This window comes from Hyla sarda, unplaced genomic scaffold, assembly GCF_029499605.1.
Source record: "Hyla sarda isolate aHylSar1 unplaced genomic scaffold, aHylSar1.hap1 scaffold_2014, whole genome shotgun sequence".
NCBI classification, from domain to species: domain Eukaryota; kingdom Metazoa; phylum Chordata; class Amphibia; order Anura; family Hylidae; genus Hyla; species Hyla sarda.
In genome coordinates this window covers 1-58,117 of record NW_026608676.1, presented here as the reverse complement: position 1 = coordinate 58,117, position 58,117 = coordinate 1, and the positions used below count along the sequence as shown (strand labels likewise).

At 46.1% G+C, this 58,117-nt stretch overlaps 25 non-coding genes across 25 annotated transcripts; all 25 read left to right on the top strand.

Annotated features, from left to right (window-relative positions):
- The first annotated feature begins 1,105 nt into the window (after window positions 1–1,105).
- Window positions 1,106–1,296, top strand: LOC130317742 (U2 spliceosomal RNA). The gene has a single exon (XR_008864803.1). It is a non-coding gene; the product is annotated as a U2 spliceosomal RNA (small nuclear RNA).
- Window positions 1,297–3,384: 2,088 nt separating this feature from the next.
- Window positions 3,385–3,575, top strand: LOC130317741 (U2 spliceosomal RNA). The gene has a single exon (XR_008864802.1). It is a non-coding gene; the product is annotated as a U2 spliceosomal RNA (small nuclear RNA).
- A 2,097-nt stretch (window positions 3,576–5,672) lies between these two features.
- LOC130317740 (U2 spliceosomal RNA) lies at window positions 5,673–5,863 on the top strand. Its single transcript, XR_008864801.1, has one exon. It is a non-coding gene; the product is annotated as a U2 spliceosomal RNA (small nuclear RNA).
- A 2,086-nt stretch (window positions 5,864–7,949) lies between these two features.
- LOC130317739 (U2 spliceosomal RNA) lies at window positions 7,950–8,140 on the top strand. The gene has a single exon (XR_008864800.1). It is a non-coding gene; the product is annotated as a U2 spliceosomal RNA (small nuclear RNA).
- Window positions 8,141–10,223: 2,083 nt separating this feature from the next.
- On the top strand, window positions 10,224–10,414 carry LOC130317738 (U2 spliceosomal RNA). Its single transcript, XR_008864799.1, has one exon. It is a non-coding gene; the product is annotated as a U2 spliceosomal RNA (small nuclear RNA).
- Window positions 10,415–12,508: 2,094 nt separating this feature from the next.
- Window positions 12,509–12,699, top strand: LOC130317737 (U2 spliceosomal RNA). Its single transcript, XR_008864798.1, has one exon. It is a non-coding gene; the product is annotated as a U2 spliceosomal RNA (small nuclear RNA).
- Window positions 12,700–14,783: 2,084 nt separating this feature from the next.
- On the top strand, window positions 14,784–14,974 carry LOC130317736 (U2 spliceosomal RNA). Its single transcript, XR_008864797.1, has one exon. It is a non-coding gene; the product is annotated as a U2 spliceosomal RNA (small nuclear RNA).
- A 2,091-nt stretch (window positions 14,975–17,065) lies between these two features.
- On the top strand, window positions 17,066–17,256 carry LOC130317735 (U2 spliceosomal RNA). Its single transcript, XR_008864796.1, has one exon. It is a non-coding gene; the product is annotated as a U2 spliceosomal RNA (small nuclear RNA).
- Window positions 17,257–19,335: 2,079 nt separating this feature from the next.
- Window positions 19,336–19,526, top strand: LOC130317733 (U2 spliceosomal RNA). The gene has a single exon (XR_008864795.1). It is a non-coding gene; the product is annotated as a U2 spliceosomal RNA (small nuclear RNA).
- Window positions 19,527–21,611: 2,085 nt separating this feature from the next.
- On the top strand, window positions 21,612–21,802 carry LOC130317732 (U2 spliceosomal RNA). Its single transcript, XR_008864794.1, has one exon. It is a non-coding gene; the product is annotated as a U2 spliceosomal RNA (small nuclear RNA).
- Window positions 21,803–23,885: 2,083 nt separating this feature from the next.
- On the top strand, window positions 23,886–24,076 carry LOC130317730 (U2 spliceosomal RNA). The gene has a single exon (XR_008864792.1). It is a non-coding gene; the product is annotated as a U2 spliceosomal RNA (small nuclear RNA).
- A 2,090-nt stretch (window positions 24,077–26,166) lies between these two features.
- Window positions 26,167–26,357, top strand: LOC130317729 (U2 spliceosomal RNA). The gene has a single exon (XR_008864791.1). It is a non-coding gene; the product is annotated as a U2 spliceosomal RNA (small nuclear RNA).
- A 2,089-nt stretch (window positions 26,358–28,446) lies between these two features.
- LOC130317728 (U2 spliceosomal RNA) lies at window positions 28,447–28,637 on the top strand. The gene has a single exon (XR_008864790.1). It is a non-coding gene; the product is annotated as a U2 spliceosomal RNA (small nuclear RNA).
- A 2,086-nt stretch (window positions 28,638–30,723) lies between these two features.
- On the top strand, window positions 30,724–30,914 carry LOC130317727 (U2 spliceosomal RNA). Its single transcript, XR_008864789.1, has one exon. It is a non-coding gene; the product is annotated as a U2 spliceosomal RNA (small nuclear RNA).
- Window positions 30,915–33,005: 2,091 nt separating this feature from the next.
- LOC130317726 (U2 spliceosomal RNA) lies at window positions 33,006–33,196 on the top strand. The gene has a single exon (XR_008864788.1). It is a non-coding gene; the product is annotated as a U2 spliceosomal RNA (small nuclear RNA).
- Window positions 33,197–35,279: 2,083 nt separating this feature from the next.
- On the top strand, window positions 35,280–35,470 carry LOC130317725 (U2 spliceosomal RNA). The gene has a single exon (XR_008864787.1). It is a non-coding gene; the product is annotated as a U2 spliceosomal RNA (small nuclear RNA).
- A 2,093-nt stretch (window positions 35,471–37,563) lies between these two features.
- LOC130317724 (U2 spliceosomal RNA) lies at window positions 37,564–37,754 on the top strand. The gene has a single exon (XR_008864786.1). It is a non-coding gene; the product is annotated as a U2 spliceosomal RNA (small nuclear RNA).
- A 2,086-nt stretch (window positions 37,755–39,840) lies between these two features.
- On the top strand, window positions 39,841–40,031 carry LOC130317722 (U2 spliceosomal RNA). The gene has a single exon (XR_008864785.1). It is a non-coding gene; the product is annotated as a U2 spliceosomal RNA (small nuclear RNA).
- A 2,086-nt stretch (window positions 40,032–42,117) lies between these two features.
- Window positions 42,118–42,308, top strand: LOC130317721 (U2 spliceosomal RNA). Its single transcript, XR_008864784.1, has one exon. It is a non-coding gene; the product is annotated as a U2 spliceosomal RNA (small nuclear RNA).
- A 2,092-nt stretch (window positions 42,309–44,400) lies between these two features.
- Window positions 44,401–44,591, top strand: LOC130317720 (U2 spliceosomal RNA). Its single transcript, XR_008864783.1, has one exon. It is a non-coding gene; the product is annotated as a U2 spliceosomal RNA (small nuclear RNA).
- A 2,092-nt stretch (window positions 44,592–46,683) lies between these two features.
- Window positions 46,684–46,874, top strand: LOC130317746 (U2 spliceosomal RNA). Its single transcript, XR_008864806.1, has one exon. It is a non-coding gene; the product is annotated as a U2 spliceosomal RNA (small nuclear RNA).
- A 2,091-nt stretch (window positions 46,875–48,965) lies between these two features.
- Window positions 48,966–49,156, top strand: LOC130317744 (U2 spliceosomal RNA). The gene has a single exon (XR_008864805.1). It is a non-coding gene; the product is annotated as a U2 spliceosomal RNA (small nuclear RNA).
- Window positions 49,157–51,242: 2,086 nt separating this feature from the next.
- LOC130317743 (U2 spliceosomal RNA) lies at window positions 51,243–51,433 on the top strand. The gene has a single exon (XR_008864804.1). It is a non-coding gene; the product is annotated as a U2 spliceosomal RNA (small nuclear RNA).
- A 2,116-nt stretch (window positions 51,434–53,549) lies between these two features.
- Window positions 53,550–53,740, top strand: LOC130317731 (U2 spliceosomal RNA). The gene has a single exon (XR_008864793.1). It is a non-coding gene; the product is annotated as a U2 spliceosomal RNA (small nuclear RNA).
- Window positions 53,741–55,829: 2,089 nt separating this feature from the next.
- LOC130317719 (U2 spliceosomal RNA) lies at window positions 55,830–56,020 on the top strand. Its single transcript, XR_008864782.1, has one exon. It is a non-coding gene; the product is annotated as a U2 spliceosomal RNA (small nuclear RNA).
- Window positions 56,021–58,117: the final 2,097 nt, after the last annotated feature.

Below are 58,117 nucleotides of genomic sequence, written 5' to 3'. Positions count from 1 at the left end.
GCTGGCGGTATTGAATAAGCATTGCTGCACTGATGGGGTATGCATTAGACGAAAAAAAAGAAGAAAAAGAAGAATAATACGCCCAGAAAAGAGGCGAAAAGGAGAAAAACGTAACAAAAACGTGAAAAAAAAGTAAGAGGAAGAGAAGGGAAAAAAAGGTGGAAATGGGTTTAAAAGTGATTTCGGCGGAGAAATATATATATATATATATATATATATATATATATATATATGCGCACACACACACATAGATATAAACGTATTCTCCGTTGAGATATTGCAGCCGCTGCTGTGTCCAGGCCCAGGAGCCTTAGCACTGTGCTGTGATGTCACTCAATACCACTGACATCACTAGGTGTAAACAACATCTCTCCTTTGCTGTGTATGTGACTATGGAGCTGTTTGGTGATGTCGTCTATTACGGCCTTCATAGAAGCAACAGGAGATTGTTGCATCCATCTTGAACCCTCAGAACTACAGTGCTATGATGTCACTCACTTCCACAGGCCTTGCAGAGTGTAAACAACAACAACCCAGCTTTGTTGTGTATGTAACCAAAGGGATTTGTGATGTCACCTAGAACCTTCACAGCAGCGACAGCTTTATGAGGAGCATCAGCACTGCTCTGCCTGAGCAGAACCATCACCGCCATAGGTTGTCAAATAACCCGGATTTAACCCACACAGGTAAGTCCAATGGGGTGCAGGCATGTCCTCTATGCTTACAGCTTCCCGTGGGTGTTGGTTTGATACCGTTTGGGGACAGCCAAGGAGGCATCTGCAGGCAACAAAGGTAGGTGTGTGCTTGTGTGTGTGTTTCCTATGCAGATCCTAAGCCCAGTGTCACATGCAAGTAGGAGGAGTAAGAAGGGTTCCTGGCAAATCCGGGTTATGGATTGCATTTAAAAAGGCCCCGTGGGAGTGCAATGGGCCCCTGTCTTGCTGCTTAGCAATAATGGTATGGGTTTAGGTTCTGCTGTGTGTACTGGTGGTTGACTGCCCCCCAGCCCAGAGTGTGCATGGAAAATTGTCTGGCAGCCTCCCTGACAGCAAGCAGTGATAGTGCCCATGAAGGGGACCTTGTTGGGCCCGCCCCTTTCACGGTTATCGCTTCTCGGCCTTTTGGCTAAGATCAAGTGTAGTATCTGTTCTTATCAGTTTAATATCTGATACGTCCCCTATCTGGGGACCATATATTAAATGGATTTTTGAGAACGGGGGCCGATTTCGAAGCTTGCTTCCGTCGCCCTATGCATTGACCCGATATGGCAGTATCTTCGGGTACAGTGCACCACCCCCTTACAGGGTTAAAAAGAAAGATTCCTACTTTCATTGCTACCTGCTTGCTGGCTAGCCAGCTAGCCAGCCCTGTGGGCCTTGCTGCTGCTGCAGCCAAAAAACAAAAGGTGGTGCTGCTGCTGCTTCTGCTGCTTCTGCTTCTGCTTGTGTCTGGCCCCTGTTGGAGCGTCCAGGCACAGGACTTCTGCTGCTGCTGACTAAATGGCCTCCTTAATTGGATCATTTGAGTAGCCAGCACACCTGTGCAGGTAGGGCATGACATGATAGGCAGCTGCCTTGATAGCGGGTGGGTGCTGAATGTTCCTAATTGACAAAATAAGATTAATGCTTATGAAGAAATATAAAATCTCATCCCTTCCCCAATATCGCGCCACACCCCTACCCCTTAATTCCCTGGTTGAACGTGATGGACATATGTCTTTTTTCGACCGTACTAACTATGTAACTATGTAACATAACATGGGGGGGGGGGTCTCCTGGCTGTTCACACAGGTGTGTCATTGCTGTACATTGACCATGCATTGCTTCTGTGGTATTGCAAAGGCAAAGACAAATGCTTCCAGCCATCCATTGCACTAATGGATTGGTCATCAGCTGGCTGTCTATGTCCCGCATCAATATAGACCAAAGTACAGAGGGTTAGGCTATGCTATTGTGCACCTACCTGATGCATCAGAAGGTGCGAGGCCCTTGCTAAATTCTGTGCACAGACTTTGAGATCTATGCTTTAGACTGTATCTAAACCTGCTCCAACATGGACTGACATTCTGGCCTACTTTCAGCCGATGCGACTTGTCTGTCGCTGAACAGTCGCTTTTTATGTATTCAGCACCTATGTATAATGTTGTAAAAATGCTCTAGAAGCTAAAGTCGCAGAAATGTCACACATATTTGGCCTTCAACTTTCTGTGCGACAAATTCAGACAGGAAAAATCAGTATAAATCCTTAGAAAATTATCCCCCAGTGTCTCCATCTGCTGGCGGTATTGAATAAGCATTGCTGCACTGATGGGGTATGCATTAGACGAAAAAAAAGAAGAAAAAGAAGAATAATACGCCCAGAAAAGAGGCGAAAAGGAGAAAAACGTAAAAAAACGTGAAAAAAAAGTAAGAGGAAGAGAAGGGAAAAAAAGGTGGAAATGGGTTTAAAAGTGATTTCGGCGGAGAAATATATATATATATATATATATATATATATATATATATATATATATGCGCACACACACACATAGATATAAACGTATTCTCCGTTGAGATATTGCAGCCGCTGCTGTGTCCAGGCCCAGGAGCCTTAGCACTGTGCTGTGATGTCACTCAATACCACTGACATCACTAGGTGTAAACAACATCTCTCCTTTGCTGTGTATGTGACTATGGAGCTGTTTGGTGATGTCGTCTATTACGGCCTTCATAGAAGCAACAGGAGATTGTTGCATCCATCTTGAACCCTCAGAACTACAGTGCTATGATGTCACTCACTTCCACAGGCCTTGCAGAGTGTAAACAACAACAACCCAGCTTTGTTGTGTATGTAACCAAAGGGATTTGTGATGTCACCTAGAACCTTCACAGCAGCGACAGCTTTATGAGGAGCATCAGCACTGCTCTGCCTGAGCAGAACCATCACCGCCATAGGTTGTCAAATAACCCGGATTTAACCCACACAGGTAAGTCCAATGGGGTGCAGGCATGTCCTCTATGCTTACAGCTTCCCGTGGGTGTTGGTTTGATACCGTTTGGGGACAGCCAAGGAGGCATCTGCAGGCAACAAAGGTAGGTGTGTGCTTGTGTGTGTGTTTCCTATGCAGATCCTAAGCCCAGTGTCACATGCAAGTAGGAGGAGTAAGAAGGGTTCCTGGCAAATCCGGGTTATGGATTGCATTTAAAAAGGCCCCGTGGGAGTGCAATGGGCCCCTGTCTTGCTGCTTAGCAATAATGGTATGGGTTTAGGTTCTGCTGTGTGTACTGGTGGTTGACTGCCCCCCAGCCCAGAGTGTGCATGGAAAATTGTCTGGCAGCCTCCCTGACAGCAAGCAGTGATAGTGCCCATGAAGGGGACCTTGTTGGGCCCGCCCCTTTCACGGTTATCGCTTCTCGGCCTTTTGGCTAAGATCAAGTGTAGTATCTGTTCTTATCAGTTTAATATCTGATACGTCCCCTATCTGGGGACCATATATTAAATGGATTTTTGAGAACGGGGGCCGATTTCGAAGCTTGCTTCCGTCGCCCTATGCATTGACCCGATATGGCAGTATCTTCGGGTACAGTGCACCACCCCCTTACAGGGTTAAAAAGAAAGATTCCTACTTTCATTGCTACCTGCTTGCTGGCTAGCCAGCTAGCCAGCCCTGTGGGCCTTGCTGCTGCTGCAGCCAAAAAACAAAAGGTGGTGCTGCTGCTGCTTCTGCTGCTTCTGCTTCTGCTTGTGTCTGGCCCCTGTTGGAGCGTCCAGGCACAGGACTTCTGCTGCTGCTGACTAAATGGCCTCCTTAATTGGATCATTTGAGTAGCCAGCACACCTGTGCAGGTAGGGCATGACATGATAGGCAGCTGCCTTGATAGCGGGTGGGTGCTGAATGTTCCTAATTGACAAAATAAGATTAATGCTTATGAAGAAATATAAAATCTCATCCCTTCCCCAATATCGCGCCACACCCCTACCCCTTAATTCCCTGGTTGAACGTGATGGACATATGTCTTTTTTCGACCGTACTAACTATGTAACTATGTAACATAACATGGGGGGGGGGGGTCTCCTGGCTGTTCACACAGGTGTGTCATTGCTGTACATTGACCATGCATTGCTTCTGTGGTATTGCAAAGGCAAAGACAAATGCTTCCAGCCATCCATTGCACTAATGGATTGGTCATCAGCTGGCTGTCTATGTCCCGCATCAATATAGACCAAAGTACAGAGGGTTAGGCTATGCTATTGTGCACCTACCTGATGCATCAGAAGGTGCGAGGCCCTTGCTAAATTCTGTGCACAGACTTTGAGATCTATGCTTTAGACTGTATCTAAACCTGCTCCAACATGGACTGACATTCTGGCCTACTTTCAGCCGATGCGACTTGTCTGTCGCTGAACAGTCGCTTTTTATGTATTCAGCACCTATGTATAATGTTGTAAAAATGCTCTAGAAGCTAAAGTCGCAGAAATGTCACACATATTTGGCCTGCAACTTTCTGTGCGACAAATTCAGACAGGAAAAATCAGTATAAATCCTTAGAAAATTATCCCCCAGTGTCTCCATCTGCTGGCGGTATTGAATAAGCATTGCTGCACTGATGGGGTATGCATTAGACGAAAAAAAAGAAGAAAAAGAAGAATAATACGCCCAGAAAAGAGGCGAAAAGGAGAAAAACGTAAAAAAACGTGAAAAAAAAGTAAGAGGAAGAGAAGGGAAAAAAAGGTGGAAATGGGTTTAAAAGTGATTTCGGCGGAGAAATATATATATATATATATATATATATATATATATATATATATATATATATATATGCGCACACACACACATAGATATAAACGTATTCTCCGTTGAGATATTGCAGCCGCTGCTGTGTCCAGGCCCAGGAGCCTTAGCACTGTGCTGTGATGTCACTCAATACCACTGACATCACTAGGTGTAAACAACATCTCTCCTTTGCTGTGTATGTGACTATGGAGCTGTTTGGTGATGTCGTCTATTACGGCCTTCATAGAAGCAACAGGAGATTGTTGCATCCATCTTGAACCCTCAGAACTACAGTGCTATGATGTCACTCACTTCCACAGGCCTTGCAGAGTGTAAACAACAACAACCCAGCTTTGTTGTGTATGTAACCAAAGGGATTTGTGATGTCACCTAGAACCTTCACAGCAGCGACAGCTTTATGAGGAGCATCAGCACTGCTCTGCCTGAGCAGAACCATCACCGCCATAGGTTGTCAAATAACCCGGATTTAACCCACACAGGTAAGTCCAATGGGGTGCAGGCATGTCCTCTATGCTTACAGCTTCCCGTGGGTGTTGGTTTGATACCGTTTGGGGACAGCCAAGGAGGCATCTGCAGGCAACAAAGGTAGGTGTGTGCTTGTGTGTGTGTTTCCTATGCAGATCCTAAGCCCAGTGTCACATGCAAGTAGGAGGAGTAAGAAGGGTTCCTGGCAAATCCGGGTTATGGATTGCATTTAAAAAGGCCCCGTGGGAGTGCAATGGGCCCCTGTCTTGCTGCTTAGCAATAATGGTATGGGTTTAGGTTCTGCTGTGTGTACTGGTGGTTGACTGCCCCCCAGCCCAGAGTGTGCATGGAAAATTGTCTGGCAGCCTCCCTGACAGCAAGCAGTGATAGTGCCCATGAAGGGGACCTTGTTGGGCCCGCCCCTTTCACGGTTATCGCTTCTCGGCCTTTTGGCTAAGATCAAGTGTAGTATCTGTTCTTATCAGTTTAATATCTGATACGTCCCCTATCTGGGGACCATATATTAAATGGATTTTTGAGAACGGGGGCCGATTTCGAAGCTTGCTTCCGTCGCCCTATGCATTGACCCGATATGGCAGTATCTTCGGGTACAGTGCACCACCCCCTTACAGGGTTAAAAAGAAAGATTCCTACTTTCATTGCTACCTGCTTGCTGGCTAGCCAGCTAGCCAGCCCTGTGGGCCTTGCTGCTGCTGCAGCCAAAAAACAAAAGGTGGTGCTGCTGCTGCTTCTGCTGCTTCTGCTTCTGCTTGTGTCTGGCCCCTGTTGGAGCGTCCAGGCACAGGACTTCTGCTGCTGCTGACTAAATGGCCTCCTTAATTGGATCATTTGAGTAGCCAGCACACCTGTGCAGGTAGGGCATGACATGATAGGCAGCTGCCTTGATAGCGGGTGGGTGCTGAATGTTCCTAATTGACAAAATAAGATTAATGCTTATGAAGAAATATAAAATCTCATCCCTTCCCCAATATCGCGCCACACCCCTACCCCTTAATTCCCTGGTTGAACGTGATGGACATATGTCTTTTTTCGACCGTACTAACTATGTAACTATGTAACATAACATGGGGGGGGGGGTCTCCTGGCTGTTCACACAGGTGTGTCATTGCTGTACATTGACCATGCATTGCTTCTGTGGTATTGCAAAGGCAAAGACAAATGCTTCCAGCCATCCATTGCACTAATGGATTGGTCATCAGCTGGCTGTCTATGTCCCGCATCAATATAGACCAAAGTACAGAGGGTTAGGCTATGCTATTGTGCACCTACCTGATGCATCAGAAGGTGCGAGGCCCTTGCTAAATTCTGTGCACAGACTTTGAGATCTATGCTTTAGACTGTATCTAAACCTGCTCCAACATGGACTGACATTCTGGCCTACTTTCAGCCGATGCGACTTGTCTGTCGCTGAACAGTCGCTTTTTATGTATTCAGCACCTATGTATAATGTTGTAAAAATGCTCTAGAAGCTAAAGTCGCAGAAATGTCACACATATTTGGCCTGCAACTTTCTGTGCGACAAATTCAGACAGGAAAAATCAGTATAAATCCTTAGAAAATTATCCCCCAGTGTCTCCATCTGCTGGCGGTATTGAATAAGCATTGCTGCACTGATGGGGTATGCATTAGACGAAAAAAAAGAAGAAAAAGAAGAATAATACGCCCAGAAAAGAGGCGAAAAGGAGAAAAACGTAAAAAAACGTGAAAAAAAAGTAAGAGGAAGAGAAGGGAAAAAAAGGTGGAAATGGGTTTAAAAGTGATTTCGGCGGAGAAATATATATATATATATATATATATATATATATATATATATATATGCGCACACACACACATAGATATAAACGTATTCTCCGTTGAGATATTGCAGCCGCTGCTGTGTCCAGGCCCAGGAGCCTTAGCACTGTGCTGTGATGTCACTCAATACCACTGACATCACTAGGTGTAAACAACATCTCTCCTTTGCTGTGTATGTGACTATGGAGCTGTTTGGTGATGTCGTCTATTACGGCCTTCATAGAAGCAACAGGAGATTGTTGCATCCATCTTGAACCCTCAGGACTACAGTGCTATGATGTCACTCACTTCCACAGGCCTTGCAGAGTGTAAACAACAACAACCCAGCTTTGTTGTGTATGTAACCAAAGGGATTTGTGATGTCACCTAGAACCTTCACAGCAGCGACAGCTTTATGAGGAGCATCAGCACTGCTCTGCCTGAGCAGAACCATCACCGCCATAGGTTGTCAAATAACCCGGATTTAACCCACACAGGTAAGTCCAATGGGGTGCAGGCATGTCCTCTATGCTTACAGCTTCCCGTGGGTGTTGGTTTGATACCGTTTGGGGACAGCCAAGGAGGCATCTGCAGGCAACAAAGGTAGGTGTGTGCTTGTGTGTGTGTTTCCTATGCAGATCCTAAGCCCAGTGTCACATGCAAGTAGGAGGAGTAAGAAGGGTTCCTGGCAAATCCGGGTTATGGATTGCATTTAAAAAGGCCCCGTGGGAGTGCAATGGGCCCCTGTCTTGCTGCTTAGCAATAATGGTATGGGTTTAGGTTCTGCTGTGTGTACTGGTGGTTGACTGCCCCCCAGCCCAGAGTGTGCATGGAAAATTGTCTGGCAGCCTCCCTGACAGCAAGCAGTGATAGTGCCCATGAAGGGGACCTTGTTGGGCCCGCCCCTTTCACGGTTATCGCTTCTCGGCCTTTTGGCTAAGATCAAGTGTAGTATCTGTTCTTATCAGTTTAATATCTGATACGTCCCCTATCTGGGGACCATATATTAAATGGATTTTTGAGAACGGGGGCCGATTTCGAAGCTTGCTTCCGTCGCCCTATGCATTGACCCGATATGGCAGTATCTTCGGGTACAGTGCACCACCCCCTTACAGGGTTAAAAAGAAAGATTCCTACTTTCATTGCTACCTGCTTGCTGGCTAGCCAGCTAGCCAGCCCTGTGGGCCTTGCTGCTGCTGCAGCCAAAAAACAAAAGGTGGTGCTGCTGCTGCTTCTGCTGCTTCTGCTTCTGCTTGTGTCTGGCCCCTGTTGGAGCGTCCAGGCACAGGACTTCTGCTGCTGCTGACTAAATGGCCTCCTTAATTGGATCATTTGAGTAGCCAGCACACCTGTGCAGGTAGGGCATGACATGATAGGCAGCTGCCTTGATAGCGGGTGGGTGCTGAATGTTCCTAATTGACAAAATAAGATTAATGCTTATGAAGAAATATAAAATCTCATCCCTTCCCCAATATCGCGCCACACCCCTACCCCTTAATTCCCTGGTTGAACGTGATGGACATATGTCTTTTTTCGACCGTACTAACTATGTAACTATGTAACATAACATGGGGGGGGGGTCTCCTGGCTGTTCACACAGGTGTGTCATTGCTGTACATTGACCATGCATTGCTTCTGTGGTATTGCAAAGGCAAAGACAAATGCTTCCAGCCATCCATTGCACTAATGGATTGGTCATCAGCTGGCTGTCTATGTCCCGCATCAATATAGACCAAAGTACAGAGGGTTAGGCTATGCTATTGTGCACCTACCTGATGCATCAGAAGGTGCGAGGCCCTTGCTAAATTCTGTGCACAGACTTTGAGATCTATGCTTTAGACTGTATCTAAACCTGCTCCAACATGGACTGACATTCTGGCCTACTTTCAGCCGATGCGACTTGTCTGTCGCTGAACAGTCGCTTTTTATGTATTCAGCACCTATGTATAATGTTGTAAAAATGCTCTAGAAGCTAAAGTCGCAGAAATGTCACACATATTTGGCCTGCAACTTTCTGTGCGACAAATTCAGACAGGAAAAATCAGTATAAATCCTTAGAAAATTATCCCCCAGTGTCTCCATCTGCTGGCGGTATTGAATAAGCATTGCTGCACTGATGGGGTATGCATTAGACGAAAAAAAAGAAGAAAAAGAAGAATAATACGCCCAGAAAAGAGGCGAAAAGGAGAAAAACGTAAAAAAACGTGAAAAAAAAGTAAGAGGAAGAGAAGGGAAAAAAAGGTGGAAATGGGTTTAAAAGTGATTTCGGCGGAGAAATATATATATATATATATATATATATATATATATATATATATGCGCACACACACACATAGATATAAACGTATTCTCCGTTGAGATATTGCAGCCGCTGCTGTGTCCAGGCCCAGGAGCCTTAGCACTGTGCTGTGATGTCACTCAATACCACTGACATCACTAGGTGTAAACAACATCTCTCCTTTGCTGTGTATGTGACTATGGAGCTGTTTGGTGATGTCGTCTATTACGGCCTTCATAGAAGCAACAGGAGATTGTTGCATCCATCTTGAACCCTCAGAACTACAGTGCTATGATGTCACTCACTTCCACAGGCCTTGCAGAGTGTAAACAACAACAACCCAGCTTTGTTGTGTATGTAACCAAAGGGATTTGTGATGTCACCTAGAACCTTCACAGCAGCGACAGCTTTATGAGGAGCATCAGCACTGCTCTGCCTGAGCAGAACCATCACCGCCATAGGTTGTCAAATAACCCGGATTTAACCCACACAGGTAAGTCCAATGGGGTGCAGGCATGTCCTCTATGCTTACAGCTTCCCGTGGGTGTTGGTTTGATACCGTTTGGGGACAGCCAAGGAGGCATCTGCAGGCAACAAAGGTAGGTGTGTGCTTGTGTGTGTGTTTCCTATGCAGATCCTAAGCCCAGTGTCACATGCAAGTAGGAGGAGTAAGAAGGGTTCCTGGCAAATCCGGGTTATGGATTGCATTTAAAAAGGCCCCGTGGGAGTGCAATGGGCCCCTGTCTTGCTGCTTAGCAATAATGGTATGGGTTTAGGTTCTGCTGTGTGTACTGGTGGTTGACTGCCCCCCAGCCCAGAGTGTGCATGGAAAATTGTCTGGCAGCCTCCCTGACAGCAAGCAGTGATAGTGCCCATGAAGGGGACCTTGTTGGGCCCGCCCCTTTCACGGTTATCGCTTCTCGGCCTTTTGGCTAAGATCAAGTGTAGTATCTGTTCTTATCAGTTTAATATCTGATACGTCCCCTATCTGGGGACCATATATTAAATGGATTTTTGAGAACGGGGGCCGATTTCGAAGCTTGCTTCCGTCGCCCTATGCATTGACCCGATATGGCAGTATCTTCGGGTACAGTGCACCACCCCCTTACAGGGTTAAAAAGAAAGATTCCTACTTTCATTGCTACCTGCTTGCTGGCTAGCCAGCTAGCCAGCCCTGTGGGCCTTGCTGCTGCTGCAGCCAAAAAACAAAAGGTGGTGCTGCTGCTGCTTCTGCTGCTTCTGCTGCTTCTGCTTCTGCTTGTGTCTGGCCCCTGTTGGAGCGTCCAGGCACAGGACTTCTGCTGCTGCTGACTAAATGGCCTCCTTAATTGGATCATTTGAGTAGCCAGCACACCTGTGCAGGTAGGGCATGACATGATAGGCAGCTGCCTTGATAGCGGGTGGGTGCTGAATGTTCCTAATTGACAAAATAAGATTAATGCTTATGAAGAAATATAAAATCTCATCCCTTCCCCAATATCGCGCCACACCCCTACCCCTTAATTCCCTGGTTGAACGTGATGGACATATGTCTTTTTTCGACCGTACTAACTATGTAACTATGTAACATAACATGGGGGGGGGGGTCTCCTGGCTGTTCACACAGGTGTGTCATTGCTGTACATTGACCATGCATTGCTTCTGTGGTATTGCAAAGGCAAAGACAAATGCTTCCAGCCATCCATTGCACTAATGGATTGGTCATCAGCTGGCTGTCTATGTCCCGCATCAATATAGACCAAAGTACAGAGGGTTAGGCTATGCTATTGTGCACCTACCTGATGCATCAGAAGGTGCGAGGCCCTTGCTAAATTCTGTGCACAGACTTTGAGATCTATGCTTTAGACTGTATCTAAACCTGCTCCAACATGGACTGACATTCTGGCCTACTTTCAGCCGATGCGACTTGTCTGTCGCTGAACAGTCGCTTTTTATGTATTCAGCACCTATGTATAATGTTGTAAAAATGCTCTAGAAGCTAAAGTCGCAGAAATGTCACACATATTTGGCCTGCAACTTTCTGTGCGACAAATTCAGACAGGAAAAATCAGTATAAATCCTTAGAAAATTATCCCCCAGTGTCTCCATCTGCTGGCGGTATTGAATAAGCATTGCTGCACTGATGGGGTATGCATTAGACGAAAAAAAAGAAGAAAAAGAAGAATAATACGCCCAGAAAAGAGGCGAAAAGGAGAAAAACGTAAAAAAACGTGAAAAAAAAGTAAGAGGAAGAGAAGGGAAAAAAAGGTGGAAATGGGTTTAAAAGTGATTTCGGCGGAGAATATATATATATATATATATATATATATATATATATATATATATGCGCACACACACACATAGATATAAACGTATTCTCCGTTGAGATATTGCAGCCGCTGCTGTGTCCAGGCCCAGGAGCCTTAGCACTGTGCTGTGATGTCACTCAATACCACTGACATCACTAGGTGTAAACAACATCTCTCCTTTGCTGTGTATGTGACTATGGAGCTGTTTGGTGATGTCGTCTATTACGGCCTTCATAGAAGCAACAGGAGATTGTTGCATCCATCTTGAACCCTCAGAACTACAGTGCTATGATGTCACTCACTTCCACAGGCCTTGCAGAGTGTAAACAACAACAACCCAGCTTTGTTGTGTATGTAACCAAAGGGATTTGTGATGTCACCTAGAACCTTCACAGCAGCGACAGCTTTATGAGGAGCATCAGCACTGCTCTGCCTGAGCAGAACCATCACCGCCATAGGTTGTCAAATAACCCGGATTTAACCCACACAGGTAAGTCCAATGGGGTGCAGGCATGTCCTCTATGCTTACAGCTTCCCGTGGGTGTTGGTTTGATACCGTTTGGGGACAGCCAAGGAGGCATCTGCAGGCAACAAAGGTAGGTGTGTGCTTGTGTGTGTGTTTCCTATGCAGATCCTAAGCCCAGTGTCACATGCAAGTAGGAGGAGTAAGAAGGGTTCCTGGCAAATCCGGGTTATGGATTGCATTTAAAAAGGCCCCGTGGGAGTGCAATGGGCCCCTGTCTTGCTGCTTAGCAATAATGGTATGGGTTTAGGTTCTGCTGTGTGTACTGGTGGTTGACTGCCCCCCAGCCCAGAGTGTGCATGGAAAATTGTCTGGCAGCCTCCCTGACAGCAAGCAGTGATAGTGCCCATGAAGGGGACCTTGTTGGGCCCGCCCCTTTCACGGTTATCGCTTCTCGGCCTTTTGGCTAAGATCAAGTGTAGTATCTGTTCTTATCAGTTTAATATCTGATACGTCCCCTATCTGGGGACCATATATTAAATGGATTTTTGAGAACGGGGGCCGATTTCGAAGCTTGCTTCCGTCGCCCTATGCATTGACCCGATATGGCAGTATCTTCGGGTACAGTGCACCACCCCCTTACAGGGTTAAAAAGAAAGATTCCTACTTTCATTGCTACCTGCTTGCTGGCTAGCCAGCTAGCCAGCCCTGTGGGCCTTGCTGCTGCTGCAGCCAAAAAACAAAAGGTGGTGCTTCTGCTGCTTCTGCTTCTGCTTGTGTCTGGCCCCTGTTGGAGCGTCCAGGCACAGGACTTCTGCTGCTGCTGACTAAATGGCCTCCTTAATTGGATCATTTGAGTAGCCAGCACACCTGTGCAGGTAGGGCATGACATGATAGGCAGCTGCCTTGATAGCGGGTGGGTGCTGAATGTTCCTAATTGACAAAATAAGATTAATGCTTATGAAGAAATATAAAATCTCATCCCTTCCCCAATATCGCGCCACACCCCTACCCCTTAATTCCCTGGTTGAACGTGATGGACATATGTCTTTTTTCGACCGTACTAACTATGTAACTATGTAACATAACATGGGGGGGGGGTCTCCTGGCTGTTCACACAGGTGTGTCATTGCTGTACATTGACCATGCATTGCTTCTGTGGTATTGCAAAGGCAAAGACAAATGCTTCCAGCCATCCATTGCACTAATGGATTGGTCATCAGCTGGCTGTCTATGTCCCGCATCAATATAGACCAAAGTACAGTGGGTTAGGCTATGCTATTGTGCACCTACCTGATGCATCAGAAGGTGCGAGGCCCTTGCTAAATTCTGTGCACAGACTTTGAGATCTATGCTTTAGACTGTATCTAAACCTGCTCCAACATGGACTGACATTCTGGCCTACTTTCAGCCGATGCGACTTGTCTGTCGCTGAACAGTCGCTTTTTATGTATTCAGCACCTATGTATAATGTTGTAAAAATGCTCTAGAAGCTAAAGTCGCAGAAATGTCACACATATTTGGCCTGCAACTTTCTGTGCGACAAATTCAGACAGGAAAAATCAGTATAAATCCTTAGAAAATTATCCCCCAGTGTCTCCATCTGCTGGCGGTATTGAATAAGCATTGCTGCACTGATGGGGTATGCATTAGACGAAAAAAAAGAAGAAAAAGAAGAATAATACGCCCAGAAAAGAGGCGAAAAGGAGAAAAACGTAAAAAAACGTGAAAAAAAAGTAAGAGGAAGAGAAGGGAAAAAAAGGTGGAAATGGGTTTAAAAGTGATTTCGGCGGAGAAATATATATATATATATATATATATATATATATATATATATATATATATATATGCGCACACACACACATAGATATAAACGTATTCTCCGTTGAGATATTGCAGCCGCTGCTGTGTCCAGGCCCAGGAGCCTTAGCACTGTGCTGTGATGTCACTCAATACCACTGACATCACTAGGTGTAAACAACATCTCTCCTTTGCTGTGTATGTGACTATGGAGCTGTTTGGTGATGTCGTCTATTACGGCCTTCATAGAAGCAACAGGAGATTGTTGCATCCATCTTGAACCCTCAGAACTACAGTGCTATGATGTCACTCACTTCCACAGGCCTTGCAGAGTGTAAACAACAACAACCCAGCTTTGTTGTGTATGTAACCAAAGGGATTTGTGATGTCACCTAGAACCTACACAGCAGCGACAGCTTTATGAGGAGCATCAGCACTGCTCTGCCTGAGCAGAACCATCACCGCCATAGGTTGTCAAATAACCCGGATTTAACCCACACAGGTAAGTCCAATGGGGTGCAGGCATGTCCTCTATGCTTACAGCTTCCCGTGGGTGTTGGTTTGATACCGTTTGGGGACAGCCAAGGAGGCATCTGCAGGCAACAAAGGTAGGTGTGTGCTTGTGTGTGTGTTTCCTATGCAGATCCTAAGCCCAGTGTCACATGCAAGTAGGAGGAGTAAGAAGGGTTCCTGGCAAATCCGGGTTATGGATTGCATTTAAAAAGGCCCCGTGGGAGTGCAATGGGCCCCTGTCTTGCTGCTTAGCAATAATGGTATGGGTTTAGGTTCTGCTGTGTGTACTGGTGGTTGACTGCCCCCCAGCCCAGAGTGTGCATGGAAAATTGTCTGGCAGCCTCCCTGACAGCAAGCAGTGATAGTGCCCATGAAGGGGACCTTGTTGGGCCCGCCCCTTTCACGGTTATCGCTTCTCGGCCTTTTGGCTAAGATCAAGTGTAGTATCTGTTCTTATCAGTTTAATATCTGATACGTCCCCTATCTGGGGACCATATATTAAATGGATTTTTGAGAACGGGGGCCGATTTCGAAGCTTGCTTCCGTCGCCCTATGCATTGACCCGATATGGCAGTATCTTCGGGTACAGTGCACCACCCCCTTACAGGGTTAAAAAGAAAGATTCCTACTTTCATTGCTACCTGCTTGCTGGCTAGCCAGCTAGCCAGCCCTGTGGGCCTTGCTGCTGCTGCAGCCAAAAAACAAAAGGTGGTGCTGCTGCTGCTTCTGCTGCTTCTGCTTCTGCTTGTGTCTGGCCCCTGTTGGAGCGTCCAGGCACAGGACTTCTGCTGCTGCTGACTAAATGGCCTCCTTAATTGGATCATTTGAGTAGCCAGCACACCTGTGCAGGTAGGGCATGACATGATAGGCAGCTGCCTTGATAGCGGGTGGGTGCTGAATGTTCCTAATTGACAAAATAAGATTAATGCTTATGAAGAAATATAAAATCTCATCCCTTCCCCAATATCGCGCCACACCCCTACCCCTTAATTCCCTGGTTGAACGTGATGGACATATGTCTTTTTTCGACCGTACTAACTATGTAACTATGTAACATAACATGGGGGGGGGGGGTCTCCTGGCTGTTCACACAGGTGTGTCATTGCTGTACATTGACCATGCATTGCTTCTGTGGTATTGCAAAGGCAAAGACAAATGCTTCCAGCCATCCATTGCACTAATGGATTGGTCATCAGCTGGCTGTCTATGTCCCGCATCAATATAGACCAAAGTACAGAGGGTTAGGCTATGCTATTGTGCACCTACCTGATGCATCAGAAGGTGCGAGGCCCTTGCTAAATTCTGTGCACAGACTTTGAGATCTATGCTTTAGACTGTATCTAAACCTGCTCCAACATGGACTGACATTCTGGCCTACTTTCAGCCGATGCGACTTGTCTGTCGCTGAACAGTCGCTTTTTATGTATTCAGCACCTATGTATAATGTTGTAAAAATGCTCTAGAAGCTAAAGTCGCAGAAATGTCACACATATTTGGCCTGCAACTTTCTGTGCGACAAATTCAGACAGGAAAAATCAGTATAAATCCTTAGAAAATTATCCCCCAGTGTCTCCATCTGCTGGCGGTATTGAATAAGCATTGCTGCACTGATGGGGTATGCATTAGACGAAAAAAAAGAAGAAAAAGAAGAATAATACGCCCAGAAAAGAGGCGAAAAGGAGAAAAACGTAAAAAAACGTGAAAAAAAAGTAAGAGGAAGAGAAGGGAAAAAAAGGTGGAAATGGGTTTAAAAGTGATTTCGGCGGAGAAATATATATATATATATATATATATATATATATATATATATATATATATGCGCACACACACACATAGATATAAACGTATTCTCCGTTGAGATATTGCAGCCGCTGCTGTGTCCAGGCCCAGGAGCCTTAGCACTGTGCTGTGATGTCACTCAATACCACTGACATCACTAGGTGTAAACAACATCTCTCCTTTGCTGTGTATGTGACTATGGAGCTGTTTGGTGATGTCGTCTATTACGGCCTTCATAGAAGCAACAGGAGATTGTTGCATCCATCTTGAACCCTCAGAACTACAGTGCTATGATGTCACTCACTTCCACAGGCCTTGCAGAGTGTAAACAACAACAACCCAGCTTTGTTGTGTATGTAACCAAAGGGATTTGTGATGTCACCTAGAACCTTCACAGCAGCGACAGCTTTATGAGGAGCATCAGCACTGCCCTGCCTGAGCAGAACCATCACCGCCATAGGTTGTCAAATAACCCGGATTTAACCCACACAGGTAAGTCCAATGGGGTGCAGGCATGTCCTCTATGCTTACAGCTTCCCGTGGGTGTTGGTTTGATACCGTTTGGGGACAGCCAAGGAGGCATCTGCAGGCAACAAAGGTAGGTGTGTGCTTGTGTGTGTGTTTCCTATGCAGATCCTAAGCCCAGTGTCACATGCAAGTAGGAGGAGTAAGAAGGGTTCCTGGCAAATCCGGGTTATGGATTGCATTTAAAAAGGCCCCGTGGGAGTGCAATGGGCCCCTGTCTTGCTGCTTAGCAATAATGGTATGGGTTTAGGTTCTGCTGTGTGTACTGGTGGTTGACTGCCCCCCAGCCCAGAGTGTGCATGGAAAATTGTCTGGCAGCCTCCCTGACAGCAAGCAGTGATAGTGCCCATGAAGGGGACCTTGTTGGGCCCGCCCCTTTCACGGTTATCGCTTCTCGGCCTTTTGGCTAAGATCAAGTGTAGTATCTGTTCTTATCAGTTTAATATCTGATACGTCCCCTATCTGGGGACCATATATTAAATGGATTTTTGAGAACGGGGGCCGATTTCGAAGCTTGCTTCCGTCGCCCTATGCATTGACCCGATATGGCAGTATCTTCGGGTACAGTGCACCACCCCCTTACAGGGTTAAAAAGAAAGATTCCTACTTTCATTGCTACCTGCTTGCTGGCTAGCCAGCTAGCCAGCCCTGTGGGCCTTGCTGCTGCTGCAGCCAAAAAACAAAAGGTGGTGCTGCTGCTGCTTCTGCTGCTTCTGCTTCTGCTTGTGTCTGGCCCCTGTTGGAGCGTCCAGGCACAGGACTTCTGCTGCTGCTGACTAAATGGCCTCCTTAATTGGATCATTTGAGTAGCCAGCACACCTGTGCAGGTAGGGCATGACATGATAGGCAGCTGCCTTGATAGCGGGTGGGTGCTGAATGTTCCTAATTGACAAAATAAGATTAATGCTTATGAAGAAATATAAAATCTCATCCCTTCCCCAATATCGCGCCACACCCCTACCCCTTAATTCCCTGGTTGAACGTGATGGACATATGTCTTTTTTCGACCGTACTAACTATGTAACTATGTAACATAACATGGGGGGGGGGGGTCTCCTGGCTGTTCACACAGGTGTGTCATTGCTGTACATTGACCATGCATTGCTTCTGTGGTATTGCAAAGGCAAAGACAAATGCTTCCAGCCATCCATTGCACTAATGGATTGGTCATCAGCTGGCTGTCTATGTCCCGCATCAATATAGACCAAAGTACAGAGGGTTAGGCTATGCTATTGTGCACCTACCTGATGCATCAGAAGGTGCGAGGCCCTTGCTAAATTCTGTGCACAGACTTTGAGATCTATGCTTTAGACTGTATCTAAACCTGCTCCAACATGGACTGACATTCTGGCCTACTTTCAGCCGATGCGACTTGTCTGTCGCTGAACAGTCGCTTTTTATGTATTCAGCACCTATGTATAATGTTGTAAAAATGCTCTAGAAGCTAAAGTCGCAGAAATGTCACACATATTTGGCCTGCAACTTTCTGTGCGACAAATTCAGACAGGAAAAATCAGTATAAATCCTTAGAAAATTATCCCCCAGTGTCTCCATCTGCTGGCGGTATTGAATAAGCATTGCTGCACTGATGGGGTATGCATTAGACGAAAAAAAAGAAGAAAAAGAAGAATAATACGCCCAGAAAAGAGGCGAAAAGGAGAAAAACGTAAAAAAACGTGAAAAAAAAGTAAGAGGAAGAGAAGGGAAAAAAAGGTGGAAATGGGTTTAAAAGTGATTTCGGCGGAGAAATATATATATATATATATATATATATATATATATATGCGCACACACACACATAGATATAAACGTATTCTCCGTTGAGATATTGCAGCCGCTGCTGTGTCCAGGCCCAGGAGCCTTAGCACTGTGCTGTGATGTCACTCAATACCACTGACATCACTAGGTGTAAACAACATCTCTCCTTTGCTGTGTATGTGACTATGGAGCTGTTTGGTGATGTCGTCTATTACGGCCTTCATAGAAGCAACAGGAGATTGTTGCATCCATCTTGAACCCTCAGAACTACAGTGCTATGATGTCACTCACTTCCACAGGCCTTGCAGAGTGTAAACAACAACAACCCAGCTTTGTTGTGTATGTAACCAAAGGGATTTGTGATGTCACCTAGAACCTTCACAGCAGCGACAGCTTTATGAGGAGCATCAGCACTGCTCTGCCTGAGCAGAACCATCACCGCCATAGGTTGTCAAATAACCCGGATTTAACCCACACAGGTAAGTCCAATGGGGTGCAGGCATGTCCTCTATGCTTACAGCTTCCCGTGGGTGTTGGTTTGATACCGTTTGGGGACAGCCAAGGAGGCATCTGCAGGCAACAAAGGTAGGTGTGTGCTTGTGTGTGTGTTTCCTATGCAGATCCTAAGCCCAGTGTCACATGCAAGTAGGAGGAGTAAGAAGGGTTCCTGGCAAATCCGGGTTATGGATTGCATTTAAAAAGGCCCCGTGGGAGTGCAATGGGCCCCTGTCTTGCTGCTTAGCAATAATGGTATGGGTTTAGGTTCTGCTGTGTGTACTGGTGGTTGACTGCCCCCCAGCCCAGAGTGTGCATGGAAAATTGTCTGGCAGCCTCCCTGACAGCAAGCAGTGATAGTGCCCATGAAGGGGACCTTGTTGGGCCCGCCCCTTTCACGGTTATCGCTTCTCGGCCTTTTGGCTAAGATCAAGTGTAGTATCTGTTCTTATCAGTTTAATATCTGATACGTCCCCTATCTGGGGACCATATATTAAATGGATTTTTGAGAACGGGGGCCGATTTCGAAGCTTGCTTCCGTCGCCCTATGCATTGACCCGATATGGCAGTATCTTCGGGTACAGTGCACCACCCCCTTACAGGGTTAAAAAGAAAGATTCCTACTTTCATTGCTACCTGCTTGCTGGCTAGCCAGCTAGCCAGCCCTGTGGGCCTTGCTGCTGCTGCAGCCAAAAAACAAAAGGTGGTGCTGCTGCTGCTTCTGCTGCTTCTGCTTCTGCTTGTGTCTGGCCCCTGTTGGAGCGTCCAGGCACAGGACTTCTGCTGCTGCTGACTAAATGGCCTCCTTAATTGGATCATTTGAGTAGCCAGCACACCTGTGCAGGTAGGGCATGACATGATAGGCAGCTGCCTTGATAGCGGGTGGGTGCTGAATGTTCCTAATTGACAAAATAAGATTAATGCTTATGAAGAAATATAAAATCTCATCCCTTCCCCAATATCGCGCCACACCCCTACCCCTTAATTCCCTGGTTGAACGTGATGGACATATGTCTTTTTTCGACCGTACTAACTATGTAACTATGTAACATAACATGGGGGGGGGGGGTCTCCTGGCTGTTCACACAGGTGTGTCATTGCTGTACATTGACCATGCATTGCTTCTGTGGTATTGCAAAGGCAAAGACAAATGCTTCCAGCCATCCATTGCACTAATGGATTGGTCATCAGCTGGCTGTCTATGTCCCGCATCAATATAGACCAAAGTACAGAGGGTTAGGCTATGCTATTGTGCACCTACCTGATGCATCAGAAGGTGCGAGGCCCTTGCTAAATTCTGTGCACAGACTTTGAGATCTATGCTTTAGACTGTATCTAAACCTGCTCCAACATGGACTGACATTCTGGCCTACTTTCAGCCGATGCGACTTGTCTGTCGCTGAACAGTCGCTTTTTATGTATTCAGCACCTATGTATAATGTTGTAAAAATGCTCTAGAAGCTAAAGTCGCAGAAATGTCACACATATTTGGCCTGCAACTTTCTGTGCGACAAATTCAGACAGGAAAAATCAGTATAAATCCTTAGAAAATTATCCCCCAGTGTCTCCATCTGCTGGCGGTATTGAATAAGCATTGCTGCACTGATGGGGTATGCATTAGACGAAAAAAAAGAAGAAAAAGAAGAATAATACCCCCAGAAAAGAGGCGAAAAGGAGAAAAACGTAAAAAAACGTGAAAAAAAAGTAAGAGGAAGAGAAGGGAAAAAAAGGTGGAAATGGGTTTAAAAGTGATTTCGGCGGAGAAATATATATATATATATATATATATATATATATATATATATATGCGCACACACACACATAGATATAAACGTATTCTCCGTTGAGATATTGCAGCCGCTGCTGTGTCCAGGCCCAGGAGCCTTAGCACTGTGCTGTGATGTCACTCAATACCACTGACATCACTAGGTGTAAACAACATCTCTCCTTTGCTGTGTATGTGACTATGGAGCTGTTTGGTGATGTCGTCTATTACGGCCTTCATAGAAGCAACAGGAGATTGTTGCATCCATCTTGAACCCTCAGAACTACAGTGCTATGATGTCACTCACTTCCACAGGCCTTGCAGAGTGTAAACAACAACAACCCAGCTTTGTTGTGTATGTAACCAAAGGGATTTGTGATGTCACCTAGAACCTTCACAGCAGCGACAGCTTTATGAGGAGCATCAGCACTGCTCTGCCTGAGCAGAACCATCACCGCCATAGGTTGTCAAATAACCCGGATTTAACCCACACAGGTAAGTCCAATGGGGTGCAGGCATGTCCTCTATGCTTACAGCTTCCCGTGGGTGTTGGTTTGATACCGTTTGGGGACAGCCAAGGAGGCATCTGCAGGCAACAAAGGTAGGTGTGTGCTTGTGTGTGTGTTTCCTATGCAGATCCTAAGCCCAGTGTCACATGCAAGTAGGAGGAGTAAGAAGGGTTCCTGGCAAATCCGGGTTATGGATTGCATTTAAAAAGGCCCCGTGGGAGTGCAATGGGCCCCTGTCTTGCTGCTTAGCAATAATGGTATGGGTTTAGGTTCTGCTGTGTGTACTGGTGGTTGACTGCCCCCCAGCCCAGAGTGTGCATGGAAAATTGTCTGGCAGCCTCCCTGACAGCAAGCAGTGATAGTGCCCATGAAGGGGACCTTGTTGGGCCCGCCCCTTTCACGGTTATCGCTTCTCGGCCTTTTGGCTAAGATCAAGTGTAGTATCTGTTCTTATCAGTTTAATATCTGATACGTCCCCTATCTGGGGACCATATATTAAATGGATTTTTGAGAACGGGGGCCGATTTCGAAGCTTGCTTCCGTCGCCCTATGCATTGACCCGATATGGCAGTATCTTCGGGTACAGTGCACCACCCCCTTACAGGGTTAAAAAGAAAGATTCCTACTTTCATTGCTACCTGCTTGCTGGCTAGCCAGCTAGCCAGCCCTGTGGGCCTTGCTGCTGCTGCAGCCAAAAAACAAAAGGTGGTGCTGCTGCTGCTTCTGCTGCTTCTGCTTCTGCTTGTGTCTGGCCCCTGTTGGAGCGTCCAGGCACAGGACTTCTGCTGCTGCTGACTAAATGGCCTCCTTAATTGGATCATTTGAGTAGCCAGCACACCTGTGCAGGTAGGGCATGACATGATAGGCAGCTGCCTTGATAGCGGGTGGGTGCTGAATGTTCCTAATTGACAAAATAAGATTAATGCTTATGAAGAAATATAAAATCTCATCCCTTCCCCAATATCGCGCCACACCCCTACCCCTTAATTCCCTGGTTGAACGTGATGGACATATGTCTTTTTTCGACCGTACTAACTATGTAACTATGTAACATAACATGGGGGGGGGGGGTCTCCTGGCTGTTCACACAGGTGTGTCATTGCTGTACATTGACCATGCATTGCTTCTGTGGTATTGCAAAGGCAAAGACAAATGCTTCCAGCCATCCATTGCACTAATGGATTGGTCATCAGCTGGCTGTCTATGTCCCGCATCAATATAGACCAAAGTACAGAGGGTTAGGCTATGCTATTGTGCACCTACCTGATGCATCAGAAGGTGCGAGGCCCTTGCTAAATTCTGTGCACAGACTTTGAGATCTATGCTTTAGACTGTATCTAAACCTGCTCCAACATGGACTGACATTCTGGCCTACTTTCAGCCGATGCGACTTGTCTGTCGCTGAACAGTCGCTTTTTATGTATTCAGCACCTATGTATAATGTTGTAAAAATGCTCTAGAAGCTAAAGTCGCAGAAATGTCACACATATTTGGCCTGCAACTTTCTGTGCGACAAATTCAGACAGGAAAAATCAGTATAAATCCTTAGAAAATTATCCCCCAGTGTCTCCATCTGCTGGCGGTATTGAATAAGCATTGCTGCACTGATGGGGTATGCATTAGACGAAAAAAAAGAAGAAAAAGAAGAATAATACGCCCAGAAAAGAGGCGAAAAGGAGAAAAACGTAAAAAAACGTGAAAAAAAAGTAAGAGGAAGAGAAGGGAAAAAAAGGTGGAAATGGGTTTAAAAGTGATTTCGGCGGAGAAATATATATATATATATATATATATATATATATATATATATGCGCACACACACACATAGATATAAACGTATTCTCCGTTGAGATATTGCAGCCGCTGCTGTGTCCAGGCCCAGGAGCCTTAGCACTGTGCTGTGATGTCACTCAATACCACTGACATCACTAGGTGTAAACAACATCTCTCCTTTGCTGTGTATGTGACTATGGAGCTGTTTGGTGATGTCGTCTATTACGGCCTTCATAGAAGCAACAGGAGATTGTTGCATCCATCTTGAACCCTCAGAACTACAGTGCTATGATGTCACTCACTTCCACAGGCCTTGCAGAGTGTAAACAACAACAACCCAGCTTTGTTGTGTATGTAACCAAAGGGATTTGTGATGTCACCTAGAACCTTCACAGCAGCGACAGCTTTATGAGGAGCATCAGCACTGCTCTGCCTGAGCAGAACCATCACCGCCATAGGTTGTCAAATAACCCGGATTTAACCCACACAGGTAAGTCCAATGGGGTGCAGGCATGTCCTCTATGCTTACAGCTTCCCGTGGGTGTTGGTTTGATACCGTTTGGGGACAGCCAAGGAGGCATCTGCAGGCAACAAAGGTAGGTGTGTGCTTGTGTGTGTGTTTCCTATGCAGATCCTAAGCCCAGTGTCACATGCAAGTAGGAGGAGTAAGAAGGGTTCCTGGCAAATCCGGGTTATGGATTGCATTTAAAAAGGCCCCGTGGGAGTGCAATGGGCCCCTGTCTTGCTGCTTAGCAATAATGGTATGGGTTTAGGTTCTGCTGTGTGTACTGGTGGTTGACTGCCCCCCAGCCCAGAGTGTGCATGGAAAATTGTCTGGCAGCCTCCCTGACAGCAAGCAGTGATAGTGCCCATGAAGGGGACCTTGTTGGGCCCGCCCCTTTCACGGTTATCGCTTCTCGGCCTTTTGGCTAAGATCAAGTGTAGTATCTGTTCTTATCAGTTTAATATCTGATACGTCCCCTATCTGGGGACCATATATTAAATGGATTTTTGAGAACGGGGGCCGATTTCGAAGCTTGCTTCCGTCGCCCTATGCATTGACCCGATATGGCAGTATCTTCGGGTACAGTGCACCACCCCCTTACAGGGTTAAAAAGAAAGATTCCTACTTTCATTGCTACCTGCTTGCTGGCTAGCCAGCTAGCCAGCCCTGTGGGCCTTGCTGCTGCTGCAGCCAAAAAACAAAAGGTGGTGCTGCTGCTGCTTCTGCTGCTTCTGCTTCTGCTTGTGTCTGGCCCCTGTTGGAGCGTCCAGGCACAGGACTTCTGCTGCTGCTGACTAAATGGCCTCCTTAATTGGATCATTTGAGTAGCCAGCACACCTGTGCAGGTAGGGCATGACATGATAGGCAGCTGCCTTGATAGCGGGTGGGTGCTGAATGTTCCTAATTGACAAAATAAGATTAATGCTTATGAAGAAATATAAAATCTCATCCCTTCCCCAATATCGCGCCACACCCCTACCCCTTAATTCCCTGGTTGAACGTGATGGACATATGTCTTTTTTCGACCGTACTAACTATGTAACTATGTAACATAACATGGGGGGGGGGGTCTCCTGGCTGTTCACACAGGTGTGTCATTGCTGTACATTGACCATGCATTGCTTCTGTGGTATTGCAAAGGCAAAGACAAATGCTTCCAGCCATCCATTGCACTAATGGATTGGTCATCAGCTGGCTGTCTATGTCCCGCATCAATATAGACCAAAGTACAGAGGGTTAGGCTATGCTATTGTGCACCTACCTGATGCATCAGAAGGTGCGAGGCCCTTGCTAAATTCTGTGCACAGACTTTGAGATCTATGCTTTAGACTGTATCTAAACCTGCTCCAACATGGACTGACATTCTGGCCTACTTTCAGCCGATGCGACTTGTCTGTCGCTGAACAGTCGCTTTTTATGTATTCAGCACCTATGTATAATGTTGTAAAAATGCTCTAGAAGCTAAAGTCGCAGAAATGTCACACATATTTGGCCTGCAACTTTCTGTGCGACAAATTCAGACAGGAAAAATCAGTATAAATCCTTAGAAAATTATCCCCCAGTGTCTCCATCTGCTGGCGGTATTGAATAAGCATTGCTGCACTGATGGGGTATGCATTAGACGAAAAAAAAGAAGAAAAAGAAGAATAATACGCCCAGAAAAGAGTCGAAAAGGAGAAAAACGTAAAAAAACGTGAAAAAAAAGTAAGAGGAAGAGAAGGGAAAAAAAGGTGGAAATGGGTTTAAAAGTGATTTCGGCGGAGAAATATATATATATATATATATATATATATATATATATATATATATATATGCGCACACACACACATAGATATAAACGTATTCTCCGTTGAGATATTGCAGCCGCTGCTGTGTCCAGGCCCAGGAGCCTTAGCACTGTGCTGTGATGTCACTCAATACCACTGACATCACTAGGTGTAAACAACATCTCTCCTTTGCTGTGTATGTGACTATGGAGCTGTTTGGTGATGTCGTCTATTACGGCCTTCATAGAAGCAACAGGAGATTGTTGCATCCATCTTGAACCCTCAGAACTACAGTGCTATGATGTCACTCACTTCCACAGGCCTTGCAGAGTGTAAACAACAACAACCCAGCTTTGTTGTGTATGTAACCAAAGGGATTTGTGATGTCACCTAGAACCTTCACAGCAGCGACAGCTTTATGAGGAGCATCAGCACTGCTCTGCCTGAGCAGAACCATCACCGCCATAGGTTGTCAAATAACCCGGATTTAACCCACACAGGTAAGTCCAATGGGGTGCAGGCATGTCCTCTATGCTTACAGCTTCCCGTGGGTGTTGGTTTGATACCGTTTGGGGACAGCCAAGGAGGCATCTGCAGGCAACAAAGGTAGGTGTGTGCTTGTGTGTGTGTTTCCTATGCAGATCCTAAGCCCAGTGTCACATGCAAGTAGGAGGAGTAAGAAGGGTTCCTGGCAAATCCGGGTTATGGATTGCATTTAAAAAGGCCCCGTGGGAGTGCAATGGGCCCCTGTCTTGCTGCTTAGCAATAATGGTATGGGTTTAGGTTCTGCTGTGTGTACTGGTGGTTGACTGCCCCCCAGCCCAGAGTGTGCATGGAAAATTGTCTGGCAGCCTCCCTGACAGCAAGCAGTGATAGTGCCCATGAAGGGGACCTTGTTGGGCCCGCCCCTTTCACGGTTATCGCTTCTCGGCCTTTTGGCTAAGATCAAGTGTAGTATCTGTTCTTATCAGTTTAATATCTGATACGTCCCCTATCTGGGGACCATATATTAAATGGATTTTTGAGAACGGGGGCCGATTTCGAAGCTTGCTTCCGTCGCCCTATGCATTGACCCGATATGGCAGTATCTTCGGGTACAGTGCACCACCCCCTTACAGGGTTAAAAAGAAAGATTCCTACTTTCATTGCTACCTGCTTGCTGGCTAGCCAGCTAGCCAGCCCTGTGGGCCTTGCTGCTGCTGCAGCCAAAAAACAAAAGGTGGTGCTGCTGCTGCTTCTGCTGCTTCTGCTTCTGCTTGTGTCTGGCCCCTGTTGGAGCGTCCAGGCACAGGACTTCTGCTGCTGCTGACTAAATGGCCTCCTTAATTGGATCATTTGAGTAGCCAGCACACCTGTGCAGGTAGGGCATGACATGATAGGCAGCTGCCTTGATAGCGGGTGGGTGCTGAATGTTCCTAATTGACAAAATAAGATTAATGCTTATGAAGAAATATAAAATCTCATCCCTTCCCCAATATCGCGCCACACCCCTACCCCTTAATTCCCTGGTTGAACGTGATGGACATATGTCTTTTTTCGACCGTACTAACTATGTAACTATGTAACATAACATGGGGGGGGGGGGTCTCCTGGCTGTTCACACAGGTGTGTCATTGCTGTACATTGACCATGCATTGCTTCTGTGGTATTGCAAAGGCAAAGACAAATGCTTCCAGCCATCCATTGCACTAATGGATTGGTCATCAGCTGGCTGTCTATGTCCCGCATCAATATAGACCAAAGTACAGAGGGTTAGGCTATGCTATTGTGCACCTACCTGATGCATCAGAAGGTGCGAGGCCCTTGCTAAATTCTGTGCACAGACTTTGAGATCTATGCTTTAGACTGTATCTAAACCTGCTCCAACATGGACTGACATTCTGGCCTACTTTCAGCCGATGCGACTTGTCTGTCGCTGAACAGTCGCTTTTTATGTATTCAGCACCTATGTATAATGTTGTAAAAATGCTCTAGAAGCTAAAGTCGCAGAAATGTCACACATATTTGGCCTGCAACTTTCTGTGCGACAAATTCAGACAGGAAAAATCAGTATAAATCCTTAGAAAATTATCCCCCAGTGTCTCCATCTGCTGGCGGTATTGAATAAGCATTGCTGCACTGATGGGGTATGCATTAGACGAAAAAAAAGAAGAAAAAGAAGAATAATACGCCCAGAAAAGAGGCGAAAAGGAGAAAAACGTAAAAAAACGTGAAAAAAAAGTAAGAGGAAGAGAAGGGAAAAAAAGGTGGAAATGGGTTTAAAAGTGATTTCGGCGGAGAAATATATATATATATATATATATATATATATATATATATATATATATGCGCACACACACACATAGATATAAACGTATTCTCCGTTGAGATATTGCAGCCGCTGCTGTGTCCAGGCCCAGGAGCCTTAGCACTGTGCTGTGATGTCACTCAATACCACTGACATCACTAGGTGTAAACAACATCTCTCCTTTGCTGTGTATGTGACTATGGAGCTGTTTGGTGATGTCGTCTATTACGGCCTTCATAGAAGCAACAGGAGATTGTTGCATCCATCTTGAACCCTCAGAACTACAGTGCTATGATGTCACTCACTTCCACAGGCCTTGCAGAGTGTAAACAACAACAACCCAGCTTTGTTGTGTATGTAACCAAAGGGATTTGTGATGTCACCTAGAACCTTCACAGCAGCGACAGCTTTATGAGGAGCATCAGCACTGCTCTGCCTGAGCAGAACCATCACCGCCATAGGTTGTCAAATAACCCGGATTTAACCCACACAGGTAAGTCCAATGGGGTGCAGGCATGTCCTCTATGCTTACAGCTTCCCGTGGGTGTTGGTTTGATACCGTTTGGGGACAGCCAAGGAGGCATCTGCAGGCAACAAAGGTAGGTGTGTGCTTGTGTGTGTGTTTCCTATGCAGATCCTAAGCCCAGTGTCACATGCAAGTAGGAGGAGTAAGAAGGGTTCCTGGCAAATCCGGGTTATGGATTGCATTTAAAAAGGCCCCGTGGGAGTGCAATGGGCCCCTGTCTTGCTGCTTAGCAATAATGGTATGGGTTTAGGTTCTGCTGTGTGTACTGGTGGTTGACTGCCCCCCAGCCCAGAGTGTGCATGGAAAATTGTCTGGCAGCCTCCCTGACAGCAAGCAGTGATAGTGCCCATGAAGGGGACCTTGTTGGGCCCGCCCCTTTCACGGTTATCGCTTCTCGGCCTTTTGGCTAAGATCAAGTGTAGTATCTGTTCTTATCAGTTTAATATCTGATACGTCCCCTATCTGGGGACCATATATTAAATGGATTTTTGAGAACGGGGGCCGATTTCGAAGCTTGCTTCCGTCGCCCTATGCATTGACCCGATATGGCAGTATCTTCGGGTACAGTGCACCACCCCCTTACAGGGTTAAAAAGAAAGATTCCTACTTTCATTGCTACCTGCTTGCTGGCTAGCCAGCTAGCCAGCCCTGTGGGCCTTGCTGCTGCTGCAGCCAAAAAACAAAAGGTGGTGCTGCTGCTGCTTCTGCTGCTTCTGCTTCTGCTTGTGTCTGGCCCCTGTTGGAGCGTCCAGGCACAGGACTTCTGCTGCTGCTGACTAAATGGCCTCCTTAATTGGATCATTTGAGTAGCCAGCACACCTGTGCAGGTAGGGCATGACATGATAGGCAGCTGCCTTGATAGCGGGTGGGTGCTGAATGTTCCTAATTGACAAAATAAGATTAATGCTTATGAAGAAATATAAAATCTCATCCCTTCCCCAATATCGCGCCACACCCCTACCCCTTAATTCCCTGGTTGAACGTGATGGACATATGTCTTTTTTCGACCGTACTAACTATGTAACTATGTAACATAACATGGGGGGGGGGGTCTCCTGGCTGTTCACACAGGTGTGTCATTGCTGTACATTGACCATGCATTGCTTCTGTGGTATTGCAAAGGCAAAGACAAATGCTTCCAGCCATCCATTGCACTAATGGATTGGTCATCAGCTGGCTGTCTATGTCCCGCATCAATATAGACCAAAGTACAGAGGGTTAGGCTATGCTATTGTGCACCTACCTGATGCATCAGAAGGTGCGAGGCCCTTGCTAAATTCTGTGCACAGACTTTGAGATCTATGCTTTAGACTGTATCTAAACCTGCTCCAACATGGACTGACATTCTGGCCTACTTTCAGCCGATGCGACTTGTCTGTCGCTGAACAGTCGCTTTTTATGTATTCAGCACCTATGTATAATGTTGTAAAAATGCTCTAGAAGCTAAAGTCGCAGAAATGTCACACATATTTGGCCTGCAACTTTCTGTGCGACAAATTCAGACAGGAAAAATCAGTATAAATCCTTAGAAAATTATCCCCCAGTGTCTCCATCTGCTGGCGGTATTGAATAAGCATTGCTGCACTGATGGGGTATGCATTAGACGAAAAAAAAGAAGAAAAAGAAGAATAATACGCCCAGAAAAGAGGCGAAAAGGAGAAAAACGTAAAAAAACGTGAAAAAAAAGTAAGAGGAAGAGAAGGGAAAAAAAGGTGGAAATGGGTTTAAAAGTGATTTCGGCGGAGAAATATATATATATATATATATATATATATATATATATATATATATGCGCACACACACACATAGATATAAACGTATTCTCCGTTGAGATATTGCAGCCGCTGCTGTGTCCAGGCCCAGGAGCCTTAGCACTGTGCTGTGATGTCACTCAATACCACTGACATCACTAGGTGTAAACAACATCTCTCCTTTGCTGTGTATGTGACTATGGAGCTGTTTGGTGATGTCGTCTATTACGGCCTTCATAGAAGCAACAGGAGATTGTTGCATCCATCTTGAACCCTCAGAACTACAGTGCTATGATGTCACTCACTTCCACAGGCCTTGCAGAGTGTAAACAACAACAACCCAGCTTTGTTGTGTATGTAACCAAAGGGATTTGTGATGTCACCTAGAACCTTCACAGCAGCGACAGCTTTATGAGGAGCATCAGCACTGCTCTGCCTGAGCAGAACCATCACCGCCATAGGTTGTCAAATAACCCGGATTTAACCCACACAGGTAAGTCCAATGGGGTGCAGGCATGTCCTCTATGCTTACAGCTTCCCGTGGGTGTTGGTTTGATACCGTTTGGGGACAGCCAAGGAGGCATCTGCAGGCAACAAAGGTAGGTGTGTGCTTGTGTGTGTGTTTCCTATGCAGATCCTAAGCCCAGTGTCACATGCAAGTAGGAGGAGTAAGAAGGGTTCCTGGCAAATCCGGGTTATGGATTGCATTTAAAAAGGCCCCGTGGGAGTGCAATGGGCCCCTGTCTTGCTGCTTAGCAATAATGGTATGGGTTTAGGTTCTGCTGTGTGTACTGGTGGTTGACTGCCCCCCAGCCCAGAGTGTGCATGGAAAATTGTCTGGCAGCCTCCCTGACAGCAAGCAGTGATAGTGCCCATGAAGGGGACCTTGTTGGGCCCGCCCCTTTCACGGTTATCGCTTCTCGGCCTTTTGGCTAAGATCAAGTGTAGTATCTGTTCTTATCAGTTTAATATCTGATACGTCCCCTATCTGGGGACCATATATTAAATGGATTTTTGAGAACGGGGGCCGATTTCGAAGCTTGCTTCCGTCGCCCTATGCATTGACCCGATATGGCAGTATCTTCGGGTACAGTGCACCACCCCCTTACAGGGTTAAAAAGAAAGATTCCTACTTTCATTGCTACCTGCTTGCTGGCTAGCCAGCTAGCCAGCCCTGTGGGCCTTGCTGCTGCTGCAGCCAAAAAACAAAAGGTGGTGCTGCTGCTGCTTCTGCTGCTTCTGCTTCTGCTTGTGTCTGGCCCCTGTTGGAGCGTCCAGGCACAGGACTTCTGCTGCTGCTGACTAAATGGCCTCCTTAATTGGATCATTTGAGTAGCCAGCACACCTGTGCAGGTAGGGCATGACATGATAGGCAGCTGCCTTGATAGCGGGTGGGTGCTGAATGTTCCTAATTGACAAAATAAGATTAATGCTTATGAAGAAATATAAAATCTCATCCCTTCCCCAATATCGCGCCACACCCCTACCCCTTAATTCCCTGGTTGAACGTGATGGACATATGTCTTTTTTCGACCGTACTAACTATGTAACTATGTAACATAACATGGGGGGGGGGGGTCTCCTGGCTGTTCACACAGGTGTGTCATTGCTGTACATTGACCATGCATTGCTTCTGTGGTATTGCAAAGGCAAAGACAAATGCTTCCAGCCATCCATTGCACTAATGGATTGGTCATCAGCTGGCTGTCTATGTCCCGCATCAATATAGACCAAAGTACAGAGGGTTAGGCTATGCTATTGTGCACCTACCTGATGCATCAGAAGGTGCGAGGCCCTTGCTAAATTCTGTGCACAGACTTTGAGATCTATGCTTTAGACTGTATCTAAACCTGCTCCAACATGGACTGACATTCTGGCCTACTTTCAGCCGATGCGACTTGTCTGTCGCTGAACAGTCGCTTTTTATGTATTCAGCACCTATGTATAATGTTGTAAAAATGCTCTAGAAGCTAAAGTCGCAGAAATGTCACACATATTTGGCCTGCAACTTTCTGTGCGACAAATTCAGACAGGAAAAATCAGTATAAATCCTTAGAAAATTATCCCCCAGTGTCTCCATCTGCTGGCGGTATTGAATAAGCATTGCTGCACTGATGGGGTATGCATTAGACGAAAAAAAAGAAGAAAAAGAAGAATAATACGCCCAGAAAAGAGGCGAAAAGGAGAAAAACGTAAAAAAACGTGAAAAAAAAGTAAGAGGAAGAGAAGGGAAAAAAAGGTGGAAATGGGTTTAAAAGTGATTTCGGCGGAGAAATATATATATATATATATATATATATATATATATATATATATATATATGCGCACACACACACATAGATATAAACGTATTCTCCGTTGAGATATTGCAGCCGCTGCTGTGTCCAGGCCCAGGAGCCTTAGCACTGTGCTGTGATGTCACTCAATACCACTGACATCACTAGGTGTAAACAACATCTCTCCTTTGCTGTGTATGTGACTATGGAGCTGTTTGGTGATGTCGTCTATTACGGCCTTCATAGAAGCAACAGGAGATTGTTGCATCCATCTTGAACCCTCAGAACTACAGTGCTATGATGTCACTCACTTCCACAGGCCTTGCAGAGTGTAAACAACAACAACCCAGCTTTGTTGTGTATGTAACCAAAGGGATTTGTGATGTCACCTAGAACCTTCACAGCAGCGACAGCTTTATGAGGAGCATCAGCACTGCTCTGCCTGAGCAGAACCATCACCGCCATAGGTTGTCAAATAACCCGGATTTAACCCACACAGGTAAGTCCAATAGGGTGCAGGCATGTCCTCTATGCTTACAGCTTCCCGTGGGTGTTGGTTTGATACCGTTTGGGGACAGCCAAGGAGGCATCTGCAGGCAACAAAGGTAGGTGTGTGCTTGTGTGTGTGTTTCCTATGCAGATCCTAAGCCCAGTGTCACATGCAAGTAGGAGGAGTAAGAAGGGTTCCTGGCAAATCCGGGTTATGGATTGCATTTAAAAAGGCCCCGTGGGAGTGCAATGGGCCCCTGTCTTGCTGCTTAGCAATAATGGTATGGGTTTAGGTTCTGCTGTGTGTACTGGTGGTTGACTGCCCCCCAGCCCAGAGTGTGCATGGAAAATTGTCTGGCAGCCTCCCTGACAGCAAGCAGTGATAGTGCCCATGAAGGGGACCTTGTTGGGCCCGCCCCTTTCACGGTTATCGCTTCTCGGCCTTTTGGCTAAGATCAAGTGTAGTATCTGTTCTTATCAGTTTAATATCTGATACGTCCCCTATCTGGGGACCATATATTAAATGGATTTTTGAGAACGGGGGCCGATTTCGAAGCTTGCTTCCGTCGCCCTATGCATTGACCCGATATGGCAGTATCTTCGGGTACAGTGCACCACCCCCTTACAGGGTTAAAAAGAAAGATTCCTACTTTCATTGCTACCTGCTTGCTGGCTAGCCAGCTAGCCAGCCCTGTGGGCCTTGCTGCTGCTGCAGCCAAAAAACAAAAGGTGGTGCTGCTGCTGCTTCTGCTGCTTCTGCTTCTGCTTGTGTCTGGCCCCTGTTGGAGCGTCCAGGCACAGGACTTCTGCTGCTGCTGACTAAATGGCCTCCTTAATTGGATCATTTGAGTAGCCAGCACACCTGTGCAGGTAGGGCATGACATGATAGGCAGCTGCCTTGATAGCGGGTGGGTGCTGAATGTTCCTAATTGACAAAATAAGATTAATGCTTATGAAGAAATATAAAATCTCATCCCTTCCCCAATATCGCGCCACACCCCTACCCCTTAATTCCCTGGTTGAACGTGATGGACATATGTCTTTTTTCGACCGTACTAACTATGTAACTATGTAACATAACATGGGGGGGGGGGGTCTCCTGGCTGTTCACACAGGTGTGTCATTGCTGTACATTGACCATGCATTGCTTCTGTGGTATTGCAAAGGCAAAGACAAATGCTTCCAGCCATCCATTGCACTAATGGATTGGTCATCAGCTGGCTGTCTATGTCCCGCATCAATATAGACCAAAGTACAGAGGGTTAGGCTATGCTATTGTGCACCTACCTGATGCATCAGAAGGTGCGAGGCCCTTGCTAAATTCTGTGCACAGACTTTGAGATCTATGCTTTAGACTGTATCTAAACCTGCTCCAACATGGACTGACATTCTGGCCTACTTTCAGCCGATGCGACTTGTCTGTCGCTGAACAGTCGCTTTTTATGTATTCAGCACCTATGTATAATGTTGTAAAAATGCTCTAGAAGCTAAAATCGCAGAAATGTCACACATATTTGGCCTGCAACTTTCTGTGCGACAAATTCAGACAGGAAAAATCAGTATAAATCCTTAGAAAATTATCCCCCAGTGTCTCCATCTGCTGGCGGTATTGAATAAGCATTGCTGCACTGATGGGGTATGCATTAGACGAAAAAAAAGAAGAAAAAGAAGAATAATACGCCCAGAAAAGAGGCGAAAAGGAGAAAAACGTAAAAAAACGTGAAAAAAAAGTAAGAGGAAGAGAAGGGAAAAAAAGGTGGAAATGGGTTTAAAAGTGATTTCGGCGGAGAAATATATATATATATATATATATATATATATATATATATATGCGCACACACACACATAGATATAAACGTATTCTCCGTTGAGATATTGCAGCCGCTGCTGTGTCCAGGCCCAGGAGCCTTAGCACTGTGCTGTGATGTCACTCAATACCACTGACATCACTAGGTGTAAACAACATCTCTCCTTTGCTGTGTATGTGACTATGGAGCTGTTTGGTGATGTCGTCTATTACGGCCTTCATAGAAGCAACAGGAGATTGTTGCATCCATCTTGAACCCTCAGAACTACAGTGCTATGATGTCACTCACTTCCACAGGCCTTGCAGAGTGTAAACAACAACAACCCAGCTTTGTTGTGTATGTAACCAAAGGGATTTGTGATGTCACCTAGAACCTTCACAGCAGCGACAGCTTTATGAGGAGCATCAGCACTGCTCTGCCTGAGCAGAACCATCACCGCCATAGGTTGTCAAATAACCCGGATTTAACCCACACAGGTAAGTCCAATGGGGTGCAGGCATGTCCTCTATGCTTACAGCTTCCCGTGGGTGTTGGTTTGATACCGTTTGGGGACAGCCAAGGAGGCATCTGCAGGCAACAAAGGTAGGTGTGTGCTTGTGTGTGTGTTTCCTATGCAGATCCTAAGCCCAGTGTCACATGCAAGTAGGAGGAGTAAGAAGGGTTCCTGGCAAATCCGGGTTATGGATTGCATTTAAAAAGGCCCCGTGGGAGTGCAATGGGCCCCTGTCTTGCTGCTTAGCAATAATGGTATGGGTTTAGGTTCTGCTGTGTGTACTGGTGGTTGACTGCCCCCCAGCCCAGAGTGTGCATGGAAAATTGTCTGGCAGCCTCCCTGACAGCAAGCAGTGATAGTGCCCATGAAGGGGACCTTGTTGGGCCCGCCCCTTTCACGGTTATCGCTTCTCGGCCTTTTGGCTAAGATCAAGTGTAGTATCTGTTCTTATCAGTTTAATATCTGATACGTCCCCTATCTGGGGACCATATATTAAATGGATTTTTGAGAACGGGGGCCGATTTCGAAGCTTGCTTCCGTCGCCCTATGCATTGACCCGATATGGCAGTATCTTCGGGTACAGTGCACCACCCCCTTACAGGGTTAAAAAGAAAGATTCCTACTTTCATTGCTACCTGCTTGCTGGCTAGCCAGCTAGCCAGCCCTGTGGGCCTTGCTGCTGCTGCAGCCAAAAAACAAAAGGTGGTGCTGCTGCTGCTTCTGCTGCTTCTGCTTCTGCTTGTGTCTGGCCCCTGTTGGAGCGTCCAGGCACAGGACTTCTGCTGCTGCTGACTAAATGGCCTCCTTAATTGGATCATTTGAGTAGCCAGCACACCTGTGCAGGTAGGGCATGACATGATAGGCAGCTGCCTTGATAGCGGGTGGGTGCTGAATGTTCCTAATTGACAAAATAAGATTAATGCTTATGAAGAAATATAAAATCTCATCCCTTCCCCAATATCGCGCCACACCCCTACCCCTTAATTCCCTGGTTGAACGTGATGGACATATGTCTTTTTTCGACCGTACTAACTATGTAACTATGTAACATAACATGGGGGGGGGGGGGGTCTCCTGGCTGTTCACACAGGTGTGTCATTGCTGTACATTGACCATGCATTGCTTCTGTGGTATTGCAAAGGCAAAGACAAATGCTTCCAGCCATCCATTGCACTAATGGATTGGTCATCAGCTGGCTGTCTATGTCCCGCATCAATATAGACCAAAGTACAGAGGGTTAGGCTATGCTATTGTGCACCTACCTGATGCATCAGAAGGTGCGAGGCCCTTGCTAAATTCTGTGCACAGACTTTGAGATCTATGCTTTAGACTGTATCTAAACCTGCTCCAACATGGACTGACATTCTGGCCTACTTTCAGCCGATGCGACTTGTCTGTCGCTGAACAGTCGCTTTTTATGTATTCAGCACCTATGTATAATGTTGTAAAAATGCTCTAGAAGCTAAAGTCGCAGAAATGTCACACATATTTGGCCTGCAACTTTCTGTGCGACAAATTCAGACAGGAAAAATCAGTATAAATCCTTAGAAAATTATCCCCCAGTGTCTCCATCTGCTGGCGGTATTGAATAAGCATTGCTGCACTGATGGGGTATGCATTAGACGAAAAAAAAGAAGAAAAAGAAGAATAATACGCCCAGAAAAGAGGCGAAAAGGAGAAAAACGTAAAAAAACGTGAAAAAAAAGTAAGAGGAAGAGAAGGGAAAAAAAGGTGGAAATGGGTTTAAAAGTGATTTCGGCGGAGAAATATATATATATATATATATATATATATATATATATATATATATATATGCGCATACACACACATAGATATAAACGTATTCTCCGTTGAGATATTGCAGCCGCTGCTGTGTCCAGGCCCAGGAGCCTTAGCACTGTGCTGTGATGTCACTCAATACCACTGACATCACTAGGTGTAAACAACATCTCTCCTTTGCTGTGTATGTGACTATGGAGCTGTTTGGTGATGTCGTCTATTACGGCCTTCATAGAAGCAACAGGAGATTGTTGCATCCATCTTGAACCCTCAGAACTACAGTGCTATGATGTCACTCACTTCCACAGGCCTTGCAGAGTGTAAACAACAACAACCCAGCTTTGTTGTGTATGTAACCAAAGGGATTTGTGATGTCACCTAGAACCTTCACAGCAGCGACAGCTTTATGAGGAGCATCAGCACTGCTCTGCCTGAGCAGAACCATCACCGCCATAGGTTGTCAAATAACCCGGATTTAACCCACACAGGTAAGTCCAATGGGGTGCAGGCATGTCCTCTATGCTTACAGCTTCCCGTGGGTGTTGGTTTGATACCGTTTGGGGACAGCCAAGGAGGCATCTGCAGGCAACAAAGGTAGGTGTGTGCTTGTGTGTGTGTTTCCTATGCAGATCCTAAGCCCAGTGTCACATGCAAGTAGGAGGAGTAAGAAGGGTTCCTGGCAAATCCGGGTTATGGATTGCATTTAAAAAGGCCCCGTGGGAGTGCAATGGGCCCCTGTCTTGCTGCTTAGCAATAATGGTATGGGTTTAGGTTCTGCTGTGTGTACTGGTGGTTGACTGCCCCCCAGCCCAGAGTGTGCATGGAAAATTGTCTGGCAGCCTCCCTGACAGCAAGCAGTGATAGTGCCCATGAAGGGGACCTTGTTGGGCCCGCCCCTTTCACGGTTATCGCTTCTCGGCCTTTTGGCTAAGATCAAGTGTAGTATCTGTTCTTATCAGTTTAATATCTGATACGTCCCCTATCTGGGGACCATATATTAAATGGATTTTTGAGAACGGGGGCCGATTTCGAAGCTTGCTTCCGTCGCCCTATGCATTGACCCGATATGGCAGTATCTTCGGGTACAGTGCACCACCCCCTTACAGGGTTAAAAAGAAAGATTCCTACTTTCATTGCTACCTGCTTGCTGGCTAGCCAGCTAGCCAGCCCTGTGGGCCTTGCTGCTGCTGCAGCCAAAAAACAAAAGGTGGTGCTGCTGCTGCTTCTGCTGCTTCTGCTTCTGCTTGTGTCTGGCCCCTGTTGGAGCGTCCAGGCACAGGACTTCTGCTGCTGCTGACTAAATGGCCTCCTTAATTGGATCATTTGAGTAGCCAGCACACCTGTGCAGGTAGGGCATGACATGATAGGCAGCTGCCTTGATAGCGGGTGGGTGCTGAATGTTCCTAATTGACAAAATAAGATTAATGCTTATGAAGAAATATAAAATCTCATCCCTTCCCCAATATCGCGCCACACCCCTACCCCTTAATTCCCTGGTTGAACGTGATGGACATATGTCTTTTTTCGACCGTACTAACTATGTAACTATGTAACATAACATGGGGGGGGGGGTCTCCTGGCTGTTCACACAGGTGTGTCATTGCTGTACATTGACCATGCATTGCTTCTGTGGTATTGCAAAGGCAAAGACAAATGCTTCCAGCCATCCATTGCACTAATGGATTGGTCATCAGCTGGCTGTCTATGTCCCGCATCAATATAGACCAAAGTACAGAGGGTTAGGCTATGCTATTGTGCACCTACCTGATGCATCAGAAGGTGCGAGGCCCTTGCTAAATTCTGTGCACAGACTTTGAGATCTATGCTTTAGACTGTATCTAAACCTGCTCCAACATGGACTGACATTCTGGCCTACTTTCAGCCGATGCGACTTGTCTGTCGCTGAACAGTCGCTTTTTATGTATTCAGCACCTATGTATAATGTTGTAAAAATGCTCTAGAAGCTAAAGTCGCAGAAATGTCACACATATTTGGCCTGCAACTTTCTGTGCGACAAATTCAGACAGGAAAAATCAGTATAAATCCTTAGAAAATTATCCCCCAGTGTCTCCATCTGCTGGCGGTATTGAATAAGCATTGCTGCACTGATGGGGTATGCATTAGACGAAAAAAAAGAAGAAAAAGAAGAATAATACCCCCAGAAAAGAGGCGAAAAGGAGAAAAACGTAAAAAAACGTGAAAAAAAAGTAAGAGGAAGAGAAGGGAAAAAAAGGTGGAAATGGGTTTAAAAGTGATTTCGGCGGAGAAATATATATATATATATATATATATATATATATATATATATATACGCGCACACACACACATATATATAAACGTATTCTCCGTTGAGATATTGCAGCCGCTGCTGTGTCCAGGCCCAGGAGCCTTAGCACTGTGCTGTGATGTCACTCAATACCACTGACATCACTAGGTGTAAACAACATCTCTCCTTTGCTGTGTATGTGACTATGGAGCTGTTTGGTGATGTCGTCTATTACGGCCTTCATAGAAGCAACAGGAGATTGTTGCATCCATCTTGAACCCTCAGAACTACAGTGCTATGATGTCACTCACTTCCACAGGCCTTGCAGAGTGTAAACAACAACAACCCAGCTTTGTTGTGTATGTAACCAAAGGGATTTGTGATGTCACCTAGAACCTTCACAGCAGCGACAGCTTTATGAGGAGCATCAGCACTGCTCTGCCTGAGCAGAACCATCACCGCCATAGGTTGTCAAATAACCCGGATTTAACCCACACAGGTAAGTCCAATGGGGTGCAGGCATGTCCTCTATGCTTACAGCTTCCCGTGGGTGTTGGTTTGATACCGTTTGGGGACAGCCAAGGAGGCATCTGCAGGCAACAAAGGTAGGTGTGTGCTTGTGTGTGTGTTTCCTATGCAGATCCTAAGCCCAGTGTCACATGCAAGTAGGAGGAGTAAGAAGGGTTCCTGGCAAATCCGGGTTATGGATTGCATTTAAAAAGGCCCCGTGGGAGTGCAATGGGCCCCTGTCTTGCTGCTTAGCAATAATGGTATGGGTTTAGGTTCTGCTGTGTGTACTGGTGGTTGACTGCCCCCCAGCCCAGAGTGTGCATGGAAAATTGTCTGGCAGCCTCCCTGACAGCAAGCAGTGATAGTGCCCATGAAGGGGACCTTGTTGGGCCCGCCCCTTTCACGGTTATCGCTTCTCGGCCTTTTGGCTAAGATCAAGTGTAGTATCTGTTCTTATCAGTTTAATATCTGATACGTCCCCTATCTGGGGACCATATATTAAATGGATTTTTGAGAACGGGGGCCGATTTCGAAGCTTGCTTCCGTCGCCCTATGCATTGACCCGATATGGCAGTATCTTCGGGTACAGTGCACCACCCCCTTACAGGGTTAAAAAGAAAGATTCCTACTTTCATTGCTACCTGCTTGCTGGCTAGCCAGCTAGCCAGCCCTGTGGGCCTTGCTGCTGCTGCAGCCAAAAAACAAAAGGTGGTGCTGCTGCTGCTTCTGCTGCTTCTGCTTCTGCTTGTGTCTGGCCCCTGTTGGAGCGTCCAGGCACAGGACTTCTGCTGCTGCTGACTAAATGGCCTCCTTAATTGGATCATTTGAGTAGCCAGCACACCTGTGCAGGTAGGGCATGACATGATAGGCAGCTGCCTTGATAGCGGGTGGGTGCTGAATGTTCCTAATTGACAAAATAAGATTAATGCTTATGAAGAAATATAAAATCTCATCCCTTCCCCAATATCGCGCCACACCCCTACCCCTTAATTCCCTGGTTGAACGTGATGGACATATGTCTTTTTTCGACCGTACTAACTATGTAACTATGTAACATAACATGGGGGGGGGGTCTCCTGGCTGTTCACACAGGTGTGTCATTGCTGTACATTGACCATGCATTGCTTCTGTGGTATTGCAAAGGCAAAGACAAATGCTTCCAGCCATCCATTGCACTAATGGATTGGTCATCAGCTGGCTGTCTATGTCCCGCATCAATATAGACCAAAGTACAGAGGGTTAGGCTATGCTATTGTGCACCTACCTGATGCATCAGAAGGTGCGAGGCCCTTGCTAAATTCTGTGCACAGACTTTGAGATCTATGCTTTAGACTGTATCTAAACCTGCTCCAACATGGACTGACATTCTGGCCTACTTTCAGCCGATGCGACTTGTCTGTCGCTGAACAGTCGCTTTTTATGTATTCAGCACCTATGTATAATGTTGTAAAAATGCTCTAGAAGCTAAAGTCGCAGAAATGTCACACATATTTGGCCTGCAACTTTCTGTGCGACAAATTCAGACAGGAAAAATCAGTATAAATCCTTAGAAAATTATCCCCCAGTGTCTCCATCTGCTGGCGGTATTGAATAAGCATTGCTGCACTGATGGGGTATGCATTAGACGAAAAAAAAGAAGAAAAAGAAGAATAATACGCCCAGAAAAGAGGCGAAAAGGAGAAAAACGTAAAAAAACGTGAAAAAAAGTAAGAGGAAGAGAAGGGAAAAAAAGGTGGAAATGGGTTTAAAAGTGATTTCGGCGGAGAAATATATATATATATATATATATATATATATATATATATATATATATGCGCACACACACACATAGATATAAACGTATTCTCCGTTGAGATATTGCAGCCGCTGCTGTGTCCAGGCCCAGGAGCCTTAGCACTGTGCTGTGATGTCACTCAATACCACTGACATCACTAGGTGTAAACAACATCTCTCCTTTGCTGTGTATGTGACTATGGAGCTGTTTGGTGATGTCGTCTATTACGGCCTTCATAGAAGCAACAGGAGATTGTTGCATCCATCTTGAACCCTCAGAACTACAGTGCTATGATGTCACTCACTTCCACAGGCCTTGCAGAGTGTAAACAACAACAACCCAGCTTTGTTGTGTATGTAACCAAAGGGATTTGTGATGTCACCTAGAACCTTCACAGCAGCGACAGCTTTATGAGGAGCATCAGCACTGCTCTGCCTGAGCAGAACCATCACCGCCATAGGTTGTCAAATAACCCGGATTTAACCCACACAGGTAAGTCCAATGGGGTGCAGGCATGTCCTCTATGCTTACAGCTTCCCGTGGGTGTTGGTTTGATACCGTTTGGGGACAGCCAAGGAGGCATCTGCAGGCAACAAAGGTAGGTGTGTGCTTGTGTGTGTGTTTCCTATGCAGATCCTAAGCCCAGTGTCACATGCAAGTAGGAGGAGTAAGAAGGGTTCCTGGCAAATCCGGGTTATGGATTGCATTTAAAAAGGCCCCGTGGGAGTGCAATGGGCCCCTGTCTTGCTGCTTAGCAATAATGGTATGGGTTTAGGTTCTGCTGTGTGTACTGGTGGTTGACTGCCCCCCAGCCCAGAGTGTGCATGGAAAATTGTCTGGCAGCCTCCCTGACAGCAAGCAGTGATAGTGCCCATGAAGGGGACCTTGTTGGGCCCGCCCCTTTCACGGTTATCGCTTCTCGGCCTTTTGGCTAAGATCAAGTGTAGTATCTGTTCTTATCAGTTTAATATCTGATACGTCCCCTATCTGGGGACCATATATTAAATGGATTTTTGAGAACGGGGGCCGATTTCGAAGCTTGCTTCCGTCGCCCTATGCATTGACCCGATATGGCAGTATCTTCGGGTACAGTGCACCACCCCCTTACAGGGTTAAAAAGAAAGATTCCTACTTTCATTGCTACCTGCTTGCTGGCTAGCCAGCTAGCCAGCCCTGTGGGCCTTGCTGCTGCTGCAGCCAAAAAACAAAAGGTGGTGCTGCTGCTGCTTCTGCTGCTTCTGCTTCTGCTTGTGTCTGGCCCCTGTTGGAGCGTCCAGGCACAGGACTTCTGCTGCTGCTGACTAAATGGCCTCCTTAATTGGATCATTTGAGTAGCCAGCACACCTGTGCAGGTAGGGCATGACATGATAGGCAGCTGCCTTGATAGCGGGTGGGTGCTGAATGTTCCTAATTGACAAAATAAGATTAATGCTTATGAAGAAATATAAAATCTCATCCCTTCCCCAATATCGCGCCACACCCCTACCCCTTAATTCCCTGGTTGAACGTGATGGACATATGTCTTTTTTCGACCGTACTAACTATGTAACTATGTAACATAACATGGGGGGGGGGGTCTCCTGGCTGTTCACACAGGTGTGTCATTGCTGTACATTGACCATGCATTGCTTCTGTGGTATTGCAAAGGCAAAGACAAATGCTTCCAGCCATCCATTGCACTAATGGATTGGTCATCAGCTGGCTGTCTATGTCCCGCATCAATATAGACCAAAGTACAGAGGGTTAGGCTATGCTATTGTGCACCTACCTGATGCATCAGAAGGTGCGAGGCCCTTGCTAAATTCTGTGCACAGACTTTGAGATCTATGCTTTAGACTGTATCTAAACCTGCTCCAACATGGACTGACATTCTGGCCTACTTTCAGCCGATGCGACTTGTCTGTCGCTGAACAGTCGCTTTTTATGTATTCAGCACCTATGTATAATGTTGTAAAAATGCTCTAGAAGCTAAAGTCGCAGAAATGTCACACATATTTGGCCTGCAACTTTCTGTGCGACAAATTCAGACAGGAAAAATCAGTATAAATTCTTAGAAAATTATCCCCCAGTGTCTCCATCTGCTGGCGGTATTGAATAAGCATTGCTGCACTGATGGGGTATGCATTAGACGAAAAAAAAGAAGAAAAAGAAGAATAATACGCCCAGAAAAGAGGCGAAAAGGAGAAAAACGTAAAAAAACGTGAAAAAAAAGTAAGAGGAAGAGAAGGGAAAAAAAGGTGGAAATGGGTTTAAAAGTGATTTCGGCGGAGAAATATATATATATATATATATATATATATATATATATATATATATATATATGCGCACACACACACATAGATATAAACGTATTCTCCGTTGAGATATTGCAGCCGCTGCTGTGTCCAGGCCCAGGAGCCTTAGCACTGTGCTGTGATGTCACTCAATACCACTGACATCACTAGGTGTAAACAACATCTCTCCTTTGCTGTGTATGTGACTATGGAGCTGTTTGGTGATGTCGTCTATTACGGCCTTCATAGAAGCAACAGGAGATTGTTGCATCCATCTTGAACCCTCAGAACTACAGTGCTATGATGTCACTCACTTCCACAGGCCTTGCAGAGTGTAAACAACAACAACCCAGCTTTGTTGTGTATGTAACCAAAGGGATTTGTGATGTCACCTAGAACCTTCACAGCAGCGACAGCTTTATGAGGAGCATCAGCACTGCTCTGCCTGAGCAGAACCATCACCGCCATAGGTTGTCAAATAACCCGGATTTAACCCACACAGGTAAGTCCAATGGGGTGCAGGCATGTCCTCTATGCTTACAGCTTCCCGTGGGTGTTGGTTTGATACCGTTTGGGGACAGCCAAGGAGGCATCTGCAGGCAACAAAGGTAGGTGTGTGCTTGTGTGTGTGTTTCCTATGCAGATCCTAAGCCCAGTGTCACATGCAAGTAGGAGGAGTAAGAAGGGTTCCTGGCAAATCCGGGTTATGGATTGCATTTAAAAAGGCCCCGTGGGAGTGCAATGGGCCCCTGTCTTGCTGCTTAGCAATAATGGTATGGGTTTAGGTTCTGCTGTGTGTACTGGTGGTTGACTGCCCCCCAGCCCAGAGTGTGCATGGAAAATTGTCTGGCAGCCTCCCTGACAGCAAGCAGTGATAGTGCCCATGAAGGGGACCTTGTTGGGCCCGCCCCTTTCACGGTTATCGCTTCTCGGCCTTTTGGCTAAGATCAAGTGTAGTATCTGTTCTTATCAGTTTAATATCTGATACGTCCCCTATCTGGGGACCATATATTAAATGGATTTTTGAGAACGGGGGCCGATTTCGAAGCTTGCTTCCGTCGCCCTATGCATTGACCCGATATGGCAGTATCTTCGGGTACAGTGCACCACCCCCTTACAGGGTTAAAAAGAAAGATTCCTACTTTCATTGCTACCTGCTTGCTGGCTAGCCAGCTAGCCAGCCCTGTGGGCCTTGCTGCTGCTGCAGCCAAAAAACAAAAGGTGGTGCTGCTGCTGCTTCTGCTGCTTCTGCTTCTGCTTGTGTCTGGCCCCTGTTGGAGCGTCCAGGCACAGGACTTCTGCTGCTGCTGACTAAATGGCCTCCTTAATTGGATCATTTGAGTAGCCAGCACACCTGTGCAGGTAGGGCATGACATGATAGGCAGCTGCCTTGATAGCGGGTGGGTGCTGAATGTTCCTAATTGACAAAATAAGATTAATGCTTATGAAGAAATATAAAATCTCATCCCTTCCCCAATATCGCGCCACACCCCTACCCCTTAATTCCCTGGTTGAACGTGATGGACATATGTCTTTTTTCGACCGTACTAACTATGTAACTATGTAACATAACATGGGGGGGGGGGTCTCCTGGCTGTTCACACAGGTGTGTCATTGCTGTACATTGACCATGCATTGCTTCTGTGGTATTGCAAAGGCAAAGACAAATGCTTCCAGCCATCCATTGCACTAATGGATTGGTCATCAGCTGGCTGTCTATGTCCCGCATCAATATAGACCAAAGTACAGAGGGTTAGGCTATGCTATTGTGCACCTACCTGATGCATCAGAAGGTGCGAGGCCCTTGCTAAATTCTGTGCACAGACTTTGAGATCTATGCTTTAGACTGTATCTAAACCTGCTCCAACATGGACTGACATTCTGGCCTACTTTCAGCCGATGCGACTTGTCTGTCGCTGAACAGTCGCTTTTTATGTATTCAGCACCTATGTATAATGTTGTAAAAATGCTCTAGAAGCTAAAGTCGCAGAAATGTCACACATATTTGGCCTGCAACTTTCTGTGCGACAAATTCAGACAGGAAAAATCAGTATAAATTCTTAGAAAATTATCCCCCAGTGTCTCCATCTGCTGGCGGTATTGAATAAGCATTGCTGCACTGATGGGGTATGCATTAGACGAAAAAAAAGAAGAAAAAGAAGAATAATACGCCCAGAAAAGAGGCGAAAAGGAGAAAAACGTAAAAAAACGTGAAAAAAAAGTAAGAGGAAGAGAAGGGAAAAAAAGGTGGAAATGGGTTTAAAAGTGATTTCGGCGGAGAAATATATATATATATATATATATATATATATATATATATATATATATATATGCGCACACACACACATAGATATAAACGTATTCTCCGTTGAGATATTGCAGCCGCTGCTGTGTCCAGGCCCAGGAGCCTTAGCACTGTGCTGTGATGTCACTCAATACCACTGACATCACTAGGTGTAAACAACATCTCTCCTTTGCTGTGTATGTGACTATGGAGCTGTTTGGTGATGTCGTCTATTACGGCCTTCATAGAAGCAACAGGAGATTGTTGCATCCATCTTGAACCCTCAGAACTACAGTGCTATGATGTCACTCACTTCCACAGGCCTTGCAGAGTGTAAACAACAACAACCCAGCTTTGTTGTGTATGTAACCAAAGGGATTTGTGATGTCACCTAGAACCTTCACAGCAGCGACAGCTTTATGAGGAGCATCAGCACTGCTCTGCCTGAGCAGAACCATCACCGCCATAGGTTGTCAAATAACCCGGATTTAACCCACACAGGTAAGTCCAATGGGGTGCAGGCATGTCCTCTATGCTTACAGCTTCCCGTGGGTGTTGGTTTGATACCGTTTGGGGACAGCCAAGGAGGCATCTGCAGGCAACAAAGGTAGGTGTGTGCTTGTGTGTGTGTTTCCTATGCAGATCCTAAGCCCAGTGTCACATGCAAGTAGGAGGAGTAAGAAGGGTTCCTGGCAAATCCGGGTTATGGATTGCATTTAAAAAGGCCCCGTGGGAGTGCAATGGGCCCCTGTCTTGCTGCTTAGCAATAATGGTATGGGTTTAGGTTCTGCTGTGTGTACTGGTGGTTGACTGCCCCCCAGCCCAGAGTGTGCATGGAAAATTGTCTGGCAGCCTCCCTGACAGCAAGCAGTGATAGTGCCCATGAAGGGGACCTTGTTGGGCCCGCCCCTTTCACGGTTATCGCTTCTCGGCCTTTTGGCTAAGATCAAGTGTAGTATCTGTTCTTATCAGTTTAATATCTGATACGTCCCCTATCTGGGGACCATATATTAAATGGATTTTTGAGAACGGGGGCCGATTTCGAAGCTTGCTTCCGTCGCCCTATGCATTGACCCGATATGGCAGTATCTTCGGGTACAGTGCACCACCCCCTTACAGGGTTAAAAAGAAAGATTCCTACTTTCATTGCTACCTGCTTGCTGGCTAGCCAGCTAGCCAGCCCTGTGGGCCTTGCTGCTGCTGCAGCCAAAAAACAAAAGGTGGTGCTGCTGCTGCTTCTGCTGCTTCTGCTTCTGCTTGTGTCTGGCCCCTGTTGGAGCGTCCAGGCACAGGACTTCTGCTGCTGCTGACTAAATGGCCTCCTTAATTGGATCATTTGAGTAGCCAGCACACCTGTGCAGGTAGGGCATGACATGATAGGCAGCTGCCTTGATAGCGGGTGGGTGCTGAATGTTCCTAATTGACAAAATAAGATTAATGCTTATGAAGAAATATAAAATCTCATCCCTTCCCCAATATCGCGCCACACCCCTACCCCTTAATTCCCTGGTTGAACGTGATGGACATATGTCTTTTTTCGACCGTACTAACTATGTAACTATGTAACATAACATGGGGGGGGGGGGTCTCCTGGCTGTTCACACAGGTGTGTCATTGCTGTACATTGACCATGCATTGCTTCTGTGGTATTGCAAAGGCAAAGACAAATGCTTCCAGCCATCCATTGCACTAATGGATTGGTCATCAGCTGGCTGTCTATGTCCCGCATCAATATAGACCAAAGTACAGAGGGTTAGGCTATGCTATTGTGCACCTACCTGATGCATCAGAAGGTGCGAGGCCCTTGCTAAATTCTGTGCACAGACTTTGAGATCTATGCTTTAGACTGTATCTAAACCTGCTCCAACATGGACTGACATTCTGGCCTACTTTCAGCCGATGCGACTTGTCTGTCGCTGAACAGTCGCTTTTTATGTATTCAGCACCTATGTATAATGTTGTAAAAATGCTCTAGAAGCTAAAGTCGCAGAAATGTCACACATATTTGGCCTGCAACTTTCTGTGCGACAAATTCAGACAGGAAAAATCAGTATAAATCCTTAGAAAATTATCCCCCAGTGTCTCCATCTGCTGGCGGTATTGAATAAGCATTGCTGCACTGATGGGGTATGCATTAGACGAAAAAAAAGAAGAAAAAGAAGAATAATACGCCCAGAAAAGAGGCGAAAAGGAGAAAAACGTAAAAAAACGTGAAAAAAAAGTAAGAGGAAGAGAAGGGAAAAAAAGGTGGAAATGGGTTTAAAAGTGATTTCGGCGGAGAAATATATATATATATATATATATATATATATATATATATATATATATATGCGCGCACACACACATAGATATAAACGTATTCTCCGTTGAGATATTGCAGCCGCTGCTGTGTCCAGGCCCAGGAGCCTTAGCACTGTGCTGTGATGTCACTCAATACCACTGACATCACTAGGTGTAAACAACATCTCTCCTTTGCTGTGTATGTGACTATGGAGCTGTTTGGTGATGTCGTCTATTACGGCCTTCATAGAAGCAACAGGAGATTGTTGCATCCATCTTGAACCCTCAGAACTACAGTGCTATGATGTCACTCACTTCCACAGGCCTTGCAGAGTGTAAACAACAACAACCCAGCTTTGTTGTGTATGTAACCAAAGGGATTTGTGATGTCACCTAGAACCTTCACAGCAGCGACAGCTTTATGAGGAGCATCAGCACTGCTCTGCCTGAGCAGAACCATCACCGCCATAGGTTGTCAAATAACCCGGATTTAACCCACACAGGTAAGTCCAATGGGGTGCAGGCATGTCCTCTATGCTTACAGCTTCCCGTGGGTGTTGGTTTGATACCGTTTGGGGACAGCCAAGGAGGCATCTGCAGGCAACAAAGGTAGGTGTGTGCTTGTGTGTGTGTTTCCTATGCAGATCCTAAGCCCAGTGTCACATGCAAGTAGGAGGAGTAAGAAGGGTTCCTGGCAAATCCGGGTTATGGATTGCATTTAAAAAGGCCCCGTGGGAGTGCAATGGGCCCCTGTCTTGCTGCTTAGCAATAATGGTATGGGTTTAGGTTCTGCTGTGTGTACTGGTGGTTGACTGCCCCCCAGCCCAGAGTGTGCATGGAAAATTGTCTGGCAGCCTCCCTGACAGCAAGCAGTGATAGTGCCCATGAAGGGGACCTTGTTGGGCCCGCCCCTTTCACGGTTATCGCTTCTCGGCCTTTTGGCTAAGATCAAGTGTAGTATCTGTTCTTATCAGTTTAATATCTGATACGTCCCCTATCTGGGGACCATATATTAAATGGATTTTTGAGAACGGGGGCCGATTTCGAAGCTTGCTTCCGTCGCCCTATGCATTGACCCGATATGGCAGTATCTTCGGGTACAGTGCACCACCCCCTTACAGGGTTAAAAAGAAAGATTCCTACTTTCATTGCTACCTGCTTGCTGGCTAGCCAGCTAGCCAGCCCTGTGGGCCTTGCTGCTGCTGCAGCCAAAAAACAAAAGGTGGTGCTGCTGCTGCTTCTGCTGCTTCTGCTTCTGCTTGTGTCTGGCCCCTGTTGGAGCGTCCAGGCACAGGACTTCTGCTGCTGCTGACTAAATGGCCTCCTTAATTGGATCATTTGAGTAGCCAGCACACCTGTGCAGGTAGGGCATGACATGATAGGCAGCTGCCTTGATAGCGGGTGGGTGCTGAATGTTCCTAATTGACAAAATAAGATTAATGCTTATGAAGAAATATAAAATCTCATCCCTTCCCCAATATCGCGCCACACCCCTACCCCTTAATTCCCTGGTTGAACGTGATGGACATATGTCTTTTTTCGACCGTACTAACTATGTAACTATGTAACATAACATGGGGGGGGGGGTCTCCTGGCTGTTCACACAGGTGTGTCATTGCTGTACATTGACCATGCATTGCTTCTGTGGTATTGCAAAGGCAAAGACAAATGCTTCCAGCCATCCATTGCACTAATGGATTGGTCATCAGCTGGCTGTCTATGTCCCGCATCAATATAGACCAAAGTACAGAGGGTTAGGCTATGCTATTGTGCACCTACCTGATGCATCAGAAGGTGCGAGGCCCTTGCTAAATTCTGTGCACAGACTTTGAGATCTATGCTTTAGACTGTATCTAAACCTGCTCCAACATGGACTGACATTCTGGCCTACTTTCAGCCGATGCGACTTGTCTGTCGCTGAACAGTCGCTTTTTATGTATTCAGCACCTATGTATAATGTTGTAAAAATGCTCTAGAAGCTAAAGTCGCAGAAATGTCACACATATTTGGCCTGCAACTTTCTGTGCGACAAATTCAGACAGGAAAAATCAGTATAAATCCTTAGAAAATTATCCCCCAGTGTCTCCATCTGCTGGCGGTATTGAATAAGCATTGCTGCACTGATGGGGTATGCATTAGACGAAAAAAAAGAAGAAAAAGAAGAATAATACGCCCAGAAAAGAGGCGAAAAGGAGAAAAACGTAAAAAAACGTGAAAAAAAAGTAAGAGGAAGAGAAGGGAAAAAAAGGTGGAAATGGGTTTAAAAGTGATTTCGGCGGAGAAATATATATATATATATATATATATATATATATATATATATATATGCGCACACACACACATAGATATAAACGTATTCTCCGTTGAGATATTGCAGCCGCTGCTGTGTCCAGGCCCAGGAGCCTTAGCACTGTGCTGTGATGTCACTCAATACCACTGACATCACTAGGTGTAAACAACATCTCTCCTTTGCTGTGTATGTGACTATGGAGCTGTTTGGTGATGTCGTCTATTACGGCCTTCATAGAAGCAACAGGAGATTGTTGCATCCATCTTGAACCCTCAGAACTACAGTGCTATGATGTCACTCACTTCCACAGGCCTTGCAGAGTGTAAACAACAACAACCCAGCTTTGTTGTGTATGTAACCAAAGGGATTTGTGATGTCACCTAGAACCTTCACAGCAGCGACAGCTTTATGAGGAGCATCAGCACTGCTCTGCCTGAGCAGAACCATCACCGCCATAGGTTGTCAAATAACCCGGATTTAACCCACACAGGTAAGTCCAATGGGGTGCAGGCATGTCCTCTATGCTTACAGCTTCCCGTGGGTGTTGGTTTGATACCGTTTGGGGACAGCCAAGGAGGCATCTGCAGGCAACAAAGGTAGGTGTGTGCTTGTGTGTGTGTTTCCTATGCAGATCCTAAGCCCAGTGTCACATGCAAGTAGGAGGAGTAAGAAGGGTTCCTGGCAAATCCGGGTTATGGATTGCATTTAAAAAGGCCCCGTGGGAGTGCAATGGGCCCCTGTCTTGCTGCTTAGCAATAATGGTATGGGTTTAGGTTCTGCTGTGTGTACTGGTGGTTGACTGCCCCCCAGCCCAGAGTGTGCATGGAAAATTGTCTGGCAGCCTCCCTGACAGCAAGCAGTGATAGTGCCCATGAAGGGGACCTTGTTGGGCCCGCCCCTTTCACGGTTATCGCTTCTCGGCCTTTTGGCTAAGATCAAGTGTAGTATCTGTTCTTATCAGTTTAATATCTGATACGTCCCCTATCTGGGGACCATATATTAAATGGATTTTTGAGAACGGGGGCCGATTTCGAAGCTTGCTTCCGTCGCCCTATGCATTGACCCGATATGGCAGTATCTTCGGGTACAGTGCACCACCCCCTTACAGGGTTAAAAAGAAAGATTCCTACTTTCATTGCTACCTGCTTGCTGGCTAGCCAGCTAGCCAGCCCTGTGGGCCTTGCTGCTGCTGCAGCCAAAAAACAAAAGGTGGTGCTGCTGCTGCAGCCAAAAAACAAAAGGTGGTGCTGCTGCTGCTTCTGCTTCTGCTTGTGTCTGGCCCCTGTTGGAGCGTCCAGGCACAGGACTTCTGCTGCTGCTGACTAAATGGCCTCCTTAATTGGATCATTTGAGTAGCCAGCACACCTGTGCAGGTAGGGCATGACATGATAGGCAGCTGCCTTGATAGCGGGTGGGTGCTGAATGTTCCTAATTGACAAAATAAGATTAATGCTTATGAAGAAATATAAAATCTCATCCCTTCCCCAATATCGCGCCACACCCCTACCCCTTAATTCCCTGGTTGAACGTGATGGACATATGTCTTTTTTCGACCGTACTAACTATGTAACTATGTAACATAACATGGGGGGGGGGGGTCTCCTGGCTGTTCACACAGGTGTGTCATTGCTGTACATTGACCATGCATTGCTTCTGTGGTATTGCAAAGGCAAAGACAAATGCTTCCAGCCATCCATTGCACTAATGGATTGGTCATCAGCTGGCTGTCTATGTCCCGCATCAATATAGACCAAAGTACAGAGGGTTAGGCTATGCTATTGTGCACCTACCTGATGCATCAGAAGGTGCGAGGCCCTTGCTAAATTCTGTGCACAGACTTTGAGATCTATGCTTTAGACTGTATCTAAACCTGCTCCAACATGGACTGACATTCTGGCCTACTTTCAGCCGATGCGACTTGTCTGTCGCTGAACAGTCGCTTTTTATGTATTCAGCACCTATGTATAATGTTGTAAAAATGCTCTAGAAGCTAAAGTCGCAGAAATGTCACACATATTTGGCCTGCAACTTTCTGTGCGACAAATTCAGACAGGAAAAATCAGTATAAATCCTTAGAAAATTATCCCCCAGTGTCTCCATCTGCTGGCGGTATTGAATAAGCATTGCTGCACTGATGGGGTATGCATTAGACGAAAAAAAAGAAGAAAAAGAAGAATAATACGCCCAGAAAAGAGGCGAAAAGGAGAAAAACGTAAAAAAACGTGAAAAAAAAGTAAGAGGAAGAGAAGGGAAAAAAAGGTGGAAATGGGTTTAAAAGTGATTTCGGCGGAGAAATATATATATATATATATATATATATATATATATATATATATATATATATGCGCACACACACACATAGATATAAACGTATTCTCCGTTGAGATATTGCAGCCGCTGCTGTGTCCAGGCCCAGGAGCCTTAGCACTGTGCTGTGATGTCACTCAATACCACTGACATCACTAGGTGTAAACAACATCTCTCCTTTGCTGTGTATGTGACTATGGAGCTGTTTGGTGATGTCGTCTATTACGGCCTTCATAGAAGCAACAGGAGATTGTTGCATCCATCTTGAACCCTCAGAACTACAGTGCTATGATGTCACTCACTTCCACAGGCCTTGCAGAGTGTAAACAACAACAACCCAGCTTTGTTGTGTATGTAACCAAAGGGATTTGTGATGTCACCTAGAACCTTCACAGCAGCGACAGCTTTATGAGGAGCATCAGCACTGCTCTGCCTGAGCAGAACCATCACCGCCATAGGTTGTCAAATAACCCGGATTTAACCCACACAGGTAAGTCCAATGGGGTGCAGGCATGTCCTCTATGCTTACAGCTTCCCGTGGGTGTTGGTTTGATACCGTTTGGGGACAGCCAAGGAGGCATCTGCAGGCAACAAAGGTAGGTGTGTGCTTGTGTGTGTGTTTCCTATGCAGATCCTAAGCCCAGTGTCACATGCAAGTAGGAGGAGTAAGAAGGGTTCCTGGCAAATCCGGGTTATGGATTGCATTTAAAAAGGCCCCGTGGGAGTGCAATGGGCCCCTGTCTTGCTGCTTAGCAATAATGGTATGGGTTTAGGTTCTGCTGTGTGTACTGGTGGTTGACTGCCCCCCAGCCCAGAGTGTGCATGGAAAATTGTCTGGCAGCCTCCCTGACAGCAAGCAGTGATAGTGCCCATGAAGGGGACCTTGTTGGGCCCGCCCCTTTCACGGTTATCGCTTCTCGGCCTTTTGGCTAAGATCAAGTGTAGTATCTGTTCTTATCAGTTTAATATCTGATACGTCCCCTATCTGGGGACCATATATTAAATGGATTTTTGAGAACGGGGGCCGATTTCGAAGCTTGCTTCCGTCGCCCTATGCATTGACCCGATATGGCAGTATCTTCGGGTACAGTGCACCACCCCCTTACAGGGTTAAAAAGAAAGATTCCTACTTTCATTGCTACCTGCTTGCTGGCTAGCCAGCTAGCCAGCCCTGTGGGCCTTGCTGCTGCTGCAGCCAAAAAACAAAAGGTGGTGCTGCTGCTGCTTCTGCTGCTTCTGCTTCTGCTTGTGTCTGGCCCCTGTTGGAGCGTCCAGGCACAGGACTTCTGCTGCTGCTGACTAAATGGCCTCCTTAATTGGATCATTTGAGTAGCCAGCACACCTGTGCAGGTAGGGCATGACATGATAGGCAGCTGCCTTGATAGCGGGTGGGTGCTGAATGTTCCTAATTGACAAAATAAGATTAATGCTTATGAAGAAATATAAAATCTCATCCCTTCCCCAATATCGCGCCACACCCCTACCCCTTAATTCCCTGGTTGAACGTGATGGACATATGTCTTTTTTCGACCGTACTAACTATGTAACTATGTAACATAACATGGGGGGGGGGGGTCTCCTGGCTGTTCACACAGGTGTGTCATTGCTGTACATTGACCATGCATTGCTTCTGTGGTATTGCAAAGGCAAAGACAAATGCTTCCAGCCATCCATTGCACTAATGGATTGGTCATCAGCTGGCTGTCTATGTCCCGCATCAATATAGACCAAAGTACAGAGGGTTAGGCTATGCTATTGTGCACCTACCTGATGCATCAGAAGGTGCGAGGCCCTTGCTAAATTCTGTGCACAGACTTTGAGATCTATGCTTTAGACTGTATCTAAACCTGCTCCAACATGGACTGACATTCTGGCCTACTTTCAGCCGATGCGACTTGTCTGTCGCTGAACAGTCGCTTTTTATGTATTCAGCACCTATGTATAATGTTGTAAAAATGCTCTAGAAGCTAAAGTCGCAGAAATGTCACACATATTTGGCCTGCAACTTTCTGTGCGACAAATTCAGACAGGAAAAATCAGTATAAATCCTTAGAAAATTATCCCCCAGTGTCTCCATCTGCTGGCGGTATTGAATAAGCATTGCTGCACTGATGGGGTATGCATTAGACGAAAAAAAAGAAGAAAAAGAAGAATAATACGCCCAGAAAAGAGGCGAAAAGGAGAAAAACGTAAAAAAACGTGAAAAAAAAGTAAGAGGAAGAGAAGGGAAAAAAAGGTGGAAATGGGTTTAAAAGTGATTTCGGCGGAGAAATATATATATATATATATATATATATATATATATATATATATATATGCGCACACACACACATAGATATAAACGTATTCTCCGTTGAGATATTGCAGCCGCTGCTGTGTCCAGGCCCAGGAGCCTTAGCACTGTGCTGTGATGTCACTCAATACCACTGACATCACTAGGTGTAAACAACATCTCTCCTTTGCTGTGTATGTGACTATGGAGCTGTTTGGTGATGTCGTCTATTACGGCCTTCATAGAAGCAACAGGAGATTGTTGCATCCATCTTGAACCCTCAGAACTACAGTGCTATGATGTCACTCACTTCCACAGGCCTTGCAGAGTGTAAACAACAACAACCCAGCTTTGTTGTGTATGTAACCAAAGGGATTTGTGATGTCACCTAGAACCTTCACAGCAGCGACAGCTTTATGAGGAGCATCAGCACTGCTCTGCCTGAGCAGAACCATCACCGCCATAGGTTGTCAAATAACCCGGATTTAACCCACACAGGTAAGTCCAATGGGGTGCAGGCATGTCCTCTATGCTTACAGCTTCCCGTGGGTGTTGGTTTGATACCGTTTGGGGACAGCCAAGGAGGCATCTGCAGGCAACAAAGGTAGGTGTGTGCTTGTGTGTGTGTTTCCTATGCAGATCCTAAGCCCAGTGTCACATGCAAGTAGGAGGAGTAAGAAGGGTTCCTGGCAAATCCGGGTTATGGATTGCATTTAAAAAGGCCCCGTGGGAGTGCAATGGGCCCCTGTCTTGCTGCTTAGCAATAATGGTATGGGTTTAGGTTCTGCTGTGTGTACTGGTGGTTGACTGCCCCCCAGCCCAGAGTGTGCATGGAAAATTGTCTGGCAGCCTCCCTGACAGCAAGCAGTGATAGTGCCCATGAAGGGGACCTTGTTGGGCCCGCCCCTTTCACGGTTATCGCTTCTCGGCCTTTTGGCTAAGATCAAGTGTAGTATCTGTTCTTATCAGTTTAATATCTGATACGTCCCCTATCTGGGGACCATATATTAAATGGATTTTTGAGAACGGGGGCCGATTTCGAAGCTTGCTTCCGTCGCCCTATGCATTGACCCGATATGGCAGTATCTTCGGGTACAGTGCACCACCCCCTTACAGGGTTAAAAAGAAAGATTCCTACTTTCATTGCTACCTGCTTGCTGGCTAGCCAGCTAGCCAGCCCTGTGGGCCTTGCTGCTGCTGCAGCCAAAAAACAAAAGGTGGTGCTGCTGCTGCTTCTGCTGCTTCTGCTTCTGCTTGTGTCTGGCCCCTGTTGGAGCGTCCAGGCACAGGACTTCTGCTGCTGCTGACTAAATGGCCTCCTTAATTGGATCATTTGAGTAGCCAGCACACCTGTGCAGGTAGGGCATGACATGATAGGCAGCTGCCTTGATAGCGGGTGGGTGCTGAATGTTCCTAATTGACAAAATAAGATTAATGCTTATGAAGAAATATAAAATCTCATCCCTTCCCCAATATCGCGCCACACCCCTACCCCTTAATTCCCTGGTTGAACGTGATGGACATATGTCTTTTTTCGACCGTACTAACTATGTAACTATGTAACATAACATGGGGGGGGGGGTCTCCTGGCTGTTCACACAGGTGTGTCATTGCTGTACATTGACCATGCATTGCTTCTGTGGTATTGCAAAGGCAAAGACAAATGCTTCCAGCCATCCATTGCACTAATGGATTGGTCATCAGCTGGCTGTCTATGTCCCGCATCAATATAGACCAAAGTACAGAGGGTTAGGCTATGCTATTGTGCACCTACCTGATGCATCAGAAGGTGCGAGGCCCTTGCTAAATTCTGTGCACAGACTTTGAGATCTATGCTTTAGACTGTATCTAAACCTGCTCCAACATGGACTGACATTCTGGCCTACTTTCAGCCGATGCGACTTGTCTGTCGCTGAACAGTCGCTTTTTATGTATTCAGCACCTATGTATAATGTTGTAAAAATGCTCTAGAAGCTAAAGTCGCAGAAATGTCACACATATTTGGCCTGCAACTTTCTGTGCGACAAATTCAGACAGGAAAAATCAGTATAAATCCTTAGAAAATTATCCCCCAGTGTCTCCATCTGCTGGCGGTATTGAATAAGCATTGCTGCACTGATGGGGTATGCATTAGACGAAAAAAAAGAAGAAAAAGAAGAATAATACGCCCAGAAAAGAGGCGAAAAGGAGAAAAACGTAAAAAAACGTGAAAAAAAAGTAAGAGGAAGAGAAGGGAAAAAAAGGTGGAAATGGGTTTAAAAGTGATTTCGGCGGAGAAATATATATATATATATATATATATATATATATATATATATATATATATGCGCACACACACACATAGATATAAACGTATTCTCCGTTGAGATATTGCAGCCGCTGCTGTGTCCAGGCCCAGGAGCCTTAGCACTGTGCTGTGATGTCACTCAATACCACTGACATCACTAGGTGTAAACAACATCTCTCCTTTGCTGTGTATGTGACTATGGAGCTGTTTGGTGATGTCGTCTATTACGGCCTTCATAGAAGCAACAGGAGATTGTTGCATCCATCTTGAACCCTCAGAACTACAGTGCTATGATGTCACTCACTTCCACAGGCCTTGCAGAGTGTAAACAACAACAACCCAGCTTTGTTGTGTATGTAACCAAAGGGATTTGTGATGTCACCTAGAACCTTCACAGCAGCGACAGCTTTATGAGGAGCATCAGCACTGCTCTGCCTGAGCAGAACCATCACCGCCATAGGTTGTCAAATAACCCGGATTTAACCCACACAGGTAAGTCCAATGGGGTGCAGGCATGTCCTCTATGCTTACAGCTTCCCGTGGGTGTTGGTTTGATACCGTTTGGGGACAGCCAAGGAGGCATCTGCAGGCAACAAAGGTAGGTGTGTGCTTGTGTGTGTGTTTCCTATGCAGATCCTAAGCCCAGTGTCACATGCAAGTAGGAGGAGTAAGAAGGGTTCCTGGCAAATCCGGGTTATGGATTGCATTTAAAAAGGCCCCATGGGAGTGCAATGGGCCCCTGTCTTGCTGCTTAGCAATAATGGTATGGGTTTAGGTTCTGCTGTGTGTACTGGTGGTTGACTGCCCCCCAGCCCAGAGTGTGCATGGAAAATTGTCTGGCAGCCTCCCTGACAGCAAGCAGTGATAGTGCCCATGAAGGGGACCTTGTTGGGCCCGCCCCTTTCACGGTTATCGCTT